Raw genomic sequence first — 68,843 nt, 5'->3', positions numbered from 1 at the left:
TATTTTAAGGTCCCTAAGTGATTTACATGCAGACCAAAAACTACTGTCTTAATCACTCAGGACTTAACTATTTTTTAAAAACAAGGTACATATGGAAATGAGCATGTTTTACAATATTATTTTTGTAGAATCCATGTTCCACAAAAATCAGTGATTTACATTAAAGAAAAGGCAATTGACCAACATATGCGTTAGTCTGCGTTCCATTACCGTGACAAAATACACCAGATAAATCAACTGCAAAAGGAAGAGATTTTAATTCTGACTAATTGAGAGATTGCAGTTCATGGTTGTCAGTCCTATAGCTTTGGACCTGTGGCAGCATGGTACATCATGATGGGAACACATATCAAAAAATACTGATTACTCACTTTTTGACCTCAGGAAGCAAAAACAGGATTGCAATCCCTTAGGGCAGTTCTCCAATGACCTATCTTCATTCTCCTAGGCACCACTTCCTAAAGGTTCCACACCTCCCCATAGCACAACAGGCTGGTGACCAAGCCTTTCATACATGGGCATTTGGGGGAAACTCACTCCACCTATAGCGGTACCCAACAAGACTACTTTTGGTGCTGCCAACTTTTCTATTAAACCAATTGCCTGGGTTAGGGCTCATCAACATTGGTCCTCAGAAGAAATACAGCCCATTTTCTGTTTTTTTAAATACAAAGTTTTATTGAGACAGGGTCATGCCCATTCATTCAGTGTTTGTTTTGTTTTTTACTTCTTTTTCATTAGCAAGATAGAAATGAATAGCTCCAACAGAGACTATGTGGAATGCAAAGCTAAAAATATTTACAGGGAAAGTTTGACGATGCATGGCCTAGATTGTGTTTTTAAGTTCAAGAAAATGTGACAGAACCAAGATCCCTCTGGTAAAATGCAAAAAGGGCAAAGTCAAGAATGTTTCACAAAGTATCCGTGAGCAACAAGAATGCTAAACTGACATCCTCTAATAATCAGGGGGGAAGAGAAACAGCAGCAAATGATTCTACTAACATGTGAGTTCACATTGGTCAAACTTTTTAATGAGTAAATAGAAGAGGCTGCTCAGGAGGCTAGTGTAAGCCAGTTGAGTGACTTCTCAGGGAGATGGAAAACTAACATCTGTTTCTAAAAACGGGATCTCTCGGAAAGACCCAAGAACAATTCCTCATGCTGTATTAGTGACTTTTCTCATTGCTGGGACAAGATGTCTGATGAGAACCAAGACGAGGGAGCAAAGGCATATCTTGGCTGAGGGTTTGAGGAGACACAGGCCCATCACAGCAGGAAAGACTTGGTGGCAGGAGCTGGAGGTAAGTGATCACGTGGCAGCTACAGTCTGGAAGCAGAGACTGATGCCAGCCTCAGCCACGATTCTCCTTTCAGGACTGTTCAGGATCCCAAACCACGGAATGGTGCCACCCACATGTAGGGTGGATCTTCCTGCTTTTGCTAATCTAATGCAGATAATTCCTCACAGAAATGCCCAGAGCCTTGTCTCTTGAGTGATTCTAGATCCTATCAAGCTGGCAATCAATGTTAACCATTGTGTAAAGGTAAATTCCTCTTGATAGGTAAAATGAGTTTGTTGGGGGCTCCTTACAGAGCAGTGGAAAACTCCAAATGGCAGTATTTCCCCAAAGTCCCCAACTTTCCCACCTACCGAGCTCTTAGTTCAGATGGCTGTGACTTTGCAGCAGGGTTGGTACAAAGCTAGGCTCAGAGCTTTTAGCTGGTGTTAAAGCAGCAGAGGTGACAGCAGCCTTAGACAGCACAAGGTCCTGCAAAGCCAGACTCCAGTGACGTGTCTCAGTGTGCTCTGTGCTTGCCCTTACAGGGGACTTGGCTGGTCTCGGCAAACACTGTCTGACCGTGGGAAGCTTGTTTTGCTTCAGTCTGGCTTATAGGACAGTGGCATGGAAGCTTGTTGAAGATGGAGCTTATTCTGGCTAATATTTGGGGGTTCATCTTACTACCAGGAAGCTCGTGTGACTAACTGTGGCCAACCAGTGAACTGAAAGCCTAAATGGAATGTGTCACTTCTGGACCAACACAGTTCAGTCAGTGTGCCCTTCAAGCCTTTCCGTGCACAGAGTCTACAGGTAAAGACAGAGCATCCTGAAGGCCCAAGCCACCACTTGGAGGAGAGCTGCTACGAGATGGGAATCACACAAAGTGTAGCAGCAGCGCCTGAGTGCTCACGAGCGCCATGTCCCCATCCTGAAAACTCAGGGTCTCACTCTAGGGAGAATTCTGGGACTCTACTGAAACAAACTCTAGGGAGAATTCTGATGCAGCTGAATTTTGGAAACCAATTACCTAACCCATATAGATCATGTGTGAACAGGAAACTTGCCTGTATGGCAAAAACCTGTTGACTCTGGTAGAGTAGAAAGCAAGGTGCTTAACTTTTCTCCGATCTTTGACTCCTCCTAAGCAGCTCAGCGTAGTCATCACTTTCTGGCCACACCCAGTCATAAAATTTCTCTCCAATTAACATTCCAATCTCCAATTTAACTTTACTACTACTACTGCTACCATCCTCCTCCCCCTCCTCCTCCTCCTTCTCCTCCTCCTCCTCCTCCTCATCATCATCGTGTGTGGTACACATGTACGGTCATGCACATGCCACAGTACATGTGTGGAGGTGAGAGGATAACTTTGTGGAGTTAGTTCTTCTACCTTTCTGTGGATTCTGGGGATCGAATTCAGGTTGCCCTCTAGTTCAGAAGCTAATCTCCTTTAGAAACACCTCCCATACATACCCTGAAATAATGCTTTATCTAAGTAATACTTAGCCCAGTAACGTTGACACCATAGAATTAACTGTCACAATGAACAACTGTGGCCTTCGTGAAGGAGCAGCTGGTATACTACAGTCAGGGGGTAACCACATCGCCCGCCCTGCCTGTGACATTGTTCCACCAGCAGGGGGTAACATGAGGGTAGAAATTAATGCAAAGGAGACCCTAGAGGGTAACTAGGTCTCAGGAGGCTCCAAACCTGCTGGAGATATACACTGTGCATGGAAATCTGTGCCTCTCATTAGCCACCCAACAGAGTTAACAGAACCCACAGACCTAAGGCACCAAAACTCAGAAGAGACTGCCCTGACTCAATCCAGCCCATTTTTAACTTGATGGTGGTTCTCGGTCTTAAATCACTTTAATATCACCAGGGGGTTTTAAAGTTACTAAATCCAGGTACAAATTAAGTTTGTAACTTTGGGAGGAAGAGCCAACATTGGAGTTGAGGAAAGGTCCTGGCTGACTCTAATGTGAACTCAACTCTGGAATTACCTCTCTGCAGTTAAGCCAACCTTTAGGCAGGTATCTCCATCAGGAAATAGATGCTTGAATAAAAGGTATTCACTCCAAAAAGGGTGGCCAGGTAAAGTACAGAAAGACCCAGCAAAATTCAAAATCCGAATAAAAACCAGTTTCTATATGTTCTAAATATACACGAGGAATATTTATCCTTAAAGACAAGTATTCTTAAAGATAAAGATAATTCCGTATTTTCATTTGCCACCTAAGCCTCACCACGGAGATGGCCATGGAAAACATTCTCCTAGAAAACAGAGAAGTGGACAGCAGAGGATATATTCAAGCCTCTGGGGCAACCAGCAGGAAATACCTGCTTCTGCAGGCAGCCTTGCTAGACTGGCACTAATATTAGCAAGCATTGAACACAGAACCCAGCACCTCACAAGCTCTCAACAAATGTCAGCTATGGTATATTCGTGAAAAGGAGCATATGTGCACATGCATAATACACTACTTTGGTATTCATTCCAGGGGAGCAATTCCCTAGACCAGTGATTCTCAACCTTCCTAATGATGTGACCCTGTAATACAGTCCTTCATGTTGTGGTGGCCCCCCAACCATAAAATTATTTCATTGCTGCTTCATAACTGTAATTTTGCTATTCTTAGGAATCATAATGTGAATGTCTGTATTTTCCAATGGTCTTAAGTGACCCCTGTTGAAAGGGTCATTTGACCCCCACCAAAGAAGTCACAACCCATAGGTTGAGAACTGCTGCCTTAGACCATATCAGCTATGATTTGCTTTAGAAAATGCTGCTGTCTGTTTCCATTCCCCAGAAAAGCATCCCCTGGGAAACATCTGGTGTACTATTGTGAGCTGCCCATCCCTGCAGCTTCTGCCTCTTCTCGTATTTCCACATCTGTGAATCTGATTTGTGAGGAAAACAAAATCAAGAATCATCACAATGAAAAATCTTGCTGACATTTCGTTGAAGCACCTTCAGTGTGTTAAATGTGGCACCAAGTGTCAAGCTATTCAATAGACGTTTGTTGCTTGATACACGTGGTTCAGTATCTCCCTCAGAAAGCCAATCACACTCATTGATTCATAGAGGGTATCTGAGAAGAGCTGAAGGGAACGGGAAAGGATGAGGAGGAAGTCATGAGATATCCACAAAGAACTCGTTGCATAACACCATTTAAAAATGAAAATAGTGCAAAGACAAATGAGATACACACGCAAGATTAAAGTCAAGGAGGAACCCAGAGTGTGGGGAAGCTGTATGCAGGGTGGGACCACAGAGGAGGTGACCTTCAGAACTGCAGAATCGAACATCTCCTCCTCATTCGGTATACAGATGTTACACTTCCTTGCTCCCTCCAGACCCTTCCAGAGTTCAGTTCCAGGTCAGTGATGTATTCCTGGACTCAGTACTGGCTGGGATCAGCACAGATCTGCCAGCCCCTCGTGACCTGGGAACTTAAGAGAAGGGGAAAGGGTGGAAATTTAAGACCATCCACAGGGGATCCCTAGTGACCCCTGCATTCCTCTCTTCTGATACATCTCAGGGCCTGACTTCATGTTCCCCAAATTTCCCCAGTCTTGGGCCCATGGATCTATTCTGTGTTGTACCCAGAGTCTCCAAAAGACCACCAAAAGACCGAACCTGATGCAAAAGCAAAGAGCCTTTGTATTATGAGTTAACTTGGGACTTCCCATCTGTCTGACGCAGCAGCAGAGCAGGAGAGAACCCGAGTAGCAATGGGGCAGGGTTTTTAAAGCAAGGGGCCTTGGGATCTACAGGCTACATAGGAACAGACTCAGGATTGGTTTATGGAGTGGCAATCATGTTACTAACTTTAAATAGCTAGGGTCAGTTGGGGGTTACAGTTACCACTTTTGGGCAGGCCTGGACAAGTCCCAGGCTTTTTCCTTGAGCTGCCATGGAGGCTAGCTGGCCTAGCATGTACTGACTGGGGGCTGACTCAGTGGCCAAGGCTCTGTCCTTGACTCATGCACGTAGCTCTAAGTTGGTGAGGGGTCCCAGACAGTAAATAATTGGCTGAACCTTGAGCAGTCAGAGGACATGCAAAAAGGGAGCTACTGAAAGGACTATGTCTTTTGTTCATGGCCCTCCCAGAAACTGCTTGTTCAAGTCTCAGGAAACTGATATTGGGGCCTGATCTCTAAGAGAAGACTGACAGCCTATTATGGCGGCTGCTTGTTCCTTTCACGCTGAGTATCTACAAGGTCTTTGGAAATCCAGCTTCCTTCTGACACTCCCTGTCTTCACAGTGCCCAGGGACTATGCAAGCCCTAGATCAGGTCTGAGCATAGAGAACCAAGTACTAGGAGAGAGTCCCTCTCAGCCCCATCAGCTTCCTGGTCATATGATAGCCATTCACAATCTCTGTGGGATCTTCCATGAGATCATCAAGAAGCAGCAGGCGGGTCAGTTAGGGATGTTCTCTGTCAGAGACAGAAGAGGAAAACCTAAGGAGCTGTGCAGAAGAAAAGGCCAGCTAGCCATTCTGTGCCCTTGCCCCGAGGAATAGGCAGAAGTGTGCATAGACATGGTGAGGACAAAGGAAATTGGCATCTTTCCCCTGACATTTTGATTAGATTTGTGTATTTTCCTTTCTTTGGGTGTTTCTTGTTTTTAGTTTGAGATTCTACATCTCTCTATAGGAAATTTAGTTTTTTGACCGAAATTATTTCTGCTTCTCATTGAGAAATGCCACCTGTAGCTCACAGGAAAGTTGAGGATTTGCCACAAAGCTAGGAGCTAGTTGGACTCAATGTTCTGCTTCTTATGAAAATCTGCTAGGCCTCCGTTTCCCATCCAGAAACTGGGACTCTCACTCCTTGTGCCTCCCAGACAGAAGAGAATTGCTAAAACCTTTCTCAAAGGAGAATTCTCTGGGAAGTGATCTAGAAGTCCCCGGGTTTCCCTACTTAGAGAGTGTCAAGCATATACTTTGGCATCGTGGTCCCAGCCACAGCTAGACAAAGACATGAAGGATAGGGTGACAGATAGCAGAGCAAGGGAAAGAGAAGGGGGTTTCAATGAAGAACACGCCTCCTGGATCTAAGACATCATCTCTCTTTATAAACACCCTGGGACCTTGGAAGCTGAAACACTGGGGAGGCCAAGAGGGACTCTTAACCATGTTACTGGTACCTACACTGCATGGACCAGGAGAGCCTTGGGTCACCACAAAGTGTCAGGCAGTTTGCAAGAATGGTTCAGCTGCTTACTCACTGGAGAAGTGGTTTCCACAGTGAGAGGAGGTGTGATGCTGTGTTGCTGGGTAGCTGGTGACTTCTCACCAGAGCAGATCTGCAGAACAAGCTCTTCCCTCAGAGCTGAGCCTCCTGGCAGCCTCTCCAGTTATCCCAACTGTGCCGTGTGCCAGAGGCTGATGCCACGGAATCTTGATAAGCACAACTCAAGCTGAGACCGGGCCTTGCATGGAGATAACAGACCTAGGGAAGCCACAGCTGCAGGAGGAGCAAGGTTGAGGGTGGCAATGGGTGTGCTGTGTCCCGTCTCTAATCCTAGCACTTGAGAGGCTGAAGCAGGAGGACTGCATGAGTTCATGGCCAGCCTGTGCTACCTAGTGAGTTCCAGGCCAGTCTGGTATATGATGTATATGTATATATGTATATAGAGAGATCTGTCCCCCAAAAAATATTTGTGTCCAATATCTAATGCAGACTCATAGTTATAAGCCATCTTATAATTTGATCCACAGCAGCTTATAATAAGCAACCGACTGCTTTGATGAGTTAAACAATTATTTAAAGGCTGAGCTCATCAGTCTTTTTCTTGTTTTGAGACAGTCTTGCTCTGTATCCCAGGCTGGCCTCAAACTTGCTCAAACATGTGGTCCTCCTGTCTGTGCCTCTGGAACTCTGGGGTTATAGGCTGAGTTCATCATTCTGGTGTCTTTATCTTGGACCCCTTATTGGTTAACTTTTTTTTTTTTCCTTAGAACCATCCAAGCTACATGAAGTCACAATCTTTCACACCCAGGATGTGGTGGAAATGTTACTTATACTGCCGAGTTCATGATTCCATCCTCATGCACATCACCCTCTGTGGTCAGAGAAGTGTTTGCCCAGCACAGGTCAGAGCTTGGTTCTGTGGGAGGAAACATTCAATCTGTAGATCTCCTGTGTATTTACTGCTGTCACGTAGCATCCTACCTCCCCTCGCTGAGGCCATTGTTTCCATACAGTCAGCCTCGACAAGTGAGCAAATGAGCTGTTCTTGTACATCCTGAACCCGTGGTCTTCACCATACCCTAGAATGTGCAGCACTAAGCAATTCCTCTGGTTGTTCCTAGCTCTCAACTCCTCCTAGTCCATAGTTGACTAGGGTACATGGCTGGAGCCCCAGGAGGGTGCAGTCAGCATTGAGCACCCTACCTTGGCTTTACCCACAATCCTCTGCTGGCTGGACTTCACACAGGTCTCCACAGCTATTTCCGTTGACAACCTCACTGCAGCCCTCAGCTTAATCTAGTGATTCTCAACCTTCCTAGTGTTGTGACCCTTTAACACAGTTCTTCATGCTGTGGTGACCCCCAGGCATAAAACTATCTTGTTGCTGCTTCATAACTTTAATTTTGCTACTGTTAGGAATCGTAATGTAAACATCTGATATCCGACCCCTGTGGGGTCTCAACCCACAGATGGAGAACCACTGGCTTAGTTTCAGGGAGTCCTTGAAGCTCCCTTAAGCTTGGTCTTCATTTTAAAGTTGTTTCTCATGCTCTGGCCAGATATTTGAACCACATATATTCCTGTGGCTTCAGATTACCTAAGGGGGGAAAAAAAAAACTTCACTTCAGATGGCCAACTCTTCTGGGGCTGGTCTCCTTGGACTCTTAATTGTCCTGGTCTCTGGGTCTGAAAAGCAAGGGGAGACTTGGGTCAATTTTTAATTGGGAAAATGGAGGCCTTGAGTTTATCATAGTGGCACGCACCTGTAATCCTGAGACTTGGAAGGTGGAGGCAGGAGAAGAGGGAGTTCAAGGTTATCAAAACAGGGATGAGTGTGTGTGTGTGTGTGTGTGTGTGTGTGTGTGTGTGTGTGTGAGTGAGAGAGAGAGAGAGAGAGAGAGAGAGAGAGAGAGAGAGAGTTATTGGCAAAATGAAGGTGGGGAGGGGGTAGAAAGGCATGGGGGGCATTGGGGAGTGTGAGGGAAACCTGATGGAAAGGAAAACTAACACAAAGGGAGAGTGTATGGAAACCACGCAGAAGCCTACTATCCCACAACCCAACTAAAAACCAATTAGAGGGATAGTAGAATGTGTGTGCAATGAAAGAAGGGTGGGGTACTGGGATGGTTTTTAAAGGGTTAAGTGATGATAAGGCAAGGGGTGGGGGAGGGGAGAAGGTAGTGCATGGGTTAACCACAACTAAAAATGTATGAAAAAGCCTTTGGAAACCCACCAGTTAGTATCCAACGAACTTAGCATCTTTTATTTGATGGTATCTTTTATTGTACTAGTCAGGGATCTTGAAGGAGCCACTCTGAGAATTCTAATATAAAACTGGGGAGCTGTCTCATGTAATCATGAAGATAGATGAATCCCAATGTTTTGGGGTAAGTTGGCAAGCTGGGAATTAATAGTGTTGTCTCAGAGAATAGTTGTTCAGCCCAGAGAAACAAGAACAACCAACTCCCCTCAGAGACAGGGGAGTCAGCCTTTTGGTTCTAACCCAACCATCAACTGATTGACCGAGGCCCATCCCCTTAAAAGTGGCAATCTGCTCTACTTGGCATACTGGTGTAGATCTTAATCTCATCTGAAAATGCCCTCACAGAAATGCTGACTCCTTCATCGGAGAATTTTCTGCCCTAGTCAAGTTGATGTCCATTGGTTTATCTGGTGCCAATAGCATATTGTATTAATCGGTACAGGTCAGTTAGAAACCTTGACACCTAGAGAGCACAGCCATCGGCTTCGATCTTCTGTGCCAGCTTGTTGGATTTCCATAGCTTTGCTATTCTAGGAACAGAATTTACCCAGCATTCCCTGTTCCACAAGGAAGCACCCTGGCTCTAGCTAACCAGATCATTCCCCTGGGATACACTCTTCTACCTCCACAAACACCAGGCACACACATGGTACACATACATATAACACAGGCAAAAACACTTATACATATAAAATGAAAATAAATAATTCTTTTCCAAAAAAAAAAAAAAAAAAAAAAAAAAAACCTCACTAGGGCTCAAACCCAATGCTCTGTAGTAAGTGGAAAGTTCTAATCTCACCCATAGAACATTTGAAGCCAGGAGAAACTGAGCCAATCTAAAATTGCACCAAAGCCCACATCCCACTACAGGTCAGATTGAACCATGTCACACCTGAAATGAGAGGCACATCTGTTCTGGCTGTGTTACTAATTTCAGTCCCTGTTGGTGCTTTATTTTTAGAAAGCCCAGTATACAATAACAAATTATGATACATGTGAAGAAACAAGAAAATATCTCCTTAAGAATTAAAAAATAAACTAAGACATATATGGAAGTAGAGTATAAAGTAATGTCATGTATATGAACTTGGACTCCAAGAGAGAGGGATGTGAAAATAAGGAAGAAAAATGGAAACAAATGATTGATGAAAGACAGGAATCTCACACAATTTACTAAGTGACAGTGAGGCCCAACGTAACAACAAAAAATGGAAGAGCAAATTTTTAGAGAATGAATATTAAGCAATTAGAGAAAACTTCACTTTTAATTAAAATATCATCATACTTGCTTTCTTTGGAACTTAGGTTTAAATTTCTGTTCTCATTTTATACTGCCAGATTTTTTATAAACTTTGAATGTTTTCCCTTTTATATGCTATGATACCAGTTTATTGTGTGATGAATTAGTAAAGGAAATAAAAAATTAAATATGAAAAAAGATTAATCCTAGTGAAACATCAATATAAATAAAAATCTGTCAGCCGTGTATGCACCTGATGACCACTGACCAGAAGACATCAAGATCCCCTAGACCTGGAATTACAGACGATTGTGAGCTCCCATGTCCACCCTGGCAATGGAAGAGAAGTAAGTGTTCTTGACCACTAAACCATCTTTCCAATTTCTTGATGTCAAAAAAATTTGAAGGAGTTATTAAGACAAAAGGGAAGAAATATTGGACAGAATTCTGGACCTGCAGAAGAGTAATGAAGAGAAACAAAAACAATAAATATCTGGAAAAATAGAAAAAAGTCTTAATTTCTTCTTCTTCTCCTTCTCCTCCTTCCTCCTCCTCCTCCTCCTCCTCCTCCTCCTCCTCCTCCTCCTCCTCCTCCTCTTCCTCCTCTTCCTCCTTCTATTTCCCCATTGAGACACAGCTTCATGTGACCAGGCTGATTTAAAGTCTATGTACAGCCAAGGAAGACCTTGAACCTCTGATCCTCCATCCTCTATCTCCAGTGTGAAGGGATTACAGGTCTGCAACTCCATGCCAAGTTTTATAGGGTCTGAGGAATTGAACGTGGGGCTTCCTATATTCTAGGCAGCACTTTGCCAACTCAACTGCATCCCAGCCCTTTTAATACTCTTAGATAATATACTTTATAATAATATCAACTATTTAAGCAAAAATAAATGTGTTGTGAGATAAATAGCATTTATAGAAGGAAAACTGTAGACAATGAATGTGTAAGCATAGCCTGGGAAAACAGTTGGAGAGAGTGTTAAGATGCTCACACCATCTATACAGTAGTGTAAAAATGTGAAGTGGGAGAAAAGGGGAACTAAAAGATATCTGGTTAACAAAAAAAGGCAAAAAGAAGAATAAAAAAAGAAAAACTATTTTAAGACATAAATATTTATGGTTCTCAAAATAATCAATATAAACACAAGAAATGAGACTAGAAAAAAATATGTCCTACATGATGTCAGTTACATACCCATATAATGATCAGATCTAATAAAATTAGTGGAAAATTAGGCACCACAATATTAATAGTCATAAGCAGTGGTTTTCCTCCTCCTCCTCTTCCTTAGTAATTCTATGAAAAGGCTGGATATGACTCATATAGAATGCTTGCCCAGGAAATGGCTCAGTGGCCTTAAAACCTGAGTTCAGATCCCCAGCACCAACTTTAAAAGCTGGACAAGGTGTGCACACCTCTAACCCTAGTTTGGGGGAATGGAATCAGGGCAGAGATGGGGGCAGAAACACAGATGAAGGCTGGAAACAGGCAGATCCTGGGAGCAAGCTGTCCCTAGCCAACCTGCCTGGCTGAAAAGGTGAGCTTGGCTCAGTGAAGGCAGTAAGGCTGAAAGTGGTAGAAGACACCCAAGGTCTTACTTGGGCCTCTGCATGTGCATACATGAGTCACATCCCCACAACCATGTGTATGGAACACACACACACACACACACACACACACACACACACACACACACACGATAAATAATTTTAAAGTTACACACAAAAATGAAATGAAATTGTTCATAAAACATCAAAATAGGGGCTTTAAGACTTTTGTATTATAACCCCATCCAGAGAGAAAACAATTTCTATTACTCCCTCTTGATAAATATTTTCTAAGTTCCTGATAGCTGCTTTTAAATTAATGAATAGTCAAAGAACTTGTTTTGTACTGTGTAGCTCAGAATACCAATGCTTCTTATTTAGGACTGAATTGCCAGTGACCTCAGAATGCAATCAATAAATACTGTGGCTTTGGGTTCCATGTATGAGAATTCAATCAGCACAGACTGAAGTTACTTTTGATTGCATCTTTATTTAACATGTACAAACTTCTTTCTTTTCATTGGCCCCTAAACAATGTATCACCAATATTGTTGATCTACCATCTATATGGTATTAGGTATGATAAATGATGTAGGCCTTATTCAAAGCACATGGGAGGGAAGCTGGGTATAGTGGATCACACAGTAATTCTAGAACTTGGGAAGCTGAGCCGGGGGATCGTGAGTTTGAGGTTAGCCTGAGCTACATTGTAAGACTCTGCCCCAAAAGCCAAAAAGTAAATATTACTATTTTTCAAGTATTCATGGGGATATTATTGTGTCATTTTGTATAAGGAAGTTGTGTTTCCTCAGACTCAAGTGTCCATAGGGGTCCAAGGACTGGACCCAAACATATTCTGATGTGAAACTGTATGTAAGAAATAAGTGAATTAATAAATGAGTGAAGAGTAGTTATCAAAAGGTGAATGAGATCAGGAAGAACATTTGGTCTCTACTTTTTATGTGTTCTTTCTGGGCACATACAGACTTTAAAGGACATAATACTCAGATAAGAACTCAAGTGCTACCAAGGTGGTACTCCAGCCCCTGGTATGGATGAAGCCTTTTTTAGCAGATGAGACAATGCACAGTAAATACTGACAAACCCTGTGCATTCTTGGGGGCAGACAGTTTGTAGACTATCTAAGGCAATAACAGCAAGCAGGAGTCGGCTTTCCAACAGGCAGTGGGTGAGAAGCAGAGGAGCCTAGTGGAGATGGATTCTATGACCTCCAGACACTGCTGTTTTAGGCAAGCTCCTGTACCTAGACCATTCCTTTTGAGAAACTCCTTTTGTGCCTTTGACGAAATCCAACATCCCCTTCATGATAAAAGTCCTGGAGACATTAGGCTTATAAGGATCATTTCTCAACATAATAAAGGTGATTTACAGCAAGCCCACAGCCAACATTAACTTAAACAGAGAGGAATTCAAAGCATTTCCACTACAATCAGGAATAAGACAAAGATATCCACTTTTCCCTGCCAATTCAAAAATAGTACTTGAAGTAAAAACTCTGCTACAAATCTTCCATCTACAATGGTGACCTGCTTGCCTGACATGCTGGTACAATAGAGGCACAAAGGTGGGAGTAAGCAGCCACTATCTGAGTGGATTTAAGGACCACTCTCTGAGATGGAACCCATCCCCAACATCCCCAGCCTATTTGGGTGGCCAAGAATCTAAGGCTAGATAGGCTATGGACTTAGGGGAAAACCAAATACTATTGTTCTGCTCTAGGAACATAGCAATAAAATGATAATGGCATTCTGCTATACTTATATATTAGTGTCTTGCTCAGTCATCATCAGAGAAGCTTCCTCCTGCAGTAGATGGAAACAGAGACGTCCACAACTGGACAATGTGCAGAGAATGAGAGACTTTGGAATACTTGGATATCTCCCTATTATCCCTCCCCTCAGGGTTCAAGGAATCATACAGAAGAGGAGGTGGAAAGAGTATAAGAGTCAGGAGGGATGGATGATACCAAGGGAACCGTGTCTTCCAGACACAGCAGGACTGACACACATATGAACTCACAGAGACTATGGCAGCATGCAAAAGATCTGGTTCAATGACTCTGACAGTCCCAGGACTGAGATGGGGAAGTAGGGATGAGTTCCCATCCCCAACCAAGAAGCTACCTCCAATTAACAACTGCTCTCCTAGGGGGTTTCACTGGGTATACAAGCCACACTTAAAAACAGGCCCCATGTTCAGCAGCAGTCAACATAAAACAAACTCCAAGGCATTTTGGGAGATTTTTTTTTTTTTTTTTTTGTCTCATGTTTCTTCATCTGGGCAATTTTTTTTAAATCTTACTATCTTTTCTAGTATATTATGGTTTCCCATTTTGAGTTTTGATGGTGTGTGTGTGTGTGTGTGTGTGTGTGTGTGTGTGTGTGTGTGTATGTGCGTGTTTCTCATGTTCTTTCTTAGTTTCTTTCTTTGTTCATTTTGTTTTATTCTTCGTTTGTCTTTTTTATTTGCCTGTTGTTTTCTTATGAGAGAGGGAAAGAAGGCATGGAGTTGAAAGGCAGGGAGGATCTAACAGGATCTAAGGGAAACTGTTGCATGAATCCCAGATGGTCTTACAATAAAAACCCAGAGCCAGATATCAGAGTGAAAGCTGGAAGACCAGAGCAACCACAGCCACCACCTCTTACCTCACCAGCTCCTCAGCCTGAAAGAGCACAAACTCCTGTCTCCTCCCGCCTTATATTCCTTTCTCTGCCCTCTCATCTCAACCTTACTAGTGCTGGGATTAAAGGTGTGTGATCTCAAGTGCTGGAATTAAAGGTGTTTGCCACCACTTCCTGGCTCTGATTCTCTTTTGGACTGGATTAATCTTGTGTAGCCCAGTGTGGCCTTGAACTCACAGAAATCCAGACCGATCTCTGCCTCCTCTGAGTGTGTGCCACCACTGCCTGACCTCTGTGGCTAACTCTGTGACTAATTCTGTCCTCTGATCTTCAGGCAAGCTTTATTGGCTAAGAGTACAAGCAAAATATCACCACAAGAAACTGTGATCAGAATATAATGTATGAAAATAACATTTTCAATAAAAGAATAAAATTTTAGAAAAGAAAAGAAACCCCTTTGTTGGCACTGCCATAGCAATGGGTAAAGGGGCAGCTGTTCATGGCAGTGACTGTGGAAATGCCACTGAGGGATGCCCGCTGTAGAATCTTACACACTCCCAGTTGACGATGTCCAGGGACCCAGAGGGTCAGACAGAATATGAGATGGTGAGGGAAAATACCTCTGTAGGGATTGTCCTCGTACTATCAGCTACAGCCTGGACATAAAATGGAAATGTAGGAAGATATAAGGGTATGGTGTGAGCAATACACACGCCTGTAGCAAAAGATCAAGAGAGACATTTTATAGTAGATCATGGTTACTCACTCCAAACTCAAAAGATATCACAAAAAGGAAGAAAGGCCCTAGGTACTTTGAAAGATCATCATCATAGTTATAATTTATCAAGAGCTCTGTATTTTGTTTTCTGGTACCAACTATGTACTAGGAATTCATGTTGATCCTCTATTAAATATTGCCTCTGCTCATCAGAACAACTCAGTAAGGTAGATAGTGTTTGGTTCATTTCACAGGTAGAAAAAACAAGACTAAGGAAAGATAATGTATTTACCCAGGCTTACACAGTCATGGGTATTCCAAGTGTGAACACAGTGGAGCAGAACATAGTGGTTTCCAATTCGCTGTTGCCATGGACTCTGTGACCCTCAATAACCTTGAGAATCCATACTTGTGACACCATATCTTGGTTTGTTTTGCGGGTTAAGTGAGTGATGCTTTAGAACACACAAAAAAATCTTGTCTTCATTTCTCCTTCATGTAGCAAGAATGCCTAGGTGGAAGCACGTCTGTGTGCTATTCTTCAGGATTAGCAAGAAGAGGAATCTCTTGTTGCCATATTAATATTTGTTATAGCTTGGGTATTAATAATATCTTAAATATTGCTATCAGAGGCATCTCATTCAGCTTGATAACAGAAGGAAAAGTTAGTAGTCAACACCTCTATCTTTCATTCTCAACAGATAATTCTCAAGTTCTCAAGTTACTTATTTTCCTAAACATCTTACGTCTCAAATTCGCCCTCCACTCTATCCCTGAGGTCTCTAGTGCAGCCAGTGACCCCTCTCATGTGCATCCAGCCAGAGCTTCCGAATACATTATGCTCTTCCTCTGGAAATAACTCTGGGTTTAAAACACTCCAGGCACATGCCTTTGCTTTTAGGACAGAAACAAACTATTTACTCTGCTCTCTAATGTCTAGTGAGTGCAACCTTTGCCCTTCTTTCTTTCCGCTCTGCCCTATCCTCCCAATTCTCCAACCAGCCCAAATTTAGTTCCCAAATTCACCAGCTTCTTCTTCTGATCCTCCCAGTGAGCTGTTTCCTGGTAAAGGGTAATGGTTTCTATCAGTTAAAATAGTGACTCTCATATGGACATTTTAAAAAGTATCAAGATTGCTTTTAAATTATTTACAAGGTAAACAATAAGCTGGTATGATTAGTTGAGTGAAGAATCCAGGCACAACCTTATCCATAGAAATCCATAGGGATCCACTGAAAATTACTATTACTAATAAATGGATTCCGCAAGGTTACAGGATTCTAGATTGATATGCAAAAATCAAACGTATTCGTATGTAATATTGATCAACACTCCAACATGAAATTGAGTTTCATTTATAATAACATTGAAAAGAATAAAATACACAGGAAAAAACTCAACGAGGAAAATGCAGGAAGGAGAGTGAAGAGGGTGACGGAGACACGTGGCATGAAAGCAGAGGTGAGACCTCCTTGAGGGGTGGAAGGGAACCAGTCAGAAGGGAAGTAGGGGACACAGGAGAGGACAGGAGGACAGGGGAATGATGTCGAATGAACTCGAGTGATTATATGTATGAAGATGTGATAACAAAGTCCATTACTTTGTATGGTAATTCTAAAATTAATTTTGTTTTTTTGGTTTTGTTTTTTTATTAGTTTTTTTTTTCCAAACAGCGTTTCTCTGTGTAGTTTTGGTGCCTTTTCTGGATCTCACTTTGTAGGCCAGGCTGGCCTTGAACTCACAGAGATCTGCCTGGCTCTGCCTCCTGAGTGCTGGGATTAAAGGTATGTGCCACCATCACCCGGCTAAAATTAATTTCAAAATGAAATATAAGATTTGTATACTGAAAACTGAAAAAAAAACTTGAAAGAAATTAAGGAAAAGCTAAGTAAATATAACAATATCCCATATTCATGGACTTGAAGACAATGCTTTTAAAATGGTGTTTCCCTAACCATGTTCCAGAAGCCATTTAATTACTATCAAAATCCCAGGTTGTTTTTTGTTTTTTTGTTTTTTTCAGAAATTGACAGACGCAGCATAAAATTTGTGGGGAGCCAAATAGACCCAAGACTTTCTCAGAGGCCCTGATGAAAAAGGAGAAAGGGAACTTTAGTTCTGTGTCCTTGCCTAGGAACAGACTCAGCAATGCTGGCCTGACGCTGGAGTCAGTGCCTCAGAGGAGTCAAGGTTATGGTTTCTGGGAATCAGACTTCCCCAGCCCCTGGCTGCAGATCAGTCCTTAGGCAGCTGTGTCTGAGGAACCCCTTGATGCCTTTGCCAATGTTGTCTGACTTAGCTCTTTGCTGAACTTGGCTGGTTTTACCCCTGCAAATAGTATATAAGATGCTGAACTTCCTAATAAACCTGCTTGGCCTAAATCATCAGTTTATGCAAGACTCAGCTATTGCTTTTGTCTTCTTTATTTCTCATTTTCTCTATTTCTCATCCCTGGTCCTCCCATTCAACACCTCACCATTCAGGACCCTTATTCCTGCTGGTTTGGAACAAAATTCATACAGAAACACAGGGAACTGAGAACAAAAACAACAAAATATTGTTTGTTTAAAAAAAAAAAAAGAAGAAGAAGAACAAAGCCAGAGTACTCACCCTTCCTGATTTTGCAACTTACCACAAAGCTACAGTAATCAAGATGATGTGGAGGGGGCATAAGGACCAAGACTTTGACCAATGGAATAGAATTAAGAGTCTAGAAACCCTTACATTCATAGCACATTTCTCCTCTCTATATAGCACATACTTTTTAAGCAAGTATGCAAGCCAAGCCAGGGGTGTGGGGAAGGAGAAGAGACCCTTGAGTGAGTGTTGCTGGAACATTTGGATATTCATAAGCAAAAGAAAAATAATTCAATGGAGAATCCATATACATGCTCTTACTAGTAATCAAGAAAGCTGAAATAAATTTACAGACTGATGCAGATTTGTTCCCTCCACACAAAACTCACCGGCCTTTCTACCTCACTGTGGGTTTCTACAATTTACAGGATCCTAAAATAATTCTAAGACAATGAAAGGGACAAGTCTTCATAGAACAAGAAAAGCCAAAGAGAAATCCAAGGACACAAGTGGATCTTCTGATGGAAGGGTGGGGCTCACTGCAAAGTCTTTTGCATTTTTTTTTTCAACTCTCCTTTTGGAAGGCGCTCCCCTACTCTATCCCTAGGTTATTTCCACCCTGCGGCTCTTAGCTTAAAAGGCAGATTCTAGAGAAGGCCTTCCCTGCCCCAGAAATCCACTTTAGGATTTTCTGTGATCCTATTGCAAAGCACCCTGGGCTTTTCCTTCCGGCCACCCGCTGCAGTCTGTGATTTAAGTGGTTCACTTAACCATTTCTGTACCATCTAACTGCCATGAGAATGCATATCCCTTTCATCCACCACTAGATTCCAGTTTTTCTTGTTGTGGTCTCAAAAACTGTGAGCCAGTGTTAATCAACCACTCAATCCAGTCACTAATCAACAAAGCAACAGACAATGAATGCTATCTCAACATTTTATTCTCGATTATGATTTGGAAGAAAAATTAGTTTTCTGTTTGGATTTCACTTTTAAATTTTGTCTTGTTTAAAGTTTAATATCAAAGCAGTAACTTGTATACTTTTCTTAAAGACTTTGCATTTGATGTTTTATTTAATTGTTAGAGAAGAAGGTAATTAGACTTTTCTGGTGTTTTGAGCAGCTCTTTTTCTGTAGGGTTTAGGTCTAGTTCTGTGTATCAGGAAATAAGCAGCTACTAAAGCTAATATTTTTTAAATTCTACATACAAATATCCATAGAAGCCTCATTTGCAAATAACCCCAAACTGAAAATAATGTAATGTCTTTCAATGAGTTAATGTAGGCACTATGATATTTACAAACAGGGGCATATGTAAATCAACAGAAAAATTAGTGGCGGAAAGCAAGGAAGGATGAATCAGTGTAGCCAGTTGGAAAGACAAGAGACCAGGCATCCCAGAACTTGACACTTACGAGAGAAAGACTTAGGGTAAGGGGTAAGAGCCGTGCCTAAGTCAGCAGTCTTGGTGAACAGAAGTGGTTCAGAAGACCTCACTTCCACTGTAACTCTAAGAGGCAGCTCTGTGTCTATGAATGATCACTCCTGTTTGGACAGACAGCCCCAGTTACTATCATGTGGATGTTGCACCACTGGGTGGAAGGGCAGTACTGTTCTGTCTGGGCTCACTGTTCTTGGAATCCATGATGACTTTGGGTTTCAGGCAGTGCCTGCTTTCCAGGGATCTGGCACAGGATGTTGTAAAAGTGAACAATGAAATACTTTAGTCACGCTTATCTTGATGTCTTCAGTCGGCGGGTTGAGAAAGGCTAGTCAGTTTGGAGCTAAACAACCTTATATCACTGGTGTTTAGACAGACATTCCTTAAATGACTAAGGAACCACCATGCAGAGTCAAGCAGGAATCTAACCCAATGTTCTAGGACAGTGGAGACAGAAGCAAAATGAGGGCAGAGATTCCAAGATTTATCCTTTCTATTACCCACCAGGTATCTGCAGGCCCAAGTGGAGACTCCAAGTCCTTCCCAGAAGAGCACCCCTGACTCCTAATAAGCACTTAATAATAATGTTTGCAATATAGAGTAGTACACTTAGTGATTACATTATTTCTAAGCATCACATTATCCTACCAGAGAGAGAGAGTGAGAGAGAGAGAGAGAGAGAGAGAGAGAGAGAGGAGAGAGAGAGAGAGAGAGAGAGAGAGAGAGAGAATCAATTACTTTTTTATAAGTGTGGAAACTAATTGGGAAAGGTTTATGGCCTTTATAGACAAATGAACCTTTGTTGTTAATTCAGGGAGTTAACTTTGGGACCTCAGAATTGACATACCATCTTTAACTCCCAGCTACTTCATAGCCAGGCCAATGACAAGTTCCTTAACCCATATGACTATGCTCCTCATCAAGCCTACCAGAGTTTGAGGGAGCATTAAACACCATGTAGGAAATATCTAAAAAATGTAGGGAAAGCAAAACTCTACCTCCTTCTTAGGGTCCCAGCTGGGCTGAGAATGAGATTGGTGTGAATAGACTGATGGGAAAAGTGAGAATGTTTATTGAATGCATGTGCTGGGTAAGACAGGGCGTCATAAGAAAAGGAAGACCCGAAGAGGCCGTTACAATCAGTAACTTACAGGCTGAACTAGGCAAAGAACAGAAGTCATGAATGATAAAGTAGAGGGCTTGGGATAGGTAGATAATTTGGAATTGAATAGTGACTCTGAAGATAAAGATTAAGATAACAAAGTTTACACAGAGGAGAACATTTTCCACATGGGAATGTACCTGCTTTCAAGAATGGAAATGAAGGTCAGAGTAGCCTGCACCCATGATTTCTCAAAGTGCTTCTAATTCAAAATAGTCTATACGCCAGGGCAGCATATTTTTAAGTGGCATATCCTCAACTCCTTCACATCTTATAAAGCTTATTGACTGCCCCCTATGAAAAAAAGGATGCTGTGTTTGGTTAAATACGAGTGAAGGACGAAGAAGCTTACACAGAGCAAAAGGGCAGATTCTGGCAGCCATGAGTCAGTTCTGGTGCTGTTGCTGTTTTGGCTTAGTGTTTTATTTGTTTGGTTTTTGGTTTAGACCCATTCTAATCTGAGAACAAGTCACCTCCAGCCATTTTGGGGAAACAGAGTAGCAGGTGTGAGTCCCCTAGGGAATAGCTTGGCCTGGCTTTGCCTTGCTGTGGATATCGCCCTGTGTAAATAAAGTTCTGATTGGCCAGTGGCCAGGCAGGAAGTATAGGCAGGACAAGGAAGAGGAGGAGGCTGGGAAGTAGAAGACTAGAGAGAGACACCACCAGCCGCAGCCAAGAAAAGCAACATGTAAAGACACCAGTAAGCCACAAGCCATGTGGCAAAGTATAGACTAACAGAAATGGGTTAATTTAAGATAGAAGAAGCAGATAACAAGCAGCCTGCCACGGCCATACAGTTTGTAAACAATGTAAGTTTCTGTGTGCTTTCTTGGTTGGGTCTGAGCGACTGTGGGACTGGCGGGTAAGAGAGATTTGTCCTGACTGGGCCAGGCAGGAAAACTCTAACTACAAATGGCGCCCAACGTGGGGCAAAAATTTCCACCTAAAACCTGAGAAAAAAGATTCTAAAATGGAGCTAAAAACAGCTTCCTAGTTGTCTCTCTCAGGTTAGCCGCAGCCTGCCAGTTTGAGCTACTATGGCGGGGTCCTGGCGTGTGTGTCTGACCTGCAGTGTGGCGGGAATGAGGAGTCTACAAGCAGCACTTTACTCTGCTGCGTGGTGGATTTAGCCTTTGGTAGTTTAAAAAAAAAAAAAGTTTCTGGGATATGCACTGCTTTGATAGAACTGCTTCTGATAGCTGATGGTACACATGGCTCCAGATCCAGAGCTGTTTGTAAACTGTACCACTGCCATGTTGGAAAGCTGAGGTGGGTGGAGCCAGCAGCCACAGCGGCGTTTCAATCTTACAAAGATGGATTACACAGAGAATCTGGTTTGTCTTGTCTTTGGGACTTTTAACTACAAAAAAAGATTTGATCGTAAAAGCTGTTGAGTTAAATAAATATATAAATTTTAAAGGTAACTTGACTTAAAAATTTGTATATAAGGATATGTTGCTTTGGAAAAGAGTCTCTGCTTTTGTTTCCACAGAAAGCCAGAGGCTATGGATTTGTTCCACATTAAGATACATCAGGCTTCATCAGCCAAGACCACCTGAAAGGTCTCCAATGACACCATGGCCCAGATGATCCAATATCCAGAATGGTTTCAAGGCAACTGGCTCAGAGGTTCACCCTAATGGACTACTCCATAATCCTAAAATTTTCTTTGTGTCCCCATAAGATACAGCGCCCCCCTCCAGCAGGAAGTAGTAAGAAAAACTGCACCCACATTCCTAAAATTATCAAGCTGGCCTTGGAGATGGAATTGGCTCACTCCTTCTCTAAACCCAGACATATTGCTAAAAGAAAAGGTTAAGAGATTCTTATGTCCCAAATCAGAAGAGCCCTCTGGTGTGGGACAGAGAAAAACCAATATTTTTCTTTAAAGCAGTTTGATTATAAATGAGATCTCTTTCTAAAGAAAAAAAGGGGATATGATACAGATATAATAGAATGAAAGGGTAGATTAAGAAACTTACTTCTAAAGAGCAACAACTTGTTTAAAATGTTTTACATTGGTATAGATTTTAGTCTATTGATACAAACTTAAAGTTAATTTTTGTTATACTGTGTATATATTTCTACTCATGTTTAAGGTATTATGTTTGTATAGCTCATTTTAAATTGAAATGGATAATTAAAAATAGATTAATAATTAGTCATCTATGATAATCATACTTGTAGCCATGTTAGTTAAGTCTTCTAGATATGCATAGAGATGTTTCAGATAGATAGGTAATCTTCAAATACTTCAAAGACCTACAGAATATGGCATTTAATATACTTTTAAAATTTAGACTTTCAGGATGGTGAGACATGTCTGCTCCTGGCAGCACCGTTTTACTTCAGAGAGGAGGATGGGCATTGAAGACACTTCATATGGAGTTTATCTTCACCTTGACAAAAATAGCCATTTGGACAAGAAACTGTTCTTGCCTGTAATGCTTGATCGACTGGACATGCAGGACCCATAGAAAGGTGACCACTAAACTTTGCTTGACAAAATGGTCCTTCAGGTTCCTGCTTCACAGAGGAAACGGCCAGACATTCTATAGAACACTGAGAGAAGTGACCGAGAGACTCTAGCCCTGTGAGCTGAAGACAGATGCCCCAACTTTACAAAGGAACATTAGGTGACTGTCCAGGCTGCCAGCTGTCTCTGTCTACTCTTATAAGGCTCCTGAAAAATGCTTACATCCTTCTCCCAGTTCTCAGGTAATATTATATCCTTCTGAGGTCTTTGATGTGGTGGAAGACTAGATAGTTATAATTTCCTCAATAATGATAAAAGGTAAGTTAGATATAAAACCTTAGACTCACAAATATAAGATAGATAGGATATCTTCTTTAATATTGTAACTGTAATTCTTGCTTGATAATTGTTTTGTTATATGTAATTGTACTATGTAAAAGTTAAAGCCTTCCTAAAAAAAAAAAAAAAGAAAAGGGGAAGTGCTGTGGATATCGCCCTGTGTAAATAAAGTTCTGATTGGCCAGTGGCCAGGCAGGAAGTATAGGCGGGAGAAGGAAGAGGAGGAGGCTGGGAAGTAGAAGACTGGAGAGAGACACCACCAGCCGCCGCCATGAAAAGCAACATGTAAAGACACCGGTAAGCCACAAGCCATGTGGCAAAGTATAGACTAACAGAAATGGGTTAATTTAAGATAGAAGAAGCAGATAACAAGCAGCCTGCCACGGCCATATAGTTTGTAAACAATGTAAGTTTCTGTGTGCTTTCTTGGTTGGGTCTGAGCGACTGTGGGACTGGCAGGTAAGAGAGATTTGTCCTGACTGGGCCATGCAGGAAAACTCTAACTACACTGCCTGCTTCCTCCTAGCTATAAAAAAAGGGCAGTAACAACTGCTGCTGTATAGTGGGTAGCCATCCCAGCATTGGCCTGGAAGTTCCAACCCCCATTGAGGCTTCGGTAATGGTCGCGCCCACAAAGCGGGACAGAGGAAGGAAGCAGAAGACCGAGGATTGAGAGGAGAGGTCTCTCTTGGTTCTGGGACCCTGGACGCTGGGGATAGACTGAGCAGAGTTCTCCAGAAAACACCGCCGGACTGCGCCATACCTTTGCCAGACCCTGCAACCTATCCCTTCATTTGTAAGTTACCCCACAAAATAAACCTCCCTTTTAACTACGTGGAGTGGCCTTAATAATTTCACCAATACTGCTGTATCTCCTGGAAAATTCCAGAAGGTTCCAGAAGGCTCCAGATAGCTGATAAATTATTTTCGGTCAAATCCATAAAGTGTGGTTCAAGGCCACCCTTCTGTGAGCCACACTCCATCACCATCAGTGGGATGAAGACTGTTGGACAGGTCAGCAGGGGCCTGCCAGGAGTGCAGACATGAGGGCCAGGGAGGCAGAAGACCACCATTGTAGAGGGGGCTTTTAGGGTTTGGAGCCTTTCATGTAGAGGCAGACCTATGTGATAATAAAGTTGGCATTGGAAGGAGGAAGAAGGCTGAGCGGAGGCCGGAAGAGGGTGGAGTGGATGAGCAACTGAGCCAGCAAATAATGATTTTGAAAGACAGTATTTGAAATTCCACACTTCAAAATGGGCAAATAACAAACAAACAACAGCACAGAACTAGCTCAGACACCCTTGTGGTTGTTTTTCAGTTTGCACTGTTGTTTGGAACCATTGACCGAAACATGTCAAAACCTTTGCAAGTCAGAGACCTCTTTGCTCTGCTCTGCTCATCTTCGGGCTCACCCCACCCCTCTAAAAAAAAATGAAGGCAGAGATATCCAGGATGACTGGGGTCAGGAAGAAGGGTGCTGCACTGTCCTCAACGTCATATGCCTCACTAAATCACCCTTGAGTCCTTATCTCGCAGTCTAGAGACCAGGAAACTTCTTCCACCTGGTTGGGATTGCAGCCGTCTTCATACTAGAGTCAACAGGATGAGCCATGATGTCTAGCTCACAGGGCAGGGAGGGCCTGGCCAGGGTCACACTGTTTGGAAGCCATCCTTCCTGAGATGGATGAATTCCCACTTTCCTCAACAGTCTATAGTATGCTGAATTCCATTCTGTCCCGAAGCTTTTCTCAGACACTCTGTCTCTCAGTCCTGTGATGTTCAAAGATCTGGGGGCCTTTGACTGTAACATTAGACTTTAATCTATGGACATCTTATCTGAATGTTGGAGAAAGCAGAGGGGGTGCTATGGGAAAGCCATGTTGGACCCAACCAGGTCAACAGAAGCCAGCAATTCAGATTGAAGCAGAGAGACCTGGAGCCTGAAGCCAGAAGCAGCAAAGGTCCAATGAAGAGGGGACAAGTGACCCACATTGTGGCCATGAAATAAAACACAGCATGTTAGGTGGTCATCACTGTTCTTTGAAGAAGTCCAAACCTGAACCCTGGTCTCTTACTTCTCTGTATTTGCTTCTTGGGGTTCCTGTCTTCTCCACCGTTCCCAGTTTCACACTCTCTGTGTGCTTTTCAAGGTGTCTTTAAAACCCTCTCTTTCTCTGAAACCCCACCATCCGTCCCACCCACCTCAGCCTCCCAGGATAGCTCATTCCATATTTACTTGGTCCTGCTCTCCTGTCTGCAAGTGTTATGTTACACAGATACAGTTCCCACCCTCACAGAACTTCCCTCTTCCTGGGATGGGAGGGGGTCAGTTCTCAAGTGTACAGATAATCAAGGTGATCACAGATGGTAGCTGGGACTTCAAACACTAGCCAGGGCATGCAGCCTCCTATAGATAGACAGAGAGCTTGGGTAAGAATGTCACAGTTTTCCTGAAGCCTGAAAAGTGAAGGAAGTCTGCCAAAAATGAAGCCAAGGAAAGAAAGCACCCCAGGCAGAGACTCCAGGAAAGGTCCTGTTGTTGACATGATCTCAGGTGCTCCTCAAATGATAAGGAGGCCAATGAAGCTGGGTAGTTGGAGTGTTATCAGTAAAGGGTTGTTGGTCAACTGGAGTGGGCCTGACTAAGGGCCCAGAAAGATCGCTCTTGCTTCAGGATGGAGAATGGATTGAGGGGAGTAAGAATAAAAGTAGGGAGACTAAGTTAAGTCGGGGACTGTGGGAGCCCGTTTTCAGGTTCCTATGGCTTTGCCCAGCAGGTCCTCATAGAGAGGATGATTAGGACCACAGGCCTGAGTGCAGGTGTCTGAGACCATCTGCACTTGGCTGTGCTTGGGGAGGTCTTTTGCTCCACCCCTTGGCGTCTCTATAAATACCCTGGGGCAGAGACAGTCAGAGCCGGTTGAAATAGGTTCCAGGCCGTCTTGAGGCTATCCTTTATTTTCTGTTTATCTCCGCACTATAAATCCTTCTATCTAATATTTCCTGCTGCTCACACTCAAGAAAACTCTAGGGAGCTGTGGGGTTGGTGGGTAAACACCTTGCAGGGGACATTCCAGTAGTGTAAGTGAAAGAAATACTGGGGTAAGACAACGATGAAAACGAAGAGGAGATGACTGGCTACAGACAGGGATTCTCTGTGTAGCCCTGGCTGTCCTGGAACTCTCTGTGGACCAGGCTGACCTCAAACTCACAGAGATCCGCCTGCCTCTGCCTCCAGAGTGTTGGGATTAAAGGTGTGTGCTACCATGGCCCGGTTTAGATACATTCTTTAATAAAGGACCAACTACTTGATGGGTACAGGGGTGCCAGGAAATGGAGGATGCTGCTTACGTGACATCTGTCTCTCGCTGCCTGATAGGACATCTTGTAAATCCCAACCCCAGAAGAAGTTAAACCAGGCCCAGGACTGTGTAATGGTGCTCTTTGTGCACCCCGGCTCTCCAGGGATAAGGAAATTCTATAGTGGGGCCCTCGTCCTTTGAATCCTGCCAAGGGGAACGAATAGGTCATAAAATTCAGTCTCCAAACTGAATTTAGAGTTGGTGAGGCTTTTCCTCTATACCTCTTAGAAAATCATAGTTATGTCTTTTTAACAGAAGCAGTTTATTTCTTTTAAACTGGAAGGGCACTGCTGTTAAGGAGTCAGGCTTCTAATGCCGGAGCAAGGACGGGTTGGGTGAATCAGGGATGCTGCTCTGTTCCTCTTTGGACTTCCGGAGGCCCAAATCCAGGAAGCACGTTGCAAGTTTTGTGGCAACAGAAGGACAGGAAAGAAAAGATTGGTAGAAAGTTAACAGGGGTGAGACAAGAGCCCAGAGAGGCATATATATGTATGTGGGTGTATATATATATTAAGGAATGCAATGGAGAAACAGACTCACTAATACAAAACAAGGTAGACGTGCTGCAGATCCAAAGGCGGATGGGGACCAACCACTAGCTGCTTTCTGCGCCTAACCGGGTCTCTTCATCCCAAGAGAGAGTGCTGGCTGGCATATCTCCTGACTCCTTCCTTCTTCATATTAGTATACTCAGTTTGATTATCCTGCCTAATGTTATCCTGTCTTGCTATGGACTAATCAGCTTCTTTATTAACCAATGAGCAATGCATATTCGCAATGTACAGAAGGAATTGGTGTTTCCTTTTGCCTCAAGTTCTTGTATGACTCAGAATAGCACTGGTAGGGGTTCACCCTTATTTTTAAAACCTTGCTCATTATTTAAATTATTTATTTTTATTATTTAAATAATTTAAAAGTTCATTATTTGCCAGGAAGTGGTGGCACACACCTTTAATCTCAGCACTTGGGAGGCAGAGCCAGGAAGAGCTCTGTGAGTTCAAGCCCTCCCCCCAGGACACACCAAAACTACACAGAGAAACCCTGTCTCAAAAAACAAACAAAAAAGTTCATTATTTAACAAAATATTAAATTATTTAAATATTTTGTTCACCATGAATTTGTAGTAACGATTTTGATACTTTTAAAATGTTGCATTTAATTATCACTTTGCAATAAACTATTGCTTATCTGGATTACCAAGTGGATTTTGTTTTATATTTGTTTGGTTTTTTGGTTTTTTTGTGTCCAACACTACTGATTCACACCACACCCTGGTTCTGACCTTTGTAGAGTGAGAACTTAATAAATGGCACTATCACTAAAATAATTGCTGTATCAAGAACAAGATATGATATCAGGACAATGAAAGTCTTTAGAGAGAAGCAAATTTGGCTTTGCCTGCTGTCCTCAGGGACTGATAAGGGAACAATAGACCTGGGGACAGCAGGGAGTGCTGGGTATTTTCCAGGGGGTGTACAGACTTCTGAACACCTGTCAGGCACAGACAAAGTGAGAGGAAGGCCAGCTTTTAGCCTGGGCAAAGCCTGCATGGAGAAGAGGGGACCTGGAACTGTGGCGAGGAGGGATGATGGAAAGAGAGGATACTAACTTGGGTATGTCTAGGTCCTGGGGAACAGGGAACAGCCCTCTCAAAGGAGACCCTACTCAGGTGGTCAATTTCCAGGACCCCTAAAGGAACATGGGAACCCTGGTGGAGTTCAACTAACCTTTTCTCACTCCCCAGCTTCATCACCCAAGGCCAACACACAGACGCTTGTATCCATGACTACACATTGATCTGAAGCAGGACCTGGTGGAAAATTACAGCATGGAGCCCCCTTTCAAATACTATTAAGAATTTCAAGCCAAGAGCAGAACACATGCAGCTGCACAGCTCATATGCACATAAATGCAACTCAAATGCCAGTAGCTACATTGCAGCTGGAAGCCCAGCTTAGCATGCAGCAAGAGAGGGAAACTGAGTCTCCTATCCCCACCCCTCACTTCTGTTGGACCTTGGGGATTGCCTTGCCCTGAATTTCATTCTACACATCTTCCCTCTCTGCTCTTACCCATGCTCCTGGATTCTGTTCTCTTCTGAGCTCTGCTCTGACTTCCAACCGTCCAGAACCCAAAGAGGCCATGGGGCTCCAGGCCTCAGCATAGACTCAATATCAGAGCCTCAGAACTAACGGAAGCATCAGAACCCTGAGCAGGGACCAGGAGAGAGTCCAGGAGTGGGAAATGGGAGCTCCTTGAGTTTTAATTTCATACCCCATAAAGCACCCTCAAAATGCACTAAGGGAAAAATAGTTTATGGGTTCATACTCTCAGAATGACAGGGACCGCATGGGGTAGGAAGCTCAAGGCAAGCTCTCCACAGTACTCTGGGGTCAGCTTTGTTTGTGCATCTGTAGGTTGACCAGGACACCTTCACTGCCTGAGACAATGCAGCTCTCCCTTTATGACAATCTGAAAAACTGCCCCCAAAGCATCCCCTACCATCCAACTTGGGAAGTGGGTCCATGCCACAGCAAAGAAGCAGGCACTGTGACTGGCTGGGGTGGGGGTGGGGCTTAGGAAAATAATTACTGCATGGGCAGTTTTCCTCAGGAAAGCAACCACATCTCTTCAGAGTAAAGAGGGTCCTGGAAGAAACAAACACATGCACCACTTCACAAAACAGGTCGTAAAGAGTTGTGATCATGTCAAGTGTTAATTGCCTTTTAAACATTTATCCCAGAGAAATGGAGGCTTATACACACACACACACACACACACACACACACACACACACACACGGACACACACGGACACACACGGACACGGACACGGACACACACATACAGGTCATTGGGCACAAAGGCTCCCCAGTTCTGGATGCAGAGACATCCTCCTTCCTCTCCATCTCCAGCTGAACTAGAATAAAGCATCTTTGCTAACATTTCTGTGGTTCCCCCTCTCCCCCTGCCCCTGTAGCAAGCCCTGGCTTCATTTAAAGCAAGAAGTGACAAAATGAGAAACCATTTTTGCCAACCTACAGATAAGACAAATCCATCTTCCACAGCCACCAAAGAGGATGATCAGTTCGCCGTGGCTACAAAATACATCACCTTCAAATCTGGTGGCTTAAATGAACATCTATTCTTCTCAGGCCAGCTCAGCTAGTGTGGGCCTTTGTCAGGAGACTCTGCTTGCATTTGTTTGTTTGTTTGTTGTTTGGTTTGTTTTGATTTTAGTTTTTTGAGGCAGGGTTGGTTGCTCTGTGTAGCTCTGGCTGTTCTGGAATCCCCTCTGTAGATCAGGCTGGCCCAGAACTCACAGATCTGCTTGCCTCTGCCTCCCAAGTGCTGGGATTAAAAGCAGGCACCAACATGCCCTGCTTTGATTTGTTTTGCTTCTCTCTAAGGAAGGCCTGAGCCCAGACTTACAGATAGCAAGAGAAACAAGAAGATGACTTGATTAGCTCCATGGTTCCCCTTACCACTAAAGAAAGCTTTCCTTAGGCAGTGATCAGGTCACTTAAGATCACAGTCAACAACAACAACAACAAAATGGTATCTGATGACTTCTAACAACTAGGGTTTGTGGTAAGGACAGATGGGAAGTGGTGTGGCCCAAGGATTTCTCCTCACCAGCGACCCTAACTTCATAGGTCCTGGACAGGCCTGTTCCCATCTCTACATGATCCAGGGCAAGAATCCAAAAGGAGGCTCCCAGGTTAAATGAAGCTAATGCACAATTTAAGAGCAAAAATGGTTGCTTAATATTGTGACTACTGCATGTACATTCCTGATTTGTGAGTTTCTCTACATAGATTGGAACACGGAAAGAAAATAATTGAGCAAAGAGCACCTCAAGGGAACAAGTTTCCAGTGTGCCAGGATACCTGCATTTGGAAAGTGAGACTTTGGCAGCTTCCTTGACAACCTTCCCACTCCAGGTTTACAGCTCCTTCCTACAGGCCTACATGTAGCCCTGTATCACCACCACCCAGAAACTCTCCCAGCATCCATCAGTCATTTCCACTGATGGTCAAGGTGCCAGCATTTTCTTGTTCATCCCAGGAGAGGATGAGTGGACACTGAGCTACACTGTGACGGACCTGAGTGCTGGGTCCTGCTCCCTGACACATTTGTTATGCATGGGGGGGGGGGGGGGGGAGTGGGGCTATGAGGAGTCCTTCCAAAAGCTCATATGATGAAAGCTTGGTCTACAGCAAGTCATGCTATTAAAATTATTGGATCATGAGGACACTAACCTGATCAATCATTAAAGAATTCATAGATTAATGGGCAATTAGGAGGTAGGGCTTCAGTGAAGGGAGTCACTGGGGTGTCTTTGAAGAGTATAGTTTGTCCTCAGGCCACTCCTCATAACCTCTCCACTTACTACACGAGGTGAGCAGTAGTATCCTCTGGGACATGCTTCAGCTGCCATGATGGCCTGCTTCACCACAGACTCATAGCCTTAGAGCCCGCTGAGCATGGGCTGAAGCCTATGAGACTGTGAGCCCAGGAACTTTTGCTCCTTAAAGTTGCTTTTCTCAGATACTTTGTTACAATATCTGGTAGTATGTTTGTGATAGGAGGAGTTCCCTAAGGCCTGGGGCCCAGCACTGGCTGGAACTGCAGTCTCAGGATGTCTACCCACAGCAGATTTTATAGCAGTTGGGACTGTCGGGGACAGTCAATAAAAACATTGCTTCTGCAGGCCCTGGACAGAACGGCACTTCACTCATACGAAGAGGGACAGGAGGACCAACTTCAGGAGTGAAGTTCGGTGCCCTGTGGCTATTGGACCCATCTAAAAGAAAAGAGGGCGGCACTCTATTGTAGCAGGACTCTTAAAGGTCTTATTAATAAAAACAAACCTAGAGCCAGGTATTGGGGTGAATGCTGGAAGATCGGAGAAGCAGAACAAGCCACAGCTACCTCACATCACCAGTTCCTCAGCTGATCCTATTTCCTCAGACTGGAAGCCTCTGAGTCCTCATTCGGAATGAATCTCAGCTGAACTGTGCTGCTCCAAAGCCTAAAAGCTTAACTGGCCAAATGCTTCTAGTTTCTGGTCTTCATGCCTTATATATCTTTCTGGTTTCTGCCATCACTCCCTGGTATTAAAGGCTCACTTTCTGGGATTAAGGGTGTGAGTCTCCATGCTTGGCTGTATCCTGGAACAAGTGGATTTCTGCCTCTGGAATGCTAGGGTTAAAGGCGTGTGCTACCACTGCCTAACCTCTCTGTTTAATATTGTGGCTGTTCTGTCTCAGACCCCAGATAAGTTTATTAGAGTGCACAATATTTTGGGGAACACAATACCACCATACTCTATTCTTCCTCATCAGTAATAAACATGGTCACGGGGTTGGCCCGGTGTCAGATGACACAGGTATGTAGAAAGAACAAAGGACTAATCCTTCAGTCTGTGAGGGTTCTTCACCTGTTGGTAAGGAAGGGTTTTAGAACCAAGACCCTTATGTGTCCTACTCTACAGGGTTCCAAAGCCTGCGTATTTCCTTGTCTTGGCTTGGGACAATGTTCTGAGCTCAAGGGAACTTTTCTCACCAGCATTTTTGACTTCACAGCTGGAAGACTTCTTTGGGCTACAGGGTCACTATTTAATACAGGTGATGCCTAGTAGGGAGAGCTCTTGCTACGTCATCTCGGAGGGTCTGGCTTGACTCCCATCCTACTCTGCCTTTCATGGGCATCTTTGGCAGCCTCTGTATAATTCTTGATTCCTCCAATGAGCTCAGGCACCTGAGGTAGCTCCACTGGAAACTCAAAGAACAGAATCTTCTACAGGGAAGATCCAGTGCCAGCCAGCCCCTTTCCTTTGCAGGGAGCTGTACTTGTGACCACTATTCTGGGGCTTGGTGACAAATCAGAGACAGAGACACATACCGTATGGACCAATAAGAAAGGGATGCAAGGCGAAATTGAAAATAATAATAGAAAGGGCTAAAGAGAAGGCTCAGCAGTTAAGAGCACTTGTTGCTCTTGCAAGGGGTCTAGGTTCGGTTCCCAGCTCCCACACAGTGACTCACAACCATCTGTAGCTCCATTTCTAGGGGTTTTAAGGTCTTCTTCTGACCTCCACAGGCATCGGACACACACATACATACACACAAGCAAAACACTCACACACATAAATAAATCTTTTTTAAAAGAAAATAATAGAAGAAAAAGTCTAGATTAACTGTAGTTCTGATGGTAGGCTACGCAAGGAGGGGATATTTTGAATCACATCTTCTGACCCTTGCCCTGTACTCCCATGCAATGTTATAAGATGACTTTCTGTGCAAGCTCACGTCATGGGATGTTGCAAGGGCTATGTTGACAGGATATTTGGTATTTCTGTAAAGGCAGAAGTTGTGAGGTGTGCTAGGCAACGTTATGAAACAAGTACAGTAAACAACTCATACTGGGATGTCTAGAAGGCCTGCAGCATAGATTCTAAGGTCCCAATGACAAACCAAAGTACAATGCCACCACAGTTTACCCTGGGGAACCAATGAGTTTATTGGGCTTCCTCGGAAAGCAGGGGCGAGGGGTGAGTGGTAGGGTGACCCCAGAGCAGCCACACTGGGAAGTCTTCACTCAGCATGGATGATGGCTTCCCCACATCCTCATAGATGGGTCTCCCCTCCCCTAGTCTACAGAATTGCATACAAATGGCTAAGAGGAGTATCTGGATACTCGGGCGAGGGTCCAATGACCCTCCCTGCCTGCTCCTTCCAGGAAGGAATGTTAACAATCCACAGGCTCTATCATGATGAAGTCTTGAAAGTAGGCACAGCTGAACTTGTAAAGATGGTGGTAATTTGGCGGGGAGGGTAGTACCTTACAACACAGTGTTGGTAACTTAGCTGATAATATAAGTTCAGAATGGGAGCTTATAGTTTAGGATGCAGTACATGCTCCAAAGAAAGGCTGGCAAATTGTAGTATATCTCTAATTGCTAGCACATATAGGAAGTAAGAGTGCCATGGAATTAGCCCTTTTCTTCCCAGTGGTTTATTTGCAGTTTTTTTCCTCATGGCATTAGATCCTACTAGATTAGAGTTCTTGGGCTGGGCAGAAGGCAGTGGACAGGCAAGTCCACGATTTGGGTCCCCCGGAACATGGTAGGACTAATGCATCCAACCTGACGGAGGCTTAGGGAAAGATCAGACATAATACAGACCTATCAAAGGGAACATAATAGAGGTAACCTATCAAAGGGAAGCAGGGTGGGTTGCAATCATGAATCCCCTCCCATTGATACCACAGCCAATGCCTCAGTCATCTGTATTCTTAGACCCAGATGACCCTCCTAGAGATGCCTTGCCTTAGCCTGTGCTTCCTAACTCTTCCTTCCTGTCCCAGGGCTTCTCTGATACTGAGATGTAAAACCTCCAGAAACATGCCCAGCATCCATGTGTGATCAACCAGACATATGGAGAACTTAAGGTGGGGATCCATTATCCTTCTCCATGGAACAAGTCACCCAAAGTGGTGTCGAGCAACACCTGCTTTCTTATGCTCATGCTCATCCATTCAGTGGGAAATAAGTTCCCACGGGGCACAGCAAGATGGACTTTGCCTCTGCTTCATGATTATTGCATCACAACTTAAGGCACAAGTAGCAAGAAATGACTCAAATGATTAGCAACTGGAATTATCTAGACCAGTGCTGCCCAGTAAAACTTTAAGGCAAATTATACAAGTAATTTTTTTATAATTTTCTAGTAGGTTCTATGTGTGTGTGTGTGTGTGTGTGTGTGTGTGTGTGTGTCTATGAGAGAGAGAGAGAAAGAGAGAGAGAGAGAGAGAGAGAGAGAGAGAGAGAGAGAGAGAGAGAGAGGTTTCATGAGTCCTGGATTGGGCTGGAACTTGTTATATAGCAGAGGCTAGCCTTGAACTTTTGATCTTCCTAACTCTACCTCCCGAGTGCCGGCATTACAGTCATGGACTACCATGTCAGTTTTAAGTGTCAATCCTGCACATCCTACCAATTAAGCCACTTATTCAGACTTCCTGTAGCTAAAGTTTAAAAAGTAAAGAGAAATAGATGAAATTCATTTCCAATAATATTGTATTTAATGTAGCATATTCAATATATTGACACATCAGTATATTATCAGTGTGCTGAATTATTGAGATATTTTACATTTTTGTGAAGTACTAAATCTTTGACACCCAGTGTGTATGTAGGTCACACTTTCAGTGAAATTTGATCTAGACTGCACCATTCAAGTGTTCAGTAGCCACATTACGCTCCTCATCAAAATGTTGGACTTGTAGATCTAGAATCTTCGCCACTCCCAGTTTTAGAAGGTAGATTGAGATGACTTGAAAGCCATGTTCATTTAGAACTACCTTCTACCAAGCATGTGACTTCTTCAAGCTAGGCAGCCTCCTCGCCTAGTAGGTGAATGCATCAGGATTCAGTATTCCAGTGACAGAGGCTGATGTTCTAGGGCTTTCTATGAATGAGCCTCAGAGGCCATGTGACATACTCTGATGATTAAACAGGTCATAAGTCTTCTGGATTTCAAGGGGAAAGACACAAACTCTATTGCTCAATATGAGGTGTGTCTAAGAATTTGTGGTCATGCTTTAAAATTTTTAAAGTATTTCATTTGTGTTTGTGTGTGTGTCTGTCTTGTGTGTGTGTGTGTGTGTGTGTGTGTGTGTGTGTGTGTGTGTGTGTGTGTGTGTGTGTGTGTGTGTGTGTACACAAGAATGCAGTGCCCTTGGAAACCAGGGGCATCAGATCCCCTGGAGCTAGAGTCACAGGCAATTATGAACCACCCAACATGGATGCCGGGAACCAACAAGGTACCCCTGGGAACCAACGAGGTACCCCTGCAAGGCAGTGTGCTCTCTTACCCATGGAGCCATCTCTCCAGCCCCTGTAGCTATGTTTTTAAAGTACCACATGGGGAGAAAAAAAAAAAACACATGATAAACGTGCGTCTTTTCACTCTCCCAGGTGAAATTTCACAGTCCTCTTTTTAAAAACCAAGCTAGGCATGGTGGCCCCTGAGGATAGCCCCAGCACTTGGATGGCTGGTATCAGGAGGATATCAGTTCAAAGCCAGCCTGGCACAAATCCCCCAAACTGGTGCAGTCCTCCATCACTGCTCCCTGAAATATTTCCCACATAAACAAAGTGTACCTAATAGTTATTGTGCTCTGCTTTTAGGGATACCCAGAGTACAGAGAGTCGGGGCAACTGCAGAGAACCATGTGGGAGAGGCAGCCATTAGAAGCTTCAGAAGTAAACCATATAGCACATTAAACAGTGTTAAATATATAGGGAAATTTGGTAGCTAGGTAGGGGAGCTGATAGATGGCTTAGATAGTTAAGTAATGACTAACTAAAATAATGAGACTAGCTGGCATGCCTGAGAATATTTGAGAGAAAATCAGGCAATATAGCCAGGGAAAATGGAAAGTCACAGACTAGAGCAGCCTGCATGATCAGGACCCTCTGAGGGCAGGGAAGGGTTGTGAAAACAGAGCAAACAGGGATGGCTAGGGATGTTAGCTTATCATAAAGGTTGGGCTGCACAATGATGGATGTTTTTTTGTTTTTGTTTTTGTTTTTTAAGTCCATTGCAGGATTTCATACAGGATTCATTTGATCTGTGTGACTCTTAGCAGGATCGCTGTGGCCACAATACTGATAATAGAGAAAGAACAGGTGGAGCCTACTTGGAGGACTTTTGCAATAATTCTGGTGACAGACAAGGGTGGCTCATGCCAAGGGGAGGAAGAGGCAGTGCTGAGGAGTGTGACATTATGATGCAATAAGAGGTACATATTTTGGGTTTGTTTGGTTTTTTTAGGGTGTTAATCTACTATCTTCTCAGATTGTCCGAATAAGACACTGTTTTTAAAATATTTTTAAAATTTATGGGTGTGTATGTATGTGGGGACGGGGTGCCACATGTATGCAGTACCCATGGAGGCCAGAAAAGGGAGTCAGATCCCCTGGGGCTAGAGTTACAGGCAGTTGTGAGCCACCAAATGGGGGTTCTGAGAACAAACTCCAGTCCTCAGCAAAAGCAGCAGGTACTCTTAGAGGCCGAGTCAACTCTTGAGTCCCATAAAACACAGTTTTAGAGATTAGGTTCTTGTCTCTAGTGATTGGAATCTGCAAGTGACAGGTAGTGATATACTCTGACATTCCAGTTATAGAAGAAACAGCTTTTCTCTCAAGGAGAAATAAAATTTTAGATATGTTTTTGAGGGCCAAGTCAAAATTTGTTTATGAATCAGATGTGGAATATAAACAAAAGGAGAAACAGAATATAATTTACAGACAGTGTGAGAAGAACCACAAGGCCAGGTCTACAAATAAGAGAGTCCCTGTATTGGCCTCCCTAGGCGTACTGACTACTGGGAATGTGGGGTTGGTCAAGTCTTCAAGAAGTGAAAAGAACTACTCAGGCTAAATGAACTCTGAGAAGGGAATCCTCCTTAAAATATTTCCTCTGCCTGTATCCATTAGGACAGTTGAGGAACTCCAAACTGACCATCAAGTCATCTTCATACAAGCCGTGGGAGTGGGATCCAGGGACACAAGCCTGAGTTATCAGATGTTGACTCAGTGTGGAGGAGCGGTCTTATTGATATTTGCTTGTTTATTTTGTGTGTGTGTGTGTGTGTGTGTGTGTGTGTGTGTGTGTGTGTGTGTGTATGTGTGTATGTGTGTGTGTGTGTGTATTTCTCTTCTTTTTATTTTTTATTTTATTTCTTGTTTGTTTTGAAAGAGATAGAAAAAAACAAAGTTGGATGGGTAGGGAGATGGAGAGGATCTGGGAGAGATGAGGGAGGGGAAAACATGGTCAAAACATATTGTATAGATTTAAAAAAAAATGTATGGAGGAAAAAAAAGAAGTTTAACATCAATTAAGCCTGGTTGTTAATGGGAAGATGAACATGTAGGAGAAGGATAGTACACTCCCAAGTGTGGGCAGACACATACAGTGAGTCAGGCTTGCGTGGCTTAGAGTAATAGTGAGATGCCTGTCTGTGTTAACTTCTGAGGTTACATATCAAAGCGTTGCTAAGGAACTACTTCTCCACTGAATGAGATCATTAGTCAGTTCCTGGGGAAAATCGAGTAGGATTTCAGTAGATAAGGTAAAGCTGTGGGTCACAGGGTCCATAAGACACGTTTTTATTTGAAGTATCTCTATGTATACACAGGGAATATTGCCTGTTTGTAGGCAGTCTTCATGACAACTTTTAATGGTGCTGGAATTCTTGCCTCTCTGCTGGCAAAAGTCTCAACCAGACTCCACAGTGAGATTCTCTTTTCCTTTTCTATTTCTTCTTAAATTACCTTGTCTATCCTGTCTCAATTCCTTCCCCATGTGAGACTTTGAGATTTTGATCTTAACAATTGATGACAAAGATCCATTTTCCTAGCTTCTTCACTGCTGAACAGAGATGTAGAACCTGCCTATTAAGAGTTCAAAAGTCTCAACCAGGGAGCTGGAGAGATGGTTCAGCAGGTAAGAATGCTTGTTGCTCTTCCAAAGGATGGAAACTAGGTTCTTGGCACTCATATCAGGTGGTTCATAACCATCTGTAATTCCAGCTCCAGGAGACACAATGACCTCTGTGGGCACCCTCATGTTCATACACACACATGTGGTGGTATTGTGTTCCCCAAAATATTGTGCACTCTAATAAACTTATCTGGGGTCAGAGACAGAACAGCCACAATATTCAACATAGAGGTTAGGCAGTGGTAGCACACGCCTTTAATCCTTGCATTCCAGAGACAGAAATCCATCTGTTGAAGGATACAGCCAAGCATGGTGACTCACGCCTTTAATCCCAGGGAGTGATGGCAGAAAGCAGAAAGGTATATAAGGTGTGAGAGCCAGAAACTAGAAGCATTTAGCTGGTTAAGCATTCAGGCTTTTGATCAACAGTTCATCTGAGATCCATTTGGATATGAAGACTCAGAGGCTTCCAGTCTGAGGAAACAGGATCAGGCAAGGTGAGGATTCTCTGATCTTCCAGCATTTACCCCAATAACTGGTCTCAGGTTTGATTTTATTAATAAGACTCTTTAAGATTCATGCTATACACACACACACACACACACACACACACACACACACACACACACACAGAGTGTTTTGTTTTGTTTTGTTTTAAGTCTCAGCCGGTGTGGTCTAAAGTGGAAGAGAATACAGGAAGGACCTGGGTTTGCAGATCTGGGTTGTCCTTCCATGGAATCTGGAAGAGAGGGTATTAGCTGAATATCAAGCTATATAAACAATAAGTGGTTGTTATGCCTGATCCCAAAATTAGCACAGAGAACAGCAGGGCTTTAATTTGGGTGTGTGAATCTCAGAGGCCTGAGGATATACTACCCCCATTATCCTGTGTTCACTATATACTGAGACAGTTACTAGAAGGAATCCCATGGCGGGGTTGATCAAAAGGGAAAACTGTGTAAGACTGCCATCGTCAAGTGTGCACTGAGTGCCTAAGAGAAAAACATCTGTGAGTCCAAACAACGCACAGTGAGGCTGCCATAACAAATGGGGCTCCCTTTGTATTTAAGAGGTTAAGGTGTCTTTTTCTCTTGCTTGAAAAGAATTTTTAAGTTTCTTTAAGCAGTTTTCAAGTATAAGTAGCCTTATCTTCAAGACACATTTAAGACTGTGGAGACTCAATGGATTTGATTCCTTGCTAGCCTTTCAGCTCCTCACGGCTTGGGAGGAGGGGTGGGGTGGGGGGTAGGCCTGTATCCAGCCTGAAAAAGCACCAGGCTCCATCAGAAGATATCTGTACCCTTGACAGGGGAGTATCTAAGTGAAATCTGCTTGTCAACCTTTTCTTTGGAATGTTCCTGTCCTTGGTCTTAGGTTATGTAAAGGTGGTAATTTTGCTTAAGCTCTTGGGTTATTAAAGAGAAAGAAAGCATAGGCCCATAAGGCATTTTTGGACTGTGGAATTTTGGTTCTTTTCCTCAAAGGCACAAGTGAGTAGGACAGTTAATGACTGTCTCTTGAGGTGCTGTGAGTCAGGAAGTCTCTCAATAGTTGTTTAGCAAGATCCTCTTGTGCTCTGAGTGGGCCCACGAGCCATTCACAGTGAGTTGATCTTGTGGAGTGGCCTGTTTCCTCTGTTTCTGTGTTTAATGACCATGGGTGAGAGGTCTCAGCATTGTGCAGTTGTCACAGTTTGTAAGCATCCCAGCTACCATACAATTTATTTGGAATTTTAAATTTATTATTATTATCACTATTATTATTATTATTATTATTATTATTATTATTATTATGCATGTGTGTATGCATTCCATGGCACATATGTGGATGTCAGCGGACAACTCTGTAAAATGGGTTTTCTCCTTCCAGCTTTACATGCAATCTGGGAGTCACACTCGGGTAATCAGGCTGGAGTAGCAAGGGCCTCTGCCTGCTAAGCCAACTTTGCTGGCTCTGTGTGGGACTCTTAGGTGTTATGTGTTAGGGCAATCCCAAGGCCAGGACTGACACTAACGACACCTTCGGCTTTGATGTGTGTCCACACCGACACCAGTTACTTCACATGCTTCCTCAGGGTCCTGAGTAACAATGCAGGGATACAACAAAGGCCAGTATTGAAAAGGAAATTCACAGTTTTATAGGTTTGTTTGTTTAATTCTCTCTAGGTGGAGAGGTAAGGGCAGGTGCCCCAGACTCCAGAAGAGGATGTCCAGTCTCTTGAAACTGGAGTGACAGGTGGTGGTAGGGAACCAGATTCAGGTCCACCACTGAGCCACCTCTCCAACACCAGAAAATTAATATTTTTATCTACCCTATCAGGAGTCCCCTGAGGCCCCTCAATCTTCGCCTGCAGGGGTTTGAAGAGGAATTCACCTTGGACACGTTCAGAAGGTCCATCCTCCCTTTGGGGAGTGGGGCATTCTCCTTACAATAGTTACCTGCTTAGTAGAGGAGGCAATGCCCTGGGGTTCTTAGACCCTTGCAGTGCCCGGGCTAACAACAGCTGTAGCACCCGTGGGTCCTTTAGAATCCTCCTGGCCTGGGGTTTCTCTGAGGTGGCAGGTTCTTATCTTCCTGGGGGAATGGAGTATTCTCCAGGGCTAAAGCCGTCAACTGCTGTGACTGCAGTTGCTTCCCCTGGGCATTTTGCACTGCAAATAAAATTTTCTCTGTGGTTGAAAACTTCAAAAGACAAATTTAAAAGTTGATTTGGGGTCCCATTGTCTGCCTGCAAAGCAACTGACAAGATAGAGTTTTTTCTTTTTCTTTTTGTTTTGTTTTTGCTTTTTTTTTTTTGGTTTTCGAAACAGGGTTTCTCTGTGTAGCTTTGGAGCCTGTCCTGGAACTCGCTTTGTAGACCAGGCTGGCCTCGAACTCACAGAGATCCAGCTGGCTCTGCCTCCCGAGTGCTGGGATTAAAGGCGTGCGCCACCACCGCCAGGCCTCAAGATAGATTTTTTTTTTAAAAAAAAAGATCCTTTCATTACACTTACTTAAACTTACTTCTGCAATGTGCTTACACTTTCTGGTTTTGTCCACACTCCTTTCTATTTCATTTTGAAACAATCCTTTTATTTTAGGTCAAAGTTACTACCTAAAGTCCTTGTTTATCTAAAGCATTTCCTTTTTTTTTTTTTTTTTAGGGTTCTTTACCAAACATACATTTCTAAACCTACAGCCTTCCATCTCTCTCTTTCTTGATTGATGATTCTGCTTTTCTTTTCTTTTCTTTTTACAAAGTTTAGAAAATATTTCTTTCTTAATAACTATATTTTTTGAAAGCCCAGGAGGCTGTATCTGCAACATAGACAGAACATGTTACTAGTTTAAAGACACTATGTTTTTCCTTCTAACAAATGTAAGTTAATGGATTTGTCAGGGATTTTAATGCTACTGCCACAGGCACTTAGGAACTGCTTTTGTCAAAAGACATCAGCTTCATTTTGGCCCAGAATGCAGCCCACAGCAGGACAAAGCCTTCCTTTTGTGATCTGTCCCCCTTTCTCTCTGTAGCATGCTTATCTCACAGGTGAGCACACTAACCACTTCAGGAAGACAGAAAGTACAAAGCGGAGTTATTGTTGAAAGCCTCGGACTCCAGGAAGAATAAAACCCAACAGGCCCAACTCCAGATGAGAGCAATCATCTGTGAAAGTGGGGTCACACCCTGGAGCACGAGCAATTACCCCCTGAAAGCCAGCTGTCCCTCCAAGCAATAAGGAATTATTTTAACCACACTGTAGGACCAGAACAGGGAAAAACCAACAGGATCACAGCTTGACCGGGACTGCCGAGTTACACAACCCTTCTTGTCTATTGTTTTAATCCCTTCTCTATTTAAATCTAAAGTTCACGTCAGTCCCCAGATGAACCCCGGGACCCCGACCCTCTGTATTAGCCCCCCTTTCTGACTTCCACCATAACTCATCCCTTTAAGTGGTGAATGAGAAACAGTAGCCAAGCTAAACCTGCCGGGGCTGCCAAGGCCAGGACTTGTTCTAAAACTCCTGTCATACTGCGAGCTAAAAAGAGTTTGACCTAACTGAACACTTCTCTTTCCACGGACAATCATTTCTCTTCTAAGACAGTTTGGTGCCATGTAAATAATAGATAGACGCCACAAGCACACATGCAGATGGCACGCATGATTAGCTGTACACAAAAATAGACCAAAGATTCGGTAGCTTTCATGGATGTTTATCATCTGTGAGGTCTGATTATTTCCTCCACGGCACTAAACAATCCTTAGTCTAAAGTCTGTGCTTCCACATGTACAACCCTTAATAACAAAAGCTAGAAAAAATGCATCTCAATGGTATAGAGCTGAAACTAATTATTAGCCGGGCTCATGTAGACAGCCAGTGAAAGCTGAAATGTGACACTTGTGTGGAACTTAATACTTTTTTCCTATTCTAAATGCTGAACTACAGAGGGAGAGGGGACGCCTTTAAAGAGTAAAATTTACAAATATTATTTTGAGCCATAGTCCTCCACTTTTTAACTTACTCCAGGACTAAATGATGTAGTTGGAATCTTAAAAGTTATTATTAATAAAATCAAACCCAAGGCCAGTTATTGGGGTGAATGCTGGAAGATCAGAGAAGCAGAACAAGCCACAGCTTCCTCACCTTGCCAGTTCCTCAGCTGGTCTTGTTTCCTCAGACTGCAAGCTTCTGTGTCCTCATCCCAATGACTCTCGGCTGAACTGCTTCTTGAAAGCCTGAATGCTTATCCAGCCAAATGCTTAACTAACTTAGTTCCTGATCCTCACGCCTTATATATCTTTCTACTTTCTGCCGTTACTCCCTGGGATTAAGGGTTGGATTTCTGGGATTAAAGGCGAGTGTCACCATGCCTGGCTGTTTCTAATGTGGCCTTGAACTCAGAGATCCAGAGGTATTTCTGTCTGGAGTGCTAGAATTAAAGGCGTACACTACCACGGCCCTATCTTCATGTTTAATATTGTGGCCGTCCTGCTCTCTGACCCCAGATAAATTTATTTTGGGGAACACACAATATTTTGGGGAACACAATACCACCACAAAACTATGTGCCTGTGCTTGTGTTTCTAAAGGAAATCAACCTGGACTGGACAATCTAACAACCTGTCTCAGGGTCGTTAACAGACTAACACACCACAGGTGAAGAATTTCTACCCAGGCTTCCTGGGAGACCTTCTCGGAACTGTGTCTCTTTGCAGTTACACTCAACAGATGGGGTTTTAACCTTCTCAGGAAAGGAGAATTACGGAGTCTAAAATTGCCTGTTAGGGTACTGACAGGTTCTAGAAGCCTCAAAGCATCCTCTGGTGAGACTCTGGAGTTAAAATGGGATCTGAATCTTCAGCAGAAGAACATTTGGGCTGTAAAACACTGGTGAAGAGATTGCCCACTTCCCTATACCTGAGGTGACTAGGCTCACCGAAAACAGACAAAATAGCAACAGCTGGGAAGACTGATAGGAAGATTTCAGGATCCAAAAGAGAGGGACTAGAGCATGTCACACACAGGAACAGCCTTTCCTGATGTGTTTCGGACACAGCACACAATGTTTAACGAGGTTTGGGACTCTGGGTGTCACACCATGGTCCGTTTACACCAACAGGGTCTCCTGTGGCTCTCCCAGAGGCCAAATAGTGGTGCAAGTTACTGGTAGTACCGTCCTTAGGGTGGTGTCCTTTTGAACCTTCTGATGGTTCCATCTGACCCAGGAGAGCAGCATGGATGGTTCCCAGGAGCTTCCTGTCTTCCTCATCAAACACTGTGTGAGTCTCTGGTCAGAAACAGAGAGAAAGAAATGAGAGCAATGTGTAAGGCGAAAGGCTAGTGCAGAGGAGCTAAGTGGTTGTCAAGGAACTGCACCACCACTGCTTCAGACATGGTCCCTTTGCAGTCACCAGGAAAGGTAGCAGAAGCAGGAGGTAGTAGGGTGTGAACTGGACACACAGCTCCATGCTGCTACCTCTACCAGCCTGGGGAGTTTTTTGGCTCTTTTGGTTTTTGTTTGGTTTGGTTTGGTTTTTTGAGACAGGGTTTCTCAATGTGACAGCCCTGGCTATCCTGGAACTCGCTCTGTAGATCAGGCTGGCCTCAAACTCAGAGATCCATCTGCCTCTGCCTCCAGAGTCCTGGGATTAAAGGTGTGCACCACCCAGCTGTCTGGAGAGTTCGTTTTGGAGACCTTAGCACAGAAGAAGCAAGATGCTTGACTGCATCTCATAAAAGAATTTCAGAGGCAGGCAATATGAAGCAGAGTTGGAGGTTTGTGGTTTTTTTTAAGATTTATTTACTATTATTAATCATGTATCTATATTGTGTCTTGTGTGGGTGAGGTGCACACATGTGCAAGCCCCCACAGGGGCCAGAGGCAATTGTTATAGGCAATTGCAAATTCCCCATTGTGGGTGCTGAGAACTGAACTCTGGTCCTCTGTAACAGCAGTTTATGCTCTTAACAATTATGCCATCTCTCCAGTCCTAGGATTGGAGTTTATTAAGAAGAGAATTTTTTAAGCATAAACTTAAATATGAGTATGAACAGAGACACGTAGGAAATGGACAGTACACACTCAGGTGTAGGCCTGGGCTTCCTAAAAGAGTCACCATTAAGTTAGAGTTAAGTTGTTACAACAGCCACACATAATTTTGGCAGCCTCTGAAGTTACATCCCAAAGACCTGCTAAGAGTTTTATTTTCTCTTTTTCAGCAAATGAGCTCACAGAGCGGTTCTTGGGGTACACTGGGTAGGATTACAGCTGGTACGGTAATGCCCTAAGTCAAGAGTATCCGACAAGGAAGTTAAGATACATTTTCACTATAATGAAATTTATAGTCTTATTTCTAAGATTCTCAGAAAAATTCCACATTCACATCTGGGAAGGGAATTAGGCCGTACTTAAACATCAAATATTATTGAACATAGTTCATTATTATTTAATAAGTATATAAGCAGCATAATCCATTGCTACAGTAACATTCTTATTTAAAGTATCTCTGTATACAAGGAGTGTTGTCTCTATAGGCAACTTTTTTGGTTGCTAATTATGCTGGAATTCTTGACTCTCAGCTTGTACATGCTTCACATGTTCTGGGTGGAGCTTGCAAAAACCAGAAAGATCCCAAATGATCATGTTTTTCCATACTCACTTCCAGGCCAGCTCCTACCCTAATTCCACCACTGACTAGCTGTGGTCACCAGCAGGCCTCAATCTTCAAGAAGACTTCTGAGTAAGCAGTCCCACATCCCTTTCTTTTCCCTGGCCTTCTAGCCCACTGTAACCTTTGCACCCACTTCCTTTTGCACTCTTGGTCTTCTACTTCCTGTTGTAACTTCAGTCTTGTTCCCTCTTTTAGAACTAGCATGTCGAGTATTATATAGGCAGGAACAGCATTCTAGCTCTACCCTGGGACTTCCTGATCCTCCTAGCATATAAATACCAGGGCAGGCCAGTGCATCAGGGAGCAGTGAGCAGAAATCCTCAGACCAGCGGGGCCTGCCTTTCAGGAAGATGAGGAACTCGGTGACTGCCATTTCATTCTTTATACTTGTGGCTGTCATTGGATCCCAGGCGGGGATCATCCATGGTGAGTTCATTGAACCTTCTCACCCAGTGGGCAAGTCTATGGGAACTTCAGAAGTGGAGAGGGGACAGAGAAGGGGACCACTGCCCTCCTGGAAATACTCTCCATCCTTGACATGATGATGGGATGTACTTAGAAACAGCATCAGTTTACAGACCTGCCTCTGTCTGCAGCCTTTAGACCCTGGAGGAAACTACACACAAATGTTGGGTCTCATTTAGGAAAGAAATTATGTTTGATACATTTTGTTAGCTGACTGTACTAACTCCAAAGAACTGGAGTAAAATTCTAAGTCTGAGGGAAGCAGACTTACAAAATAAAGTATCAGACATCACCTCCAATAACTCTATCACTTTGGAGAAGTGGGATGGGCAGGTAATCAACTCTACCCCAAACCGTTTAACCATGCTATTCTTTTATTTGACAAATGCATATCCAGCACTTCGTGTGTGTTGGGCAGCTACTGTTCTGTTTATCTTATGGCTGTTACACATTGATTCCTCCTAACAAGCCTGTGGGGTTAAACAATGGAAATTTGCCTTTTTCATAGGAGAAAACAGCAGACCATTGGTAATTTTATATATTTTTCTCCATTACTGTGACTGCTGTCATTTTATAAGTGAGAAAACAGAATCATAGAAGTTATAGCCTTAAGATGAAGACTGGTAAGCAGTGGAACTGGAGTAGGAGCTATCCTGAAGAGGGTAGAGAAAGACCTGGTCATTTAGGATCTTTTCTGGGTTTTGCAAGCTCCGCCTAGACCAGGTGAAACATGTTACAACATATCCACATGGCCTCCTTACTGTAAGCCATGCTGACTACACCATCTCTTGGTGTCGTAGTGTCATATGATTCCTCTAACCCATGTGAATATCAAAATCCACAGATTTCCTGTCCATTTATAACCCATGCACATACTCATCTGTGCATAAAAAGCTCCTGACATTCATAAGACTTTAAACAATTTAAATGCCAGTGAATACTCATTATATTGTTGCTTAGGGGACGGTGGTAAGAAGAAGTGTCTAATGCTTCAGTTGTATGTATGTCAGGACATTTTTTCACGGCTGACTCTGTGGAAGCTCCAAATGTGGTAGACCAACTCTGCAAAGGAATAAGCTAAGAACACTGGAAAACAATTGTAGGATGAGTTGCTGCCAAAAGCATTAATTTATGTTTTGATATAAGAAGTGAATACCAATTTTTTAGTTAGATTTGCTTTATTTTTGTGCATGTTTTTGTCTGAGTGTGTGCATGCACATATGTGGGCAGATACCTTTGGAGGCCAGGTGTTGGATCCCTTGGAGCTGGAGTTACACACAGTATGAGCCTCCTGCCTTGGGTGCTGAGAACTGAACTCTGGTCCTCTGCAAAAGCAGAGGCATCTCTCCAGCCACTAATATCAACTTTTGTATGGGTGGGTGGAGGCAACTTGAGACAGGGTTTCTCTATATAGCTTTGGGGGTCCTGGAACTGGCTCTGTAGACAGGTTGGCCTCAAATTCAGAGAAATCTGCCTTCCTCTGACTCCCTTGTGCTGGTGATTAAAGGTGTGCACCACCACATCCATCTTAAATATCAACTTTTAAAGATACCTTTTCGGCTGGGATAACCTAACTTCAAGTTAGAAAAGAGAGAAGTCAAGGATGAAGAAAGGAAAGAAGAAAGAAGGAGGGAGGGAGGGAATGACAGAGACAGGAGTGAGAGAGGGAGGGAGGGAGAGAGGGAGAGAGGGAGGGAGGGAGGGAGGGAGGGAGGGAGGGAGGGAGAAAAGAGCAGAAAGGGAGGAAGGAAGGGCTGGTTGAGGTGCATCTATCTAATTATCACAAGGCAGGTTTAGAATACTTGATCTGGAATCTCTGGCACTACACGAGTTTTGCAATGCAGAAGTAGAGTTTTGAGAAGTTAATATAACACAACCATTTCACTTCTGGGTATTGACCAAAAAATTTCAGAGTAGATACATGGAAAAATTTTGATATACTCATGTTCATAGTGGAATTATTTGCACCACACAGAAGGAGGAGCCATTCTACATATCCATCAACAGATGAGTGGATAAGTAAAGTGTGATTGGCATGCTTCTTCAGGGGAATATTACTCAGTGTTGAGAGGGAAGGGCATTCTGGTGTATGCAACAAATGGATGAATACTGGAGAATTGGTATGGTGAGTGGAGTACGCCAGTCACAAAGGGCAGGTGCTGCCTGGTTCCATTCTCAGGCATAAAGTTGATTTGTAAAGACAAAAGAGGCACGGTGGTGCACGCCGTAATTCCTGCTGCTGGGAAGCTAAGGTGGGAGGACTGAGTTTGAGGTCAGCCTGAGCGATACAGCAACACCTGGTCTTTAAAAAAGTAATCACACAGATCGCGTAAAGTGATGATTGCTAAGCTGAAACGGGGAGAGATGGAGGTAACATCTAAAGGGTTCTGAATTTCAGTTTTGCAGGTTGGAGAAGTTATGAGTGGATGGGGTGGTAGTTACACACTAGTTTAAATTACTTGATACCATTAAACTGGACACTTAAAAAATATTTAAATGGTTGAAGAGAAACAGAGGAGGAGTGGACTGTCGGGGAGAGGATAGATGGGGGAGGGCCTGGGGGAGATGTGGGAGGAGACACTTCAGTTGGGATATAAAAACAAGAAAATAAATAAACAAAAATACTTTAAAATTAAAAATATATATTTAAATGGGGCTGGCATGATGATTCAGTAGTAAAGAAAGCTTGATGACCTAAGTTAGAGACCCCAGAACCTACATAAAGGTGGATGAAGAGAACTGATTCCACAAAACTAGTCTTCTGACCTCCACATGCACACCCACATCACACATACACACACACAGCCCTCCAGCCCTCCACACATACACACAGAGCTCTCCACACACACACACACACACACACACACACACACACACACACACACACACAGCCCTCCACACATACACTACACACACACACACACACACACACACACACACACACACACACACACCCCACACACACCTGGCTGTTTCTTATCCTAGATCTGATCCAGGAAGCATACTGTAACCAAACAAAGCAACATTCCTATAACATATCTGTATCTTTGTACCAATGGAACAAAGTAAAAAAACAAAACAAAACAGAAACTTCACTGCACTATAAAGGACATCATACCACCAAATAGGTTGCTAAAATATTTGTTTCTAGAGTCCCATAGATTCCAGATGTGTAGACATATGTGACTTATCACACAATGTGCTTTCAGTTAACTTACCTGTGTTAGATTTGCAGCTTGTTTTTAGGATTTCAGAATCTACAGAATGTTTTAATTTCTCAAGTATTTTTGAAGGATCACAAGGCAGGGAAAAATCATAACAAAAAGACACACTAGCTTGCAGCAGACCTTCAACCCAGATGGGTTAGCAGAGATCCAGCAACAGAGCCTGCTTGCCATCAGATGGAAGAAGGGGAGTAGGGCATGGTGGTACATACTGTACTCTTAGCAATCAAAAGTCTGTATAATTGAGAGTTCAAGGCCAGCCTGGGCAGATGGCAAGATCTTTCCTCATTCACCAAAACCTGAGGTTGGGATATGTGGTGAATGGAGGGGCAAATATAATGCTACCAACCATGAATTTCTTTCCCTCACCTTGTCTGTTTCTTCCAGAAACGATACTAGAAGAGGAGAGGAGTAAAATTCATCACTTTAAACCTCCAGTAGTAATTCATCAAGGTAAATGACCAGATATGATGTATTTTAAAGGATTGGGTGGATAGTGTACTATGCTTCACCTTCCCTACTGACAGAACAGATGGAAAGGCCCTGAGGATGGCAAGCATCTCTGGAAAGAGCAGCATAGCCATGGGGACTCACTCCAGTGATGCATTCTCTCCATATACCTGGGTGCCTTGAGTCCAGCTGCTTAGAGCAAAAGCATGTCCTGAGTCCTGGGCCTTCTCACTCTCCACGGGACTCCCACAGGACTCTCAAGAGCAACAACTTGGCTCCTGAGTGGCCCTTTGTCTTCCTATAGGCGTTCATGGCTCTTCAGATTGCTGCTTCTCCTATGTCTCACGGATCCCGTGTTCAAGATTTGTGTCCTATTTTCCAACCAGTGGTGGGTGCATCAAGCCAGGCATCATGTAAGTGTCAAACACACTCATTGTGTGGAAGGGAGAGAGGGGTCTCCAGGATCCTAGAGGACCTAGTGGATAGGCTTTCAGAAAAGACGCATGCTTGGATCTTACCGGGTAAGGGGAAGGATACTTCAGGGTGTAGAGAAGGAAACTGCCTGAGTCACTCCATTAGGAGACTCACAGGCCTAGAGAAGACCCTGAAGAGGAGGTGGTCTGAGTCATCTCCTGGAAAGAACAGATTGTTGAGTGTACATCAGAGGGTCCAAAGGATGGGGCTCCCTTCCCTATTTACTAGAGACCTCTGTTTGTAATCTTTCTTCCCCTTTTTCTCCAGCTTTGTCTCCAGGAAGAGGAACCAGGTCTGTGCCAACCCCAGTGATCAGAGAGTTCAGGAGTGCATAAAACGCCTGAGGCCAACCACAAGACCTGGGAGCCAAGCCATTGCCTGAGAAGGAGGGCATATATTGCCAGCCACTTTCTTCTGTCTTCCCTAGTGACCACCTAGGAGGCTCTAAGCATTTATTTTTATAGATATTTAAAGGATTTATCCTGCTGTTCTGGTAAAATGGGTCATGTAGTCAACAGTATTTATAGGGACTCAGCTTGATATGGCTAGAGTTCTTGAGTTGTAACCATCATGATTTTCTTTGAGTAACTATTGAGTTTTTTCTGCATAGTTTCTCAGCAGATTATAAATGGATAAACTATTAGAACACTCTTTGGGGGCTTTGGAATGTGTCTGGTTCTGATACTAACTTAAGCCAGGTACATCCAGCTGAGATGAAGTCAATTTTGCCCTAGCCCATACATATGGCCAACTTTGTGGGGACTCAGCTGTTCTTCCTACCACACTAGAGCATCTGTGTAGCCACAGGTCTGTCTGTCTCTTTTTTCAGATTCACAGAACCACAGGGCCAGTCTGAAATTGGACTATTGGGGAGAAATTATCATACTCACTCACCTTGAATTTCCAGGGCAGGTCATGTAACTTTGGATATTTTCTTCAAAACCAAAGATATTATGGTATAATTTTTAAATTTCTAAGAACACAGCTTATTCCAATGTAGACTTCATATCAAAGATGTATTTTACCCACTATTGAGGGAACCATTAAATTGGCTAAAATGTCTTTGGGTTTTGTCCCTGTTTGGTGGGGTTAAGGAATGATAGGGGCCTCTGGGAGGCTGAGGAACAAAGGCAACATCAGCCATGAACTCAAGCCTTCCCTTTACCTACTCTGATGTTCTTTGTATTGCTACAATATTATGCTCTTTTGATATACATATTTGAGGGTAAAATGGCTGACTAGAGGCTATCTCTGAATAAGCAAGTCAAGTGGAGGACCAGAATAAGAAAAAAAAATACACTTTATCCCAGAAAGAAAGCTAAGAGGAGCTTCAGAACCCCGGAAGGGAGTGAAACCTGGGAGGGGGAGGCCAGAAAACAAGCCCTCCCCCATGCAGGGAAGTAACTAATGAATGCAGCCTACCCCATCTTGTTCCTCAGTAGGAGGAGGGGACAGCTTCCAGTCACAGGGCAAGCCTGCACTGCTCATGAGGCTCAAATCCAGCTGTAGGTTTTGCTGCGACATTAATTCCTCGTTTGGATGGGTCAGTGATGGAGAGAAATACCATTTGTTCACACACCTGGGTAGAGGGGCAACAGTCAAGCGCCATCCTGAGATACAATCCCTTATTCAAAACTGAGCTATGAGTTATTTAAAACTGGTAGATGTTCTTGAGGCCTGGGAACATCTACCAGTTGGGGAGCCATAACTTGACTTGCCACAGCCTCTAGATGAGGGACGTTGAGGAGCTGTGGAGAGTTGGAGGGCTGGACACTGATGAGCTGAAGGTTCAAGTCACAGGAGGTTAGCTCAGGCTCAGGCATTCGTAAGAGAGAGAGCCCTGCCCTTGATGACAGGGAACAGATCCCGTCAACTGAGAATAACCCTGGATTTGATAGTTCTGAGTCTGAAGCAGGGTCAAATCCCAGAGCCAGCCGTTGTTCACTGCCATAGGGCCCAAGGCCTCTGAAGTTTCAAAAGTGAACAAGATACCTACATACTAACAAAAAGCAGCATGGGGAGGGAAAGGATCTAGTTTAGTTTACGATCCAAGTCACAGGCCATCACAGCAGGGAAGTCTCTGTGGCAGGAGTTTGCACATCCACAGTCAAGGACAGAGAGAAATAAACACATGCATGTTCCTTCCTTGCTTGCTTTGTACTCAGCCAATTTCACCTACTCTTACACAGTCCAGGGCTCAGCACCTGAAACGGTGCCATCCACATTCAGGATAGGCCTTCCCACTTTAATTAACAACCAAGGCAATCACCCATATGCATGCCCACAGATCAACCCTATCTAGCTAATTCCTCCTTAAGATTCTCTTCCCCAGTGATGCTAAGCTGTGGCACATTGCCAGTTAAAGTAACCAACACGATACCCACAGTGGCATTCCCCCAGCAGGGTGATTCATACTCAAGAGGTCTTGAAAGTATGAAGACAGATCCTCTGCTCAAACCAACCTCAGTGCTGCGGTTTCTTCCCACATTCCCAACACACTTGGGAAACACCCTCCAGATAAAACATAAAGCACCCTATCTGGTAGGTCTTAGGAGGATGAAAGAATCTGCCCAGACCGCAGAAAGAAACCTATGAGGCCCACAGAACCTCTGGTCTGCGAAGAATGGGAACTGAAAAAGCAAAGGACCGTGCAGATGGACGTCACACACCTGTCCAGTTCAGACTCGATACCAGCCCAAACCATGGGGAATACAAGGGTCCACAGCTCAGCTGGTCCTCTCCCATCTCCGTGCATAAAAGGAGAATCCCAAGAGAATACAAACAAACATCTGAATTAAATAAGGATAATTAAATAAATTAAATATCATGATACATGATATGAAAGTGGAATTCAGTAAAGGTATAAAGACACTGAAGAAAAACCATAGTGAGCTACTGGAAATCCAAAATATAGTGAGTCAAATTAAAAGTTCTGCGAAAGCTTCACCAGTAGAATCAGCCAATGGAAGGACAGCTTATCCGAGCCTGAAGGTAAGGTATAGGGACTAGAACATGACAAGGACAAAGATGAATTAATGGAAAGGTATGAGTTGGACTTTCGAGCTCTTTGGGACACTGGGAGAAGGTAAAATCTAAGAACTACAGAAGGAAAAGAGGGTAAAGAACTCCTTTCCAAATGCATAGAAAACATCTTCAATGAAATTATAGTAGAAATTTCCCCCACAGTAGGCCAAAACCAACTATTCAGACAGAGGAGGCATTTAGAACACCAAATATACATGAGCTGAACTTCCTCTTGTCATATATAATTAAACCACTAAATAGTCACAATAAAAAAAAAGTGTGTAAAAAGCAGCAAGAGATAAACACCAAGTCACACATCAGGACAAGCCCATCAGAATAACAGTTTTCAGCAGAAAATTTAAAGAACAGAAGAGCTTGGTATCGTGTTTTTCAAGTTTTGGGAGATATCAACCTCCAGTGCAACTATCACCTGCAAAGGGCTCAGTCATAATTAAAGATGAAAGGAAGAGCTTCCCATAACAGGAATAGGCTTATGAACCTCAAAAGGCCAAACCTGGGTCCCCTATAAAAGCAAAAAGCACTCTCGACCAATGAGCTTTCTTTCTAGGCTTCCCTTCCTATTTTATTTGACCACATCGGAATAAAATTACAAACAAACCTTCCCCCCAGCCCCTCCCCTCCATTCCCATGTCCTCCAGGGCCAAGACTCCCCTGGGGATTCATTTAAACCTGGTGGATTCAGTACAGGCAGGTCCAGTCCCCTCCTTCCAGGCTGAGCATGTGTCCCTGTGTAAGCCCAGGGTTCCAAACAGCCAGCTCATGCACCAAGGACAGGTGCCAGTCCCACAGCCTGGGAGCCTCCCAAACAGATCAAGCTATTCAATTGTCTCACTTATCCAGAGGGCCTGATCCAGCTGGGGGCTCCACAGCCGTTGGTTCATAATTCATGTGCTTCCATTCAATTGGCTATTTGTCCCTGTGCTTTTTGCAATCTTGGATTCAACAATTCACACTCTTGCAGTCCCTGTGGGACTGGGACCTGTCCTTGGTGCATGAGCTGGCTGTTTGGAGCCTTGGGCTTACACAGCAACACATGCTCAGCCTGGAAGGAGGGGACGGGACCTGCCTGTACTGAATCCACCAGGTTTAAATGAATCCCCAGGAGTGTCTTGGTCCTGGAGGACATGGGAATGGAGGGGAGGGGCTGGGGGGAAGGTGGGGGGGCAGGAGGGGGGAGGACAGGGGAACCCATGGCTGGTGTATAAAATTATAACACATAATAATAAAAAAAAGAAAAGAAAAGAAGATTTTTCCAAGCAAATGAATATAGGAAGCATGCTGGTGTAGCTATTCTAATATTTAACAAAGTAGATTTACAATCAAAATTAATCAAAAGAGAGGTCAGCACATCTTTAAAGTACACAGGCTGATTTCATTCCGCAGTTTTCCTATTATCCAGTGTCTCTCCTCAGCTGTCATTCCTTTTTCATAAGCATTTAGAAATCCAAAGCATTCTGCAATCTATTTCTATCTGTTTACCATATCCTTCAGAGTTCAATTTGATCTTTCTATGACTGCTTGCCCTGTAGGATTGTGTATTATACCTGTAATATGCTTTATATTGTAATAAGCAAAAGACTGTTTCATTTTAACAGAGACATATGCTGGGGCATTGTTGGTCTTAATTTGTTCAGGTATACCCATGATGGCCATAACTTCTAGTAAATGTGTGATTACAGAATCAGCCTTTTCAGAACTCAAAGCAATTGCCCATTAAAGTCCTGAATAGGTAAAAAAAAAAAAAAAAAAAAAAAAAAAACCTACAAACAAACATTTACTTGTGGAGTTTAAATAACTCACTATGTTAGACCAGGCTGGCCTCAGACTAACAGAGACAGACCCGCCTCTGGCTCCCAACTGCTGAAATTAAAGGTGAGCATCACCACCACCAGCCTTAGATGTTTCTCCTGATAGACATTCTAAAGAGATTTTTCTTCTTGAGTCAAAGGATATTAAAAAATATCTAAGGGGGCTAAGGAGTAGGCTCAGTGTTTAAGAGCACTTGCTGCTCCTGCAGAAAACCCAGGTTCAGTTTCCAGCACCCACATGGTGGCTTACAAACATCTGTAACTCCAGTTCCAGGGGCTCCAATGCTGTCTTCTGACTCCATGTGCACTTCATGTATGTAGTACACACACATACCTGCAGGCAAAACACTCATAAATATAAAACAAATAAATCTCTAAAAAATAAAGAAAAATAATGAAAAAAATGACCTGACATCAATTTTATATATCTCTATTAAGACAAATAAGTTTGCATTTATAAGCTGTATGTCTTGGTCCACTGGAAATGAGCATAAGTAAGTATCCTCCAAGTTAACCCCTCATTGGAGGTCTGGAAGGACACCCCCACACACTCCCACCCTGTGGTCAGTGCTGAAGAACTGAATGAATCTCCTGGGAGGAGAAATCCTCCTGGAAATATTTACTCTCTCTGACTGAATCTATTGGAACGGTTTGGAAAGCCCCAGGTCACCTTTACCCTCTACTTCCCATTGTACTCTGAGCCTCATTCCCTCTTCTGGAATTAGCATGTTGAGTATCATCGTGTAGTCAAAGAACAGCATTATGAGCTGTAACCTGGGACTTCCTGGTCCTCTCACTTTTATAAATAGCCAGGCAAGGCAGGGGACAGCGAGCAGTCTGAAGGCCAGTTGGCTCTGCCCACCGGGAGGATGAAGCCTTTTCCTGCTGCTTTCTCCTTCCTCTTTCTTGCAGCTGCTCTTGGATTCCAGGCCCAGATCATACATGGTGAGTATCATGGGAACTGGAAGTCTGGGGAGAAGGACAGTGTGGACTGCTGTGAATAATCTCTATCCCCGACAGAGCAATGGCATTTACTTAGAAACTGCACCAAAGTACAGACCTTTCTTTGTCTGCAGCCTCTGGGTCCCTTTCATGGGAGTCACACATCAGATATTCTTCTCTCAGATGTTTACAGATTCATAACAGTAGCAAAATTACAGTTATGAAGTAGCAACAAAAATAATTTTGTGGTTGGGGGGATCACCACACCATGAGGAACTATATTAAAGGTCTCTCAGCATTAGGAAGGTTGAGAACCATTGCTCCGGATCCTAGTACACTGATGATTGGCTTCCATTTGGAGAAACAATATCTTCCTTTTTCATAGCTAGAATTATTTGATAGCTTAAGATAATCTTTGCTACTGTTTTAGCTACCCCAAAATAACTATAATTAAATTGTAAGTTTGTGAAAATAAACAGAGTTCTGTGATGCTAGAACTGTTAGATGCCAGTGAGTATAAAACCATCTTTTTTTTTAAGGCCCTGGGACCAGCTAGGCAAATGGCTCATCCAAGGTCAATGTCTCATTTGAAGCTATGATATATTAGTTTATGGAGGTAACTAGGGCTCAACACAGAGAGGTCCTGTAAAATAAAAGATGTATTCCTTACCTTTTCCAAGGCAGAGAGGTACACCATACCCTACCGAGCCAAGGAGAATACTGGACTTGAGTCAGGAGGTATGAGCAATAGAAGTAGAGAAGCTCCTTTCATGTTCTTTAGTAGGGATACTGGGAAGAGGCAGGGCACAGTGCAGGGGAGAGGTGAGACTTCCTAGCCTGAAGAAGTCTGGCAGACTTTGAATACATGGATGGTTTCTGATTGCTCAGGACCTAACTGAGAGTTAGGGCAAGAGAAACACCAGCATGGCATTTGAGGATGAGATGAGTGGTTGGGCTCAGCCTGAGTTGGTTTGAACCCTCCGTTAAGAAGCAATTAACCTCTTCCCGCTGTCAAGATCTTAACTGTCAGAATACATAAGGTGCAGAAAACAAATATGCCTATAGAGTTGCCTAGCCATCCTATTTCTCGCCTGAGGATTTATTTAGCACTCCCTATGTGCCAGGCAGCTACTGTTCTGTCTTACAGATGCTGGTTCATTTCTCCTCCTGCATTCCTGGGGGGTCAGACAAATAGAAATTCACCATTCTTGTAGGGAAAAAAAGAAGCTAGACAAGCAATTTTTCATAGCGCTGTATATTATGACTGTACTCGTTTTACAAATGAGAAAACTGAGACAGAGAAGCCTTCCATAACTTCAGCCTACACAAGCAGTAAAGGATAAAATTAAGAGGTGGATTAGTAATGATGTGTTTAAGAAAAGGTAATGCTATTTGAGATTTACTTTGGAAGCCTGCCCACATCACATCAAGCATGTTTAAAAAAAAAAGTAGTCATATACCTTACTACCCATTATTCATATGCAACTATTGAAGACATGATATAAAGGGTTAGTTGCCTTTTCTCAGCACAATGCAAATTCCCAATCCTTTAGCAATAATCTTTGGGCTTAGATATATTTGGGGATGCAGGATTTTTCTGGATTTTACAAAGTGATGTGTTGCTGGATACCATGTAACATCCCTGATGATTTCTGCAGAGCATCCCTTCATCAGACATTTATATAAACTTAGACTATTAGGAGCCTCATTTCACTTCAAGGGTCCTTGTGTCCCCAAAGGAGTTGAGGAAAAACATGCAGTTTCCAAATTTCTAAAGGTTGCAGAAAAATGTACCAAGAACTGTGAGTGTACCACTGTATGTAGACATGTCATTAATGTCACTGTATTACATGTACACTTTACTTATAGTACTTTATCAGCAGGATGTTTTCAAACAATCTCAGAAAAAGCTCATGTCACCAAAAGGGGCATATGGGCCCAGAGACAGACCTTAGAACCCAAGTGTGTGATGGGGGCCCAGCATCGGAGCCTGTCTGCCTCGGCAAGAATTGGGGGGGTGGCAAGTGGAGATGCTGGGATGATGACACTGCTCTCTGCACTCTGTTTCTTCCAGCAACAGAGACTAAAGAAGTCCTGAAGGCAAAGGAAGGACTTGAACCTGACGAGCTTCCCCTGGGTAAATATTTCATTACAACTTGCATTGAGAAGTACCAGATAGTTGCCCATCAGCCCTAGAACATCCTCCTCCTTGATGATAGAATGGAACAAGGTCATGAGGGTGGCTAAGAATGCTCTCCAGAAATCACTAGGGATGTTAAGAAATTTCCAGCAACATTCCTGGGAAGATCAGGATGGGTCATGAATATTCCCTCCAGTATTCCCTTCTCTATGCACCGAGTCTGCCCACTTAGAGCAGAAATTGCCTAGAGGTGACTGTGCATGGTTCCCTTCTATGGAAATGCTCCTAGCCCTACTGTGGTCCACCGTAGGCCCATTAGAGAGTGTGAAAGGAGATGGCCATGAGGCAGGGTGAGGAGAGAGCATTCCCTGAGTCTTGGTCCTACTCTGGGACACCCCCCCCCCAGCACTCTTAAGAGCAAAAACTTGGCCCTTGAGTGGCGCTTTCTCTTCCTACAGGCTTTGCAGAGTCTTCAGACTGCTGCTTCTTCTATACCTCATGGATCAAGTGTTCAAGATTTGTATATTATTTTCCAACCAGTGGTAGTTGTCTCAAGCCAGGCATCATGTAAGTGTCAAGTTCACTCACTGTGTATTGGGGGCAAGGAAGCCTCTGGGATATTAAAAGGTGTACTAGATATCCAGGAAAACCCCATCCTTGGACACTGCCAGGTGGTGGAGAGGATACTTCAGAGTGGAGAGGAGACTGCCTGAGTCACTCCATTAGGGAATCTCACAGGCCTAGAGAAGACCCTGGAGAGGAGATGGTCTGAGTCATCTCCTAGAAAGAACAGATTGTTGAGTGTAAATGGGAAGGTCCAGAGGATGGGGCTCCCCTTCCCTATTTACTAGAGACTTCTGCTTGTAATCTTTCTTCCCCTTTTTCTCCAGCTTTGTCACCAAGAAGAGGAACCAGGTCTGTGCCAACCCCAGTGATCAGAGAGTTCAGGAGTGCATAAAACGCCTGAAGCAAAACCCAAGACCTGGGAGCCAAGTCATCGTGTGAGAAGGAGGGCATTGCCAACCACTTTCTCCTGTCTTCCCCAGTGACCACCTAAGAAGCCCTCAGAGTTTGTGTTTTATTAAAAAAACAAAACAAAACAAAACATTTACTTTCCTGTTCCGGTTTAGAACAACACATCTAGCTTTGTCACAGGGGGGAACTTGTCTGTGCCAAGCCCAGTGATCTGAAAACTGAGAAGTGTGTGAAAGGCCTGATGCTGACCTCAGTGACTACACATAACATTCAATTAAGATAAGAAGGCAAAGACTGGAGAGATGGCTCAGTGGTTAAGAGCACTGGCTGCTCTTCCAGAGGACCTGGGTTCAATTCTCACTCAGATCGCAGCTCAAACTATCTGTAATTCCAGGGGAACTAATACACTAGTCTGCTCTTTAGTTAATAGTATTTACAATATTTTTATGAATTCAGCTTGCCATGACTAGCACCACCTTGAGCTGTACCATGACTGCCCCAGAATGAATAACTCTTGGGTTTTCTTGCATAGTTTCCCAGCAGATTATAAGTGGATAAACTGAGAGTGGTCTGTGGGGCTTGGGAACGTGCTGGTTCTGATACAAGCTTAAGACAAGCCAGATACATTCAACCAGGATGAAATAAATCCTGCCTTAGCCTATATACATGCCTGTCTTTGTGGGGACCCAGTTGATCTTCCCACTGCCCCTAGATCAGTAAGCCCTCTAATAAAGATTGTCCATGCAGCCACAGGTCTGCCTGTCTCTTGTTCTTCAGTTTCGTAGGACCATGGGTTGAAACTGGGCTATTGGGGAGAAAGTGTCTCACTCACTTTATTTTAATCTCCAGCGGGGAGAAAACAGGGGGAATCACACAACTTGGTCTGTTTTCTTCAAAACAAAAGACATCATGGTATAATTTTTAAATTTCTAAGAACACAGCTTATACCAAGGTAGACTTCATATAAAAGATGTACATTACCCACTACTGAGGGAACCATTACATTGATCTAAGAATCTTTGGGGTTAGTCCTTGTTTGAAGAGGTCCTCAATTCCATTCGATTGATCAATTTGTTTTTACACCAGCATCATGCTGCTTTATTACCATGGCTCTGTAAATGATAATCCCTTCAGCGGTGTTTCTGTTGTTCAGGATTTTTTGTGTTTCCATATGAATTTTAAGATTGTTATTTTCAAATTCTGTGAAGAATTGCATTGGAATCTGGATGGAGATGGCATTCAATGTGTAGATTGTTTCTGGTAGGATGGCCTACCAAATCACAATATTAAGCCTACAGACCATGAGCATGGGTGGTCTTTCCAACTTCTGGGGTCTCCATCAATTTCTTTCTTCAGGGTTTTAAAATTTTTACTGTACAGCCCCTTTGCCTTATTGGTTAGGTTTGTCTCCAGTCAGTATGACATCGGCTACAGGTTTGTGTTTATTCCCTCATTACATTGTATTCCAGTGTCTTCGGGGCTTTCATCATGAAGAGTTGTTGGATTTTGGCACAGGCCTTTTTGCATCTACTGAGATGATCATGTGGCTTCTGTCATTGGGTCCATTTATGCAGTGGATTACATTTATTGATTTCTGTTGGCTGAGCCATCCCTGCAAGTCTGGGATGAAGTGCTTTAGGATTTCAGAAAACAGCTTTTTCTTAGTCCTGTTTGCCTAAGCCACACTGTCATAGTTTGTGATCCAACAAAGTCTCATCTAGATGTTGGTTTCCCCATAACTTTTTCTGCTAGCCAAAGAGAATCCTGGGCTTTGTTTTAATATTATTCCGTGTTTCCAGTCACACCATGGACTTCATGGTAACTACTTTCCTCTTAGGGAAAGTTCTTTCAGGACCTCCTAACTTTCCATTTGATTCAGAGAGATTATGCTATGCCTGCCAAAAACAAAAGCCCGTCATACTGGAAAGCCTCCTTATCACATGCCAGAGTTCATTCCCCCATGACAGGCAGCTCACAGCATCTCTCCCTTGGGCTCATTTTTCATTATGTTAGACTATCCCCTTGAACTTCCTCCTTCTGTACAAGATGACAAGGCAAATACTCTCCCTTGTGCCAGTGGGGTCCAGGCCAGGAACATTCAACTCCCTGGCTGGCCATGCTAATACTCCCTTCTAGAGCTTCCAGCCTGACACCAGTGTTACTGGCAAGTGCAAAAAGAAAGGGCTTGCTCTGTGACAGCAATGATGCACCAGCCTCCAGACGAGGCAGTTCACACACCAACTGCAGTGCCCAGCAGAGGGGGCAGCATCCACACCAGCTGGGGCAGATCATGCTGCTACACTGGAACTGATCTTTATAGATTTCTATGCCTCTTCCAAGCCTTCCTGACAACTCTGTGCATGACCCCAAATCTTTTAAATAGCTTCTTTTTGCTTAAATCAACCAGAGTCGGTTTCTACTGCTTTGCGACAAAAGCAACTACAATTGATAGGAAGAATAAGCTTTTGGAGGACTTTGAAATCCCAGCAGTTTTTGTTTACCTTTGAAGAACAACTTGGAAGAATATGGAAGTCTACATTCAGACTTCTTAGAATACTGCAGACACCTCTAATTGTAGTCTAGCATCTAATACAAGGGCCAAATTCCAAAGCCAATTGATTTTTTTTTTATATTCCCTTTAAAATACAGTTTTAGACATTTTAGGAATTTAGAGGAATTGAGTCCTTATCCTTGAGGGGTGTGTGTGTGTGTGTGTGTGTGTGTGTGTGTGTGTGTGTGAATTTGTTAAGTGAGCATTAAAATAGTAACAATGAAGCTGGGTGTAGTGGCCCACACCTTTAATCAGGAGGTAGAGACAGGTGGATCTCTGAGTTTGAGGCCAGCCTGGTCTATATCAAGAGCCCCAGGACAGCCAAGGCTACACAGAGGAACCCTGTGGTGGTGGTGGTGGCGGTAACAACAGCTAAATACACCTTAGGTGCTCAGAACCTGGTAGTTACTTGGTCCTTGAAGTTGGGTGACAGTCAGAGCAGTCCCATAATAGCTGTCTCTCTCTTGGGGACAATTGCTTATTAACTCAGTCCCAAGGCAGGTAATTTAGTAGTCCAAATCTGGTGCTAGAAGCCTGGAAGTTTCCTGGAGAGCCACTGATCCCTAGACCACCACAAAAGCTTGGAAACACTGGTTCTGCCACCAGTGAAGGGATCACCAGCATCAGCAACAGAGTGAACCAACTGGCAGGGCAGTAAAAGGGAAGCCAAGCCATGGAAAGGCAAAATAATCTTGAGCTCCGGAGCCTCCTACCTCCACCTTCTTATTGCTGGGATGGCAGGTGTGTGCCACCACATGTGTGTATGCAATGCTAATGACCATAGCCAGGGCTTTCATGAGGTCCCATTGGTCAATAATCGGCATTATTTCCTGAGCAATTAGAGTCCTAATCAGAAAGTCCTCACCTATCCCTATATTTTGAAGTCTATCCCATATTTCCTCCAGCAGACTCATGTCTATGTTAAAGTCTTTGAACCATTTGGAGTTGATTTTTGTGCATGGTGAGAGATGAGGACCTAGTTTCATTCTTCTATATGCAGCTATCCATTTTCCAGGTACCATTTGTTGAAGATGCTGTCTTCTCTCCAATGTGTATAATATATATATAAATATATTTATATATAGCCAGCATGTTATCTGTAGTTCTGTGGGCTTATATCTGGGTCTTCTATTCCATTGGCCTGCTTGTCTGCTTTTGTGCTAGTACTGAGCCATTTGTACTGCTATACTACAGAGGTGGATATAGTAATAACCCCAGCATTAGGCTTTTTGCTAGCCAGGGTCCTTTGCACTTCCATATCAATCCTCTCTTGTGGCTTTCAATACACTTTCTTTGTTTTGTATCTTTGGTGTGTTGACTGTGATGTGATGTGGGGTTTTCTTTTCTCTGTCTGTCTACTTTGTGTTTTGTATGTCTCTTGTACCTGTCCAGGCTTCTCCCTAGTTGGTTACCAAGAATTTGGGAAATTTTCTTTACAGTTTTACTGAAAATGTTTTCTATGCCTCTGACATGGAATTCTTCTCCTTCTCCAGTGCCCGTAATTCATAGATTTGTTTTTTCTATGGAATCCCAAAGACCTCACATGTGCATTTCTTACACTAAAAAACAATCATTAACTTGAGTGAAGAATCCAATCCTCTACTTTAGCTCTCCTGCCCTCTATATGATCTTGTCTGTTGGCGAAGCTTTCAGATGAGCTTTTTCAATTATCGAATTTTTTTATCTCCTGCATTGTTTCCATTTGATTTTTCTTTTCTATCCCTCTTTCTAATTATATATATTTATATCCTGAAATTACTTTCTTATTTCATTCATTCTGTAAGTACAGACTTCTTCTGACTAGAGTTTCCTGGCCTGGGTTCCTTTATCCCCTCAGGAGATTAAAATCCTGATACCTGTGGCTAAGAATGTGAACTTCCCACAAGCAGGGCTTTGAAGGGATGTGGTAGCCCTAGCTGTCTTTTTCTGTGTGCAGATATAGCACTGTCCTCCCCTATCACAGCCTCAACTGCAGGAGAGGGAAACTGTCTTCTCTGACTGGTAGATTCATGCTCAGGTTTCTTATTGTCATTTTCTGTTTTGTTGTGTTGCTGTCTCCTTGTTTGTTTGTTTGTTTGTGTTTGTTTGTTTGTTTTGAGACAAGATCTCACTATAGATCCCTGGCTGTCTCAGAACTTCACACTATGTAGACCAGGCTGGCCTCAAACTCACAGAGATCCACCTACCTGACTCCTAAATGCTGGGATTAAAGGTGTGCGCCACCATGCTCAGCTACCTGTTCACAACCCTGTTCTCAGGGCTTACCCTGCTTGCACTCTACAGTCTACATCTAGTTTTTAGTAATGGAATCTTCGTGCCCAGATTCCCAGAGCTGTGCCTTCACTCTGTCATGGAGATGACTGGTGGTGATTCACAGGAAGGGTGGCTGACACCCTGGCCTGGAGAAGGCTTCTGCAACTAAGGCAGGGTTAGCAGTGGATGTACATCCAGCCACCTTGTGCATCAGCAGTGGCTGAGGTGTCAGTGAGAGGCTGTGAGGGGGCTGTAAGTGGGCAGTCCCAAGAAACAGTGGTCACTAAGAATCCCTTTGAGATAGAAATGTACTTAGGATGCATCTAATGGCATCTTTTGTAGGCCATTAGATAAAGGAAGTGCCAGGTTAGGTTAGAGAGTGTCTATGCTGGCCATTAGCCAGACATACCCCCAAGTGATTGTAACTGCTGTGGCTACAGCAGTAGGTTCCTAGTGAAGTCATGGAGGAAAGCTCACAGGTGGCATGAAGAAGTATTTGGTAGTGTAGCATGACAGAAGTAGTCATGGACCCTCTACTTCACTAATTACAAATAATCCTCCATTTGTTCACACAAGGCTTCTATGTCTATTGCCTTACCCAAGAGTCTCTTCAGCCCTATTTCTTCTCTTAAAAATATGTATTTAGGGCAGGAGTTATAGTTCGGTGGCAAATTCTCACCTGTAATACATGAAGCCCTTAGTTTGATTCCCAGCATTGATTCACACACACACACACACACACACACACACACACACTCATACACACACACACACACACACACTGGGGTGGGGAGGAAAGAAAAAGAGTGGGGTGGGGGAGGTCAGCCTACTATATGCTGGGTTCTGTGAGAATGATAAAGAATGGATTTTCCATCAGTAATTATTCTGGATAAGGAGGAGAAACTAACCAACTCCCTAACTACAATGGCCCCAAGAACAGCATGACAAAGACCACTAGGCTCAGCGTCTGCAGAGACAGAGCCTGACCTGCATCCACATCGTTGTATGGACAGGAACAGTTCACTGCTCCTATCGGAGACCCATGCCCACCCCCACCCTGATTCATTCAATAAATGGCCAGTTTAATACAGAGCACACAAGCTACACTTTAACAGAAACCATACATCAGCTACAGGATTTCTACCTCAGTAAAGACATAGACTTATGTACTTCACACATAGAGCTTTAGGCCATCACCCATTCATTGAAACCAGATATCCATCATTATTAGGCATTCTCTGTGGTCCCAAACAAAGCCTCTCTATGACAGTCAGAAGCAGGAAAAGACCCTGAAGGTACCCATTCCCTAAGCTCAGTGAGCTATAACTAAGGACTAGCTGTAGAGAATCCAAGCCAACCTGGGGCTCCTGTATTTCTTTAAAACTCATGGACTTCAAACTGCCTGACTTTGAACCCCAGTTTCACTTACAAACTATTAAAACAGAGGCTTTGCCTCTGAGCTTCAGTCTCTCCAGCTGCCATTGTAAAGATTAAACAGGCTGATAGTCATAAAACATTAGGAGAAGTGGCTAGTACATACCACAGCCATTACAAAAGGAATCCTATCCTGTGAGGTAGATCATCAAATCTACTGAGAAAAAAGATAAAGAAATAATAGGATAAATGGGTAGATCATTGAATCTACTCTAAGAAGAAAAAGGGGAAGATATAAAAATGACAAAAGGTAGATTATTAAATCTATTATGAAAAGAAAAAAGAAAGAATATGGATATAATAGGATAGATAATGGAATTATTTTCTCTGAATTTGTCAAATGCAAATGGACTAGACATTGTTTAAGTATTTATTGCTTGTATACACTGTATATAGTTATTGTACTTATTGGATATAGTTTTTCTTGTATTAGTTATAAGCTTTTTTAAATTTTAGACAAAAAAGGGAAATGTGGTGGTATTGTGTTCCCCAAAATATTGTGCATGCTAATAAACTTATCTGGGGTCAGAGAACAGAACAGCCACAATATTAAACCTAGAAGATAGGCAGTGGTAGCACACGCCTTTAATCCTAGAATTCCAGAGGCAGAAATCTACCTGGATCTCTGTGTGTTCAAGGATACAGCCAAGCATGGTGACTCATGCCTTTAATCCCAGAAAGTGAGCCTTTAATTCCAGGGAGTGATGGCAGAAAGCAGAAAGGTATATAAGGAATGAAGACCAGAAACTAGAAGCTTTTGGCTGGTTAAGCATTTATGCTTTCGAGAAGCAGCAGTTCAGCTGAGATTCATTTGGATGAGGACTCAGAGGCTTCCAATCTGAGGAAACAGGATCAGCTGAGGAACTGGTAAGGTGAGGAAGCTGTGGCTTGTTCTGCTTCTCTGATCTTCCAGCATTCACCCCAATAACTGGCCTCAGGTTTGATTTTATTAATAAGTACCTTTAAGATTCATGCTACACTCCTGAGCATCATGTGTTTCTTCATTCTGTGGTGTGGCTAGGAACTAGAGGGCCTACTTCAGGGTTTAAATGAGCATTCCTGGCCCTGGCTGATGGAACCTGACTTGGGGGGACTCCAGACTTCATCTCACTAGATCCCAGATGAGCAGATCAAGTCATCAAGTTCCGCGTGGCCTTGCTTCCAGGCTTAGAGCAAGAATTGAGCACAGAATGCATAGCAGCCTTGAGATTTCTGGCTAAGTCTGAGCCACTGTCCTCTGCCCTATGGACATAGTAAACACCTAAAGACTAAAGGGATTACTACAGAGGAGTTATTGCCTCTGGAAATGGGGAGCAATTTCTTCTTTAAATCTTGGCTCTCTGAGCTTTCTTCAAGCCACCCTTAGCAAGGAGATCACCGCTTTTCTGCCTCTTATTTACAAAAATATTTAGCCTCTGTGATCATTTCTCAACATTCCCTCACCTTGAGAGCCTCAGAATCCCTACCAAAGCAGCAATCCTCCTGTAGCTGCCCCTACAGGATGAAAGTCTCTGCAGCCACTGTCTCCTTCCTCCTCCTCATCATCACTGTCCATCTAGAGGCCAAAGCTGGGGGACAGCGTCTGCTCTGGCCCTGCAGTCCCTCCTCCACCCATGCTGCTGCTGCAGCAGGCCAGCCCAAGCCCCTGACCAAGGCAACCTTGAATTGTAGCTTTACTACCCCCACCCCTTTTTTTTCTCTAAGACAAGGTTCTCTATGTAGCACTGGCTGGAACTCCTGCCATAAACCAGACTGGCCCTGAACTCACAGAGATCTGCCTGCTTCTGCCTCCCAAATCCTGGGATTAAAGACATTTGCCACCACACCCTGGCTTAGTTTTACTCTCTTATCTAGTGCCTTCTTGACCTCCCCCCAGGCCTATAGAGAACCTCTAGGACTCCTAGTGCATAGGCTAAGTCACATGATGGGGAACCTCCCCTTCCTACTCCCAGAAGCCCAGGAGTTCTCTTTGTCCCTGGTACTGAAGTCTCCCCCCACTCCCACCTCCCTTCAAGACTCCTTCACACTGTCTATGGCATGATCATGACATTAACAATTTTCCTTAAAAGTTCTCACCTAACAATGAAGCTCTCATCTGAAGGGTAATTCATTTCTGTACCTTTTGCAAGTTTTATCTACCAACCACCCTTCTCTGGTCCCAGTTTTACAGATAAGGTTTTGTGGCAAACTAGGTACCTCATAAGCTGGTTGGCAGATGCATCATGTTAAATCGTGTCCTCTGTGGGCTCAGTTGGCCACAGCCAGGCAGCTGGATGAGAGTGTACTTGCAGTATTCAGGAGACATTAGCTACTTGCAGCTAAAATTGCTCCTGAAGTTGGAGAGGTGTCTAAACAGTTAACAATGTTTCCTGCTCTTCTAGAACACCCTAGCACCCATATTGGGAAGATCCCAATGGCCTGAATATAGCACCTGAGGATCCAATGCCCTTATCTGGCCTTTGCAGGCACACACACACACACACACACACACACACACACACATGAGCCATGGGAGAATGCATGCTCCTTTCAGCATTCTTGGACTGGAGATGGGGGATATTCTCCTTACTGGCCACTAGACCTTGTCCTTGTCTTAATCTTCATTCTGTCTAACCCACTTTCTACCCTTCCCAAAGGCTAATCACAGAGGGGAAACTGAGGCTCCCCAGGCCTCCCCCCACCTCAACAGAGACGGTGGTAGGATACATAGTGAAGATCAATAGCTCTTTGTTCAGTGACTGATGGAAGCAGATACAGAGATCCATAGCCAGACGCCAGGCTGAGCTCCGGGAATCCAATTGATGAGAGAGAGGAGGGATTCTGCAGGCGGGGACCTCAAGATCATGATGGGAAGACCTGTAGAGATGACCAGCAACACTAGTGGAAGCCCATGAACTGTAGATTAGTGGCTGTGGAGCCCCCACGGGACTGGACTAGGCCCTCTGCATACGGAAGACTGTTGTTTGGCTTGAACTGTTTTGGGGGCACCCAGGCAAAGGGGATCAGTGCTTTTGGGTGCCCAGTGCCTATGGTGTGACACCTTGTGAAGCCTTGGTGCAGTGGGAAGGGGCTTAGACCTGCCTAGGCTCAGTGTGCTGGGCTCTGCTGACTCCCCATGGGAGACCTTGATTTGGGGGATGTGGGGATGTGGGGTGGCTTGGGAGGGAAGGCTGGGGGGTGGGAGGAGGGACAAGGTGGGATCTGTTGGTGGTATGTAGAGTGAGTAGAAAATTTCTTAATAAAGAAAGATGAAAAAAAAAAAAGAAGAAGAAAATCAGTGGCTCTGTTCTAGGTACAACTTATCCACCTCCTACTGTGGCCCTGACAACTTGCTTACCCCCTCTAAATGCCTGTAGCCTCAGTGGATGGTCATACCACCACACTACTAAACAAGGAAGGGCATGAAAGGTTGCTGACAGAACATCCTTGTCACAAAGACCTCCATTCACCTTCTGACACAGACTTCAAGCCTACGGCCCTGAACCATGCACCAGCCTCACGTTCTCTTTCTGCCAGCACCACCTCCTCCTCCACCACCAGTTCTGAAGTGGTCAGAGTCCAGAAATCTGAGCAGGCAGAGTGAGGACAGCCTGCTGGGTAGGCATTTCCTTTCAGCTCTGCCCTGGTGCTGCACTACCCCACCGAGAAGATGAAGGTCTCCTTGGCCTGCCTCCTCCTCCTCCTCCTCGCCATCCTCAGCACAGCATCTGCTTTCTCCAACCGGCCCAGTGAGTCACATGTCTCTGTAAGCCAGAGATGAGAAGGGAAAATAGGCAGATGGCAGAGAGGTGGTGCCAAAGGTGCTGTCAGGTCTCTGGTCGCATTAGTCCTGGGGCCCCTTCAGGCTCAGCAGCTGTCCTCCTTGTTAGTAGAGCTGGGCTTGGTCGAGACCAGAGATTCTAAGGGTGGGTGAGTCTAGGAAACCAAGGCAAGTCTCCTTAAGGGATCTTGTGATCAGAAGGAATCATTTGGGAGGGGAATAAGAAAGCATTGGAGAAACAATTGTAAATAGAGAGTGGGGAAAAACAAAGCTATTCCTGGTTCTAAGTCTAGGAATGGGATGTCTGAACCTAGATACCCTTTCCTCTCGGTGCTGGCATAGATTGCTGGAGCTATTGAACAATCAAACTGAGTCCCAAAGGAGTGATCAAATCTCTCTTC

General features: G+C 43.6%; 2 protein-coding genes across 2 annotated transcripts; both read left to right on the top strand.

The window, feature by feature from the left end:
* Positions 1-45,240: 45,240 nt before the first annotated feature.
* Positions 45,241-50,540, top strand: LOC118590075 (C-C motif chemokine 6-like). Its single transcript, XM_036197904.1, has 4 exons — positions 45,241-45,347; positions 48,998-49,063; positions 49,365-49,473; positions 49,802-50,540. The coding sequence occupies exons 1-4, from the start codon at positions 45,272-45,274 to the stop codon at positions 49,914-49,916; spliced, it is 366 nt and encodes a 121-aa protein (XP_036053797.1). The 5' UTR covers positions 45,241-45,271; the 3' UTR covers positions 49,917-50,540.
* Positions 50,541-55,256: 4,716 nt separating this feature from the next.
* LOC118588721 (C-C motif chemokine 9-like) lies at positions 55,257-58,474 on the top strand. Its single transcript, XM_036195274.1, has 4 exons — positions 55,257-55,332; positions 57,404-57,466; positions 57,928-58,036; positions 58,360-58,474. Exons 1-4 carry the CDS (start codon positions 55,257-55,259, stop codon positions 58,472-58,474), a joined length of 363 nt encoding a protein of 120 aa, XP_036051167.1.
* The last annotated feature ends 10,369 nt before the right edge of the window (positions 58,475-68,843 follow it).

This window comes from Onychomys torridus, chromosome 8, assembly GCF_903995425.1.
Source record: "Onychomys torridus chromosome 8, mOncTor1.1, whole genome shotgun sequence".
In the NCBI taxonomy this organism is placed as follows: Eukaryota; Metazoa; Chordata; class Mammalia; order Rodentia; family Cricetidae; genus Onychomys; species Onychomys torridus.
The sequence above is the reverse complement of the archived record's forward strand: the minus strand, read 5'-3'. Positions and strand labels throughout refer to the sequence as shown.

Coding starts and splice junctions, on each gene's coding strand:
- LOC118590075 (XM_036197904.1), top strand. CDS start 45,272: ATGAGGAACTCGGTGACTGCCATTTCATTCTTTATACTTGTGGCTGTC. Junction 45,348..48,997: donor CCAGGCGGGGATCATCCATG/GTGAGTTCATTG, acceptor TGTTTCTTCCAG/AAACGATACTAGAAGAGGAG. Junction 49,064..49,364: donor TCCAGTAGTAATTCATCAAG/GTAAATGACCAG, acceptor GTCTTCCTATAG/GCGTTCATGGCTCTTCAGAT.
- LOC118588721 (XM_036195274.1), top strand. CDS start 55,257: ATGAAGCCTTTTCCTGCTGCTTTCTCCTTCCTCTTTCTTGCAGCTGCT. Junction 55,333..57,403: donor CCAGGCCCAGATCATACATG/GTGAGTATCATG, acceptor TGTTTCTTCCAG/CAACAGAGACTAAAGAAGTC. Junction 57,467..57,927: donor ACCTGACGAGCTTCCCCTGG/GTAAATATTTCA, acceptor CTCTTCCTACAG/GCTTTGCAGAGTCTTCAGAC.